We start from the raw sequence: 72,089 nt of genomic DNA, 5'->3' as shown, positions 1-72,089 counted from the left end.
TCTTACGTGGGTGCTACCAATCCTTGCCCCACTTGTCTATGCTTTACTAACTGACCCACCTGCCTTTGAATGCATCCACATTATTATTTTTTTTTTTTCAGTATGCGGGCCTCTCACCGCTGTGGCTTCTCCCGTTGCGGAGCACAGGCTCCGGACGTGCAGGCTCAGCGGCCATGGCTCACGGGCCCAGCCGCTCCGCGGCACGTGGGATCTTCCCGGACCGGGGCACGAACCCATGTCCCCTGCATCGGCAGGCGGACTCTCAACCACTGCGCCAACAGGGAAGCCCCATCCACATTATTTTTTAAAACAAATTATTAACTTTGATAGGTTAGGATCATGTCTTCTTGGCCTACAAGTCATTTTGTATTTTTAGACTGATTTGGCTAAGAAGATGTGATCCTCTCTGATCCAGGATGTATTGATTTATGACCGGGGACATATTCACTCGAAGATATTGGATGCTGCTAATACTTCTCCTTTGAGTCTATCACATTGAATTTTAACTCCAAAAAATGAAGCAGAAAAAAATGCATTTTATTGTTGGCCATATATAACTAACTATTCAGGGTCAGATTTAGAACTGATACAATTACAGTACACATTTCATGACCTCCACCTCCCTACCCTATCCGTGTGAGCGCTAGTTTCTGGGTTTCCCTACCTGGAAGGCTCTTCTTCCATCTCTAAGCTACATTTCAAATGCTGCTTCATCTGGGAAGCCTTCTGGATTTACTTGCAGCCTAAAAGAACTTGCCTGTCATGGAATTGTCCATAACGTTTTATGTAACTTGCTCACGGCACCTACTGCTTCTCATCTTGTATTCTATTAATTTCATCCACCCATCAAAATATAAATCCTTTGAATCAAGAAATGTGCTTTTTAAATTTTTTTCTTTTCAACAGTTGTCTTGCTTTATTCACAGAGTACCTACACAGCACAGAGACTGAGGTTCACAGAGTATCCGAACAGCATAGAGACTGAGGTTATAAGTCCTGACACTGGACTGTCAAGGCTGAAATTTCTACTCTTTTTTTAGAGTGTGATCTTCGGCACATTTTCTGACTACACAGTTCCTCAGTGTTCTCCCCACTAAAATATAGGTGATAATAGTACCTAGCCCGTAGAGTTGTTGTGAAAATTAAATTTATTTATACAGGTAAATTCAAGTGAAACAGTGTCTCATAGAGAATGAAAGCTCAAATATTGTTAGCATTTATTACTTTTCATACAGCAGATACTCAAAGCATAGTTAAATATGAGTAAATAAGTTAAATGCAAAATGTTTAAAATTTTACTATGAAAAAGTTCAAATGCATAAAAAATATAATTATCTAATGGACTTCTATCTTCTGAACAGTTTTCAAGATTTTTCCATACTGGATTAATATCTCCCAAACCTTTATGTGCAGGAACTATTATAAAACAAATCCCAGACATTATAAACTGCATATATGTTTTTTTTAAAAAAAAAGCTAAATCATAAAATAATGATGAATAAAAATAAACAGTAAGTAATAATTGTTTGGCAGGAAATTAGGGAATATTATCAAATCTCTTTTCTCTCAATTATCTGATATTTGAAGAACATGTTTGCTTCAAATTTTTTGACAATTTTTATTTCACATTGTCACACTGAGTCTATATAATTAAAGCCATAAATCACACAACCTTTGAAAATAATCATAAAAAGAAAATAATCGTAAATTTGTTTTAAAATTCTGAATCCTATACATGTAACTATTATTTAGTAATTACCATATGCTCTCTAAATCTACACAGAAAAAACACAAGAACCAAATCCAGACACAAATACAGATGTGCATACACACACATACATGTACGTAGTATGACTTACTAGATTGTAACTTCCTTGAAAGCAGGCATGCTTCTTTACATCTTTCATAGTACTAAGGATATTATTAAGTTAATCATATTCTATTATAAATTGAACTCTGCAGAAATCAGAGATTTTTCTGTTCATCATATATATATTAAATTAAAACATCCTGCTTAATGATTTTTTCATATTTTAACATCAGATTTATTTGGGGGAAAGTGGTCCTAGAGTTATGCATGATCAATTAATACTTAAAATTCTCTGTTCTTTCAACCAAGAATTATATATCCCTAATTTGTCCTCAAAATCTTTTAAAAATTTTATAGACTAAATGAACACTGTATTGTTCCCTAAATGGCAAGTAGCAGTAAAATGATATAATACACATTTATTGTGTGATTTTTGGAATAATGTATGAAACTTATGATTATAGATATTTCCTAACAATATATTGGGTGTTGAAGGTATTTTTAAATTTTGTTTCCTTAAAAAGTAATAAAGTTAGGGCTTCCCTGGTGGCACAGTGGTTGAGAGTCCGCCTGCCGATGCAGGGGACACGGGTTCGTGCCCCGGTCCGGGAAGATCCCACATGCCGCGGAGCGGCTGGGCCCGTGAGCCATGGCCGCTGGGCCTGCGCGTCCGGAGCCTGTGCTCCGCAACGGGAGGGGCCGCAACAGTGAGAGGCCCGCATACAGCAAAAAAAAAAAAAAAAAAAGTAATAAAGTTAAATATTAAAATAATATATATATGAAAGTGTGAAAATCATGGTGCATATATGACTTCTCCAAAGACTCTTCCTGCTGGGTAATCAATTCTGTCCTAAATCAATTATTTTTTAACATATGACGGGATACATAATAGTTCAAAACATTTAGAGAATGGTATAAATGCACATAAAATCTACCAACTTCAAGCATGAAGCTAGGGGCTTGAGTACCTCAAAGAGTCTGGGTGTTAAAAAACGACAAAGCAGAAAATAAATCATTAACTTCGTGGTTAATCAACCTACTTTCCATAAGTCACCAGCCTTCTCAAAAGATTATACTTCTTTCATTGGTTCGCTAATTTATGTTTCTTATATCAACATGGGGCCAGGGGCTAGGCTACTGGTTCTATTTGTTTTGTACACAAATTTTGCCTACTCACCTGTGACTGGTAGCTAAGTATAAATGCTGTGTCTTGAGACCTGCTGTGTCCAGAACTGACCCTTCACTTTCTTGCCTGAGAAACTGAGGTGGACGGTGGACATATTTAAATTGGATTGAACAGTGAACTTCACTTTGTTCTAGCGACACAGTGAAACAAGTCTATTCATCTGACCACACACCAAAGACCTTCTGAACTGCTCTGAACTTAACCACTAACAGCAAAATGTTCTGTGGAGACTATGTAAGTATAATGGCTATTTCTGTAAAACTTTCCAGTCCTTTGAGATTTGAACCTTGTCTATAAAATTTCATTTGCAGGACTTGACACTTTCAACAGGAAATATTGGTGTTCTAATTTATCTTCATTAAAGTTTTAATTAGTAGATGCTCAGTGTAACCATTAAACAAAGTTAATACTATTAAATGTCAAATTCGTGCTAATTTTGAAGTAAGGTATTGTTCTCTAGAGGCAATTTAGTGACGCCTACTTTCTTAAGTAACCTGACTCAGAATTCTAACTGAAGTTATAACAAGATGTTTTTGTCTCCATATTTATTTTCTATAAGGAACTAAAAATAAACTTGATTGTTAATTTTTATTTTAAATCCATGATATCTTCAGAAAGTACAGTTCATTTTTGACTAATTATCTGCTGAATTTAAGCAAATGCAAAACTCAGTTTAGTCATTTTATTTTTCTTCCTTGTCCGAATCATTTTGACCCAATTGCTCTAATGGTCCACGAACTGTGGAAGAGCCTACATAGACACTGAGTTATCCAAATATACACTGTTTGAAAAGATATCCGTTTCACGTGCTCTTGGAAATTACACATGAATGTGTTGTGTGTTGATGATGTTTTAGAAATCTGTATTATGAAATATGCTTTCAGGAAGTCTTTCATTTTTAATGCAAAAATTTTATGCAAAAAATACAGCATAACTATTTGGTTAAACTTTGGCACAAAAATAATGTTATTTACTCATTTACGAAGTATTAATTCCTAGAAAATTTTATTTACTTATATTGTTTTTCAAATATTGAAGGAGGACGTAAAATGTGGCCACTTTCCATCACTGTTGGCTCAAGAATCTTAATTTTATCTTGAGATTTCAGGATCTCATTTGCAGTTGAAACTTACTTTTTTGTCTTATTAATTGTGAGGCAGTTACATTTCACCACAGAAATAAAAGTCATTAGGTAATTTAGGCCAGTACAGTAAATGATTTAGTTTGTAAAAATCAGGTTGCTTTCTCCCAATTATTACTTCCAAATAATTGTACTTGAATGAATAGAAATTTTCTCCCTTTCTATTCATTCTAGTACAATTATTTGGAAGTAATTAATACTATATTCTGTGTGCCGTGTATGATTTTTATATTAACATTTATATGCCAATGTATCAAAATAAACATTCATAGAATATTTAAATTATATTTCAGGGATTATTAAAAGTTACCAATGATAACAAGCTTTTAAAGAAATGCAATAATTTGGGGCTTCCCTGGTGGCGCAGTGGTTGAGAGTCCACCTGCCGATGCAGGGAACACGGGTTTGTGCCCCGGTCTGGGAAGATCCCACATGCCGCGGAGCGGCTGGGCCCGTGAGCCATGGCCGCTGAGCCTGCGCGTCCGGAGCCTGTGCTCCGCAATGGGAGAGGCCACAACAGTGAGAGGACCGCATAACGCAAAACAAAACAAAACAAAAAAAACAAAGAAATGCAATAATTTGTCATGCTTCTGGAACAGATAAAGAATACCGGAGATTAAAAAAGAAAAAAAATCAGAGATTAAAAAGCTGGATTGGAGCAAACCTGAAAATTCACTTTAAGTATTTTTTTTTTTTTTTTTTGCGGTACGTGGGCCTCTCGCAGTTATGGCCTCTCCCCTTGCGGAGCACATGCTCCAGACGCGCAGGCTCAGCGGCCATGGCTCACGGGCCTAGCCACTCCACGGCATGTGGGATCCTCCGGGACCGGGGCACGAACCCGTGGCCCCTGCATCGGCAGGCAGACTTTCAACCACTGCGCCACCAGCGAAGCCCTCACTTTAAGTATTTTGATCAGCTATTTCAGGGCCAGATGTTAGGTTTTATGTATTATCTCAGCAAGTTTTGATGATAAGATGGTTTTACATCATCAATATTATTATATTTTAGAGCAATCATTTATATTCTTAAGATATATGCTCCAATTTGTAAAAATTTGGTATTAAAGAGACCAATATTTGAGGTTAAGTTCGTCTGTTTAATCTCCATTCTGGGTCTGGCGTCCTTAAGCAAAAGATAAGCTCTTCCATGGGCAGGAACGCAGAAGTCCTCATATCACAGTGCAGATAATTATTGACTGGGTGGCTTCTTAAAAACAGACTCCCAGCCCCTCTGCTCAGCAGTTCTAATTCAATATACATGACGTCTGAATTTACCCCCTTCGGATAAATGCATGACTATTTTTGAGAACACCAAAGTAATGTGTTATGTCAGTTACAAAATATAGAAAATTTAAATGTAAATCAAGAAAGAGGCAAGAATTATAGAAAGGTAGTTATATTTCTATAAGAAATAAGCATATGCACTCCTTTAAAATTACTTTCTAGAATTATGGAGTCAGATGATCCTCGATGATTAAGGTAATTTAAGTGAGTTAGTTACAGTGGGATGGTAAATTTACCCTTGACGCACGCAAGTATTTTACTATGTGCTTAGCTGTAAAACTGTCTATTGAAAGCAAGACTTAATTAAAGGATTTTGGCAAGCCTGGAATTGTTTTTTTTTTAAGAAGATGTTGGGGGTAGGAGTTTATTAATTAATTCATTTATTTTTGCTGTGTTGGGTCTTCGTTTCCGTGCGAGGGCTTTCTCTAGTTGTGGCAAGCGGGGGCCACTCTTCATCGCGGTGCGCGGGCCTCTCACTATCGCGGCCTCTCTTGTTGAGGAGCACAGGCTCCAGACGCGCAGGCTCCGTAGTTGTGGCTCACGGGCCTAGTTGCTCCGCGGCATGTGGGATCCTCCCAGACCAGGGCTCGAACCCGTGTCCCCTCCATTAGCAGGCAGATTCTCAACCACTGTGCCAACAGGGAAGCCCTGGAATTGTTTTGATTTATTTATTAGCCAGATATAAATCCCCCTTCAGGAAGATGTTATTATAATTTACTTCTTGGAGCGGAGGAAATTTCACTGCAGTGTTAAAAAAAACTTGCCCAAGCCAGGATCTAAACCAGGTATCTCTCTGTCATTGTAACTCAAGCTCTTCTTGTCCACTAAAATATACTGCCTCTTCCAAATATATTGCCCTGATTCTTCTAGTGAAATCGCTGGCTGCCGTTGTCCTGTTTTGTCATAACTGATCCCCCCCTTTTTTGTACAGAAGCATTATATTTACTATAGATTTCTTTATTGGGTTACACCCTTCCTTTTTGCCTCTAAGGAGACTTTAGTCCTATTCCTTTTCCTTTCCTTTTGACAGCTTTCCTATTTCTACCATATTTATTGACTAACAGAAACAAGTTACGCAGAGGCGTATCACAAGCAATATAACATATGGAATGCATATTCAGAACGTGAATTAACATTCTCTATTACGTAGAGAGAAACTATTAGAATTTCCTGAGTCTCTACTAAACTTCAGGAGCTTTGTGTGCCTTGTCTAATTTAATAGTCACAGAAAATCTTTTTACAAAAATACCATTGAACATGCAAGGGTTTTGCCATTCTTCTTGGAGGCTCCAGATACTCTGCTCAGTGGTTTTACGTGTTATTATTTTTAGGCTTCACAATCTTCAAGGAAAGTATTATCATCCCCATTTTCCATATGAATATACTGAGGCTTAGAGAAGTTAAATAATTTTCCCAGCAGAAAGAGGTCAAACACACCTAAGCGTGATTATCCTACATAATATAGACTTTACGCTGTGAAGGAAAGAGCAGATCCTTTGTGAGCCCAATTAAGAGAGAAAATGAGCACCGGTATCTTCACAAAGATGCTCTTACTCATAAATGTGCTCCCAGAATGACTCAACAACAGTCGAACATCAGCAACTGAGGCAACGTCTAGCATGGGCAGCGAGACATCCTGCATGTTAGCCCAACTAACATGAAGTAACTGCGCTGCGGCCCAGGTGTGAATGGCAGGTGGTGAAGGCAGACACTCAGTAAATCAGAAGCAAATTCCGGGCTTTCCGTCCAGGAGGGGCCGCAGGCCGAGCAGGCCTCCCGTGGGGGCAGAAGCTGCTGAGGGGCAAGATCTTTACTTTTTTAATTTTTATTGGCGTGTAGCTGATTTAAAAGCAAGATCACTGTTAAAGCAGGTTTCTCCTATAGAAATGGATTCCTGGGAGAAACATTCCAACCAAGAAATCTGATTTTGATGGCTTATCTGCAATACGACTCACTGAACAAATATTAATAAAAGGTTATTCATACTGTAGATTGCTTTTTACTATCACAAGACGGCACTGTCTGAACTTTACACACTAGGATTCAACAAAAGTTATGAATCATACTGGTTAGGGCCTCCACTTTAACTGAAGCTTCTGTTGAACTAATACGTATTAGATTGGAAAATTAAATGCAGTCACTTTTTCCTAGTTGTGATATGTAAGCATGTCAGTTAAAATTTTAAAACTCCCTTTTAACAGCTATAGATTGCTTTTGTGGGAAGGGCTGGGCAAACATGACTGTAGAATAATAATTGAACAAGCACTCAGGCTAGCTTTACCCTGAGGATCCAAGACTGAGGACAATGTACTTAATCTTTCTGCATCTCAACTTTCCTACCTGTAAAACGGGTGTTATCATAGCACCTGTATTAGAAGAGTCTCTTGAGAATTAAGTGGCAGGTAAAACGCCAAGAAGACCAGGAGCATAAATAGCACCTGGAAAGGTGAACTTTATTAACAGCTTTAATTAAGTAGTTGTGCCAAAGCCTGAACCCAACTAATGCAAAAGCCCTGGCTTTCAACAGCCCGGTACACTGCTTCTGGAAGGGAGGTTGAGTTTGCACCCATTACACATATTCATAGATACATATATATGTATATTCATATATGTGTGTGATTATTCATAACATTTATGCATAAATTTTAATAACATCAAAAGTTTCATGGGTGGAAATATATTCTCTTAAACTCAGCGTAACATTTACTTCTAAATAGTTTCTACCATGCTAAAAAATTTCACAATCCTACTTCCCGCATCAGTTATTGCCAAATTCTATTTTTTATGGCAAAAGGCCTCATTGTAGGAATTGTATCCAATTCCTTTCCTCCAAATCTCTGCCTCCATCCTAACTGGGCTTTCACCCAAAGCCCCTCCGCCTGAAGGGTCCGACAGAGGTAAGCAGCGACCTCCACGTTCCTGACCCCATACCCGACTCTCATGCCTTTTCTTGCTAGATATGAGTGTGGTCTGACACAGTCTCCTTTTGCCAGCAAAGCCCCGGGGCTAAATTCTGGAAACTTTTCTCTTTCCAACTTATAGCCACTCTTTTGGTCATTGTGCCCAATCTGACGCTTTTAATTACAACGTACACACAGAGTCTTCTTTGAATATGTACCTCAACCCAGCATCTATGCCCAAACCCCAGATTCGTAAAACCAGGTGTCTACACAGGAAGCGAAAACTCTATCCTCCTTTTAGGTCAAAGGGGGAAAAAAAAGTAAAAACTTAAAAATCGGAGTTATCCCTGATTCCTCTGTCTCTCTCATACCTTACAAATAATCCATCAGCAAAACCTTCTGGCTCTACACATTCACAGTATTCATGATATGACCACCTCTCATCACTCCCTCTCCCACTGCCCTGGTCCACGCCAGCAACATCATCATTTGTCGACTCCATGCAGTAGCCTCCTACCTGGTCCCCTGCTTCTATCTTTGCTCTAGCTTCTATGTCTTGGGGACACAACAGTGAGAATGATTGTCAAAAACACGCATTCTATTGACACATTGATGATGGTGTAGGAACCATCATCATCCTGGAGTGAGTTACAGAGTAGGAGGTAAAAACATTAAAGAGGAGCTTGTGAACAAGCTTTTGGTCCTGGTTTATCAGTTCTTAGAGTATTTACCATGATAGGAAGAAGAAGAATGAGGCTTCAATGTGTAGGGTCATTTCCATTTTCCAAAGTGCTTACAGTATACGGACCACAGGGTCTATGGAAGATAAGACACCTTTCTAACATACCTCTCTGGATATGCTGACTTCTTTTAAATGCTAGAGGCTTCCAGATTTTGACGTTATACAATGTATTAACGTCCCATTAATACATTGTGCTCATTTCAATAAGCATTATGGCAAAGCCAGAACCTGCTGCAAATGTCAACAGCACTGGGGGCTGTAAAACCCAAGGAACAGGAAAAATATGGTTGATGATATTTTAACTTTTTCGAATTAATCAACCCACTTCAACAGTACAAGAAGGATGTCATTGGAGTATCACAAATCACTTTCAAAAACTGTACTTCTTTTGTTAAGTCACGAGGTTAAAGACCGAAGAAATGACGTTGGAGCAATGAGGCTCAGAGTGATTTTAATGAGTCACGTCCTCCTGGGACGAAGGGAACTGGGGAAAGCAGATAGAGAGACACCATTTAGAGGGCGTTACTTGCTGATTTTTCATTGCTGGAGCACCACCTCTAGACCAACACCCAGCCCTCTATCTACCACAGATTTCTGCTATCAGCACAAATTCCTTGTAATCATTCACCAAAAGAGAAAGGATTATGGGAATATTTTTAAGTCTTTCAGAGTTCACGCTGTCAATCTCCCTGCCTCAGCCTCTTTCGAATTGCCTCCAGGAATTCCTAAAACTCTGCTTACAGTTTGCGGACATGCCTTTCTCATCCAGGGAGTAGAAAAGACTGCTTCTTATTAAGACCCATCTTCTTCTCCAGCATCCCATCTTATCACAACACGTAGTTGTGACTATATTCCTTCTCAATTATACTTTGATGTATATCCTTCAGACATTCTGGTAATTATGCTCAAAGGAACCAGGAAAATAAAATGTTAACAGACCGTGACATGTATCATGTACGAAACACAAATGTAATTCTAGGCTATCTGTGCACAAGATACCGTGTTTTACATTGTCCTGTTATGGAGAAAGTGGGAATCAATTTCACTCACAGGCTACTTTGGACTGTCTTTTCATCTTTATTTTGTGGCAGTCTGTAATACAGCAACTGAATATCAATGTATTTTATCATCCTGTCTCTCAATTGCAATGTTTGTGCTATTTTATTTTTAAATGAGTGAGAATTGATACCAGGGCAGAAATATTTTTTCAAGTTACTAACAAAAAGCACTTTAACCCCAGCAGACACATTGTTCTTAGAAATGTGTATTAGTAATAGTTTAAAAAATATATGAATCCTACTGTATTTTATAGGTGGATGACTCTTGTGTTCTTGTCATCACTACAATATTAATCTGCTTGAATTATTGTTCAGTTCTTTAGAGATACTGAATATATGTACACATTCTGCTAAGTTTTCATTTAGTTGCCAGTCTCAAAATGTTGTTTTAAAGGGTAAATTAAAAAAAAGACAAGTGTGCTGAAAGATAGAGACACTGGTACCTGGGGCCACACACCTTCTGTGTACCTTTCATCACCTGTTTACCGACTACTGTGTGTTTAATCAAGCATGTAACTCATAAAAAAAAAGCAAATATTCATAGTGAGTACAGTAGTCCTTTCAAAGCAAACAAGGGTCAGATTGGTGAACTCTCAATGACATGTCAGTTACTGGTTTTGAAATGGGAATTTTTGGTGCACCCGTGGTCACAACTGAACATACAGCAACTTAATTGCCAGTAGAAGCTCCTGGAGATCTCAGGCACCTGCAGCCCTTATTCTGTGTTATTCCAGACACTGCCTGATCGGGTGACCATGTACAGATATGCCAAGTCTTCCTTCAAGGAGCTGATTTCTTGATTTAGTGGACTTGGTCTTTTTTTTTTTTTTTTTTGCGGTACGCGGGCCTCTCACTGTTGTGGCCTCTCCCCTTGCGGAGCACAGGCTCCGGACGCGCAGGCTCAGCAGCCATGGCTCACAGGCCCAGCCGCTCCACGGCATGTGGGATCTTCCCGGACCGGGGCACGAACCCGTGTCGCCTGCATCGGCAGGCGGACTCTCAACCACTGCGCCACCAGGGAAGCCCGGTCTTTTTCTTCTGTATAATAATACTGATTTGGAGTAGTTTGAATGCTTCAAAGATGGAAATGGTTTTGGAAAATGTTACTTTAGTTATTTAGCAGAGGGAAATAAGTACAAATAGTAAGCCTGTCAGGGAGGAAGAAATTTTCCTCTATCCATCTAGGTTCTTCTGGCTGGTCTAAGAATTAAACGGACATGAGACAGATGAACAGGAGAAAATCACACAAAAGTTGAAAAGCATGTATACATGGGAGAGACCCAGGAAAACTGAGTCACTTGCCAAAATGGCTGAAACCCTCAGCTTATACAACATCTTCAAAGATAAAAGAGAATGTTGGGGGGTAGGGGTTGGGACCTCAAAGGGGAGGAAGGCAATTCACATGGAGACGGAAAAGCACACGTTTGATAAACACGTGTCTGCTGGGCCAGCAGAGACGAGGGGCACAGAAGGGATCTTAACAGACTTTGCAGGTCCCTCCCTGTCGACACACCTGGTTCATATTAAAGTTACCTACAGTGTTGGTTCTCTGTCTCTCCCTCTCTCTCTAGCTACCTATCATCTACCTTCATAGTGATACATCCAATCTAACTCAGCCCCACATTTTAACCGTCACCATTAGTTACACAGTCATTCTCACACAATAAAAACGGTAACTATCAATATCTAAAGTACATGTGCTCATTTGTTTAACTCCATCATACATGTACATGTAGTTTAGAGTGTGCTAAGCCACAGCCCTGTCAGAAAGGAGAGGACGCTGTTTGGGTTCTTTCCATCCTTAGCTTTACAGGCTCCCGACAAACACTATTTTGTGAAGTTACTCAGGGCACGTCCCTTCTCCCAGCCCACTTCACTGTGGCTACAAGGTTCGTGTGTAATTTAGACAGATTTGTTTGCTACAATCTGCATTCCCTGTCGGGTTCCCTTACTTCATAGCTGATTTTGTTACATTTAAATTTATGTGTGGTAAAATGTGTTCTTTGTGGTATATACACTCGTAAGAGTTTTGAGTCATGTATCCGATCAATTTCCTTACAGAGACTTCCATCACCCCAAACATCCTCCACACTCCCGGTTTGTAGTCAACCAACACCCCAGCCCTCAAACCTGGCAAACACTGATCTGTTTACCTTTTCTCTAGTTCTACCTTTTCCAGATTGCCATATAAATGGAATCACAGACTATAAACCCATCTGGAAATGGCTTCTTGCACTTGGTGGGGTGCATTTAACAGTTATCCAAGTTGCTGCATGAATCACTAGCTGTCTTTTTATGGCTGAAAAGCAGTCTTGAATGAGTATACCGCCGTCTGTATATCCATTCAGCTTGAAGGACAAATGGCTTGTTTCCAACTTTTGATAATTACAAGCAAATCTTCTAAGAACACTCAAGTTAAGGTTTTTGAGTAAAGTTCCCATTGCTTTAGATAAATATCTAGGAGTCGGATTGCCAGGTTATATGCTAAGACTGTGTTTAAACTTGATAAGAAATTGTCCAATTGTTATTCCAAAGTGACCCACAATTTTGCATTCCGACCAGCAGTGTATGTAGCAGTATTTCACTGTAGTCTTACTTTGCATTTTTTAACGTAAATGATATCCATAGTTTTTCATATGCTTATTTATTATACCTTCATTGGAAATGTGTCTGTTTATAATGCTTACTTATTTTCTAAGTTGGTTTTTTGTTTATTTTTTATTGGCCTTTATATATTTTAGATAAAAGGGCTTCATAAAAAATGCAATTTACAAATATTTTCTCCCATTCTGTGACTTGTCTTTTCATTTTTTAACAACATATTTCATAGAGCCAAAGTTTTCAATTGTGGTGAAGTTCAATTTATCTTTTTTTCTTTATCGATTGTATTTTTGTTGTCATGTCTAAAAATTTTTGACTAACCCAAAGTCATGCAGATTTTCTCCTATATTTTCTTCCAGATATTTCACACAGTTAACATTTCTATTTAGGTCTATGATCAATTTGGGGTTAATTTTTGTATAAGGTGTGAGGTATAGGTCAAGCGTAATTGTTTTTTTCATATGGATGTTCAGTTTTTATAGCACCATTTCTTGGAAAAACTTTCTTTCTCCATTGAATTGCTTTTACAACTTTGTCAAAAATTATGTATTGGGCTTCCCAGGCGGCGCAGTGGTTGAGAGTCTGCCTGCCGATGCAGGGGACACGGGTTCGTGCCCCGGTCCGGGAAGATCCCACGTGCCGCGGAGCGGCTGGGCCCGTGAGCCTGCGCTTCCAGAGCCTGTGCTACGCAACGGGAGAGGCCACAACAGTGAGAGGCCCACGTACCGCAAAAAAAAAAAAAAAAATTATGTATTTATATGGATCTATTGCTAGATTCTCTATTCTGTTCCACTGATCTTATTTTCTATAACATTAGCCAATACCATAACCTCATTATTACTGTGACTTCATAATAATTCTTAAAATCAATTAGCATTATTCCTTTAATTTTGTTTTTCTTTTTCAAATCTGTTTCAGCTGTTCTAATTCCTTTGACTTTCAGTATGATGAAATAAATTGATTGATTTTTGAATGTCAAATCAGCCTTGCATTCTTGGAATAAACCTCACTTGGTCATGCTACTTATTCTTTTTATATGTTGCTGCATTGGAATTTCTTATATTAGATTGGGCTTTTCTTTTTAATAAAAAAAAATTATAAAGACAAACCCTTATAATTTGTAGTCAAAATGGCTCATAGTTCATTGCAGTTTCCCTGGTTAGATAGTTCTTTGGGAATGAAATAAGTACGGATTGAGAAAATCGACAAAGCGGGTAACAGAGCAAAGCAGAATGAAGATTTTCAGTGAAAAGGTGGGGAGCAAGTCCTAAGAGGTTTTTTTAAGTGAATCTGACACATTGTTAATTTAACTTTTCTGATTAGATAAATGAATGCACTATTATTTGTACTTTATTTAACAGGTACTTTGGGAATAAAACACAATTTTTTTCAGGTAGTTAAATTAAATTTGGACTACTTATCAGAGAGAAAACAATATATACCTTCACTTGATTCCTACTTTGTCCGTTTAAACTCTACAGGGCTCGTTTCCCCTGGTCCTGTCTTAGTCAGCTCCGGCTGCTGTAAGAACATTTCATAGGCTGGGGTAGCTAAACCATTTGTTTCTCAGAGTTCGAAGGCCTACAATTCCAAGATCAAGGTGCCAGCAGATTCCGGGTCTGCTGGGGACCATCTTCCCAGCTCACAGGCCTCTTTCCCACTGTGTCCTCAGGCGACAGAGACACTCAGCTCTGGCCTCCTCTTCTTATCAGGATATGAACCCCACCATGGGGCCCCCCACCCTCATGACCTCATCCAGCCTCCCAAAGGCTCCTTCAAGCACCTTCACGCTGGGGACTAGGGCTTCATCGTATTAATTTGGGGGACACAAACATTCTGCACATAAGACATCTCATGACTTGGCTTTTGCTCTTTGGTACTTAAATATTCATAAATCACTTTCACTATATATTTAATGTATAGAAATTAAAAATATCTAGATCTGTGCAAGGTGAAAATTTTGAACATTTCTTTTTAAAATTTATTTACTTTTTTATTGAAGTATAGTTGATTTACAATGTTGTGTTAATTACTGCTGTACAGCAAAGTGATTCAGTGATACATATATATACAAATTCTTTGTTTTATATTCTTTTCCATTATGGTTTATCATAGGATATTGAATATGGGTCCCTGTGCTCTACAGTAGGACCTTGTTTATCCATTCTATATATAAAAGCAACATTTCTTCTTAATTAAAGCATCTCTCCCTCACCTACTCCTGCCAGCTTCAGGTCAAAACCCTGCATTAGTAAAGAGGGTGAGACTGAGTTTTTTATCCTTCTGTGGGTGGCCCCCTCCACCTGTGAGTCCCCTGACTGAGGCACCCAACACCCCCAGGATTGGGGAAGAGTGTGTACGTGGGGGAAAAGTTCAGGAATGTCTTGGGTCTTACTTAACAGGTATTTTAGTCACTGATGCTCTGTGGCCGTAGATGTCTCTTTGGGACCACTGTGGGTTTACAGGACACCTCTCACTGGCGGGAATCTTCTCCTGAAGTTTATTTATCCGTCTGTTCTCAGAGTTCCTATTAGTCCCCCTGAAGAAAGATCTGGAGCCAGATCCCTTCAAAATGACTTGTGACGAACGTGTCCTACTCTGGGGCTCTCACTGGGTCCCCAGTAAACACGCACACGCCCTACATCCCCACTAGCTCTGGGATGGAATAAACACTTGGGGTTGAGGCATCCCCAGTAAAGCCGCCCTCCTCACACTGGGCAACTGCTTAGCCAGAGTCTTGGCTTTAGCCCCATTTGCAGTGTGTGTCACTGGGTCCCCAGAACTCTGTGGACATATTCAAGTTCTCCAGGCAGCCCCCTTGTTGAAGACACCCCCGCCCTGTATCCTTCACCCCGGTTCCCATGGCAGCACAGGAAGGTCTCAGAACACCATCACCTCGACCCCAATACTCCCACCTATAATTTCAGAGCCACTTCACCTCCTCCAGGTTGCTGAGTGGCTAAGATTTACAAAACTGGTTTCTAGAACCTTCTTTGCGACCTCTGCCCAGGTGGTCCACCCTTCACTTTGGAGTGTGGATGCCGTTGGCAGCCACTGTTTTGCCAGAAAATGAGAGCCTCAGGGAAATGGAACTATGAAGGGACCAAAGTTAAAATCCTACTACAGTGTTACATACACATCTTGACTGTTTGCCACGTTTTCCCTGTTGTTCGTCTATCAAATGAAATCTCTCTACCAATCTTCACTTTCCAGAGAGAAGATTAATATATGTCTCATGTGGTGCAACCCATAACTGATTCGCATCTAACACACCCATATTTTATTTGGTAGAAATTTTCCCTTTAATATAAGGCACCATATGAATGTTGACGGATTTTGGTCTCCTCAGCACGTGTTCTCAGGTTTTGTAAAGTATCTGAATACTAGTACTGCTTTACCTCTTACGCTTACATTTCTGTAGCTATTACATTTTTTAAATGAAGAAAAGTAACATAAAAGCATGTCAGATGCAATGTAGAGCAGACTATGGCACTGTACTTAAGTGCATAGTAGGAAAATTACAGGTGCATTACCAATGCTTCAAAGTGTAAAAGTAACCAATTGAGTACTACTTTAAAAAATAAAAGGACTGGATTCCCCCCTTGAGTAGGTGACGATCATTTCCTGAATGTATCCTGGTATCACTGTGGGGTTTGACAAATAGCTGACAGATTACTTTGAAGATTCAAAAAAGGGGGACACCTTTACCATATAATCAGATGGCCATCAATATTTTCTGAATTTTTCCCTTCCTAAACATTAGATGACTTCTGAGATCTAGTCTTCACAATGAGGTCACTTCTTAATTGCTATTTATCATAACCTTCACCAACTTTTACAAGTAAAAGCATAACAAAATGTAAATCCAAGAACCCAGGTACTCTTGAGAAATTAAAAATTACCTTTAAATACTTTAAACAATTTAAAACCGTTTTATCTATTAGTAAAGTTAATTAATGTCTCCCTGATCTTGGATTCCTTACTATGATGCCATCAATGTATTTCATTAAGGAAGTAGAAAGCTGTGAACCAACTGATGTAAAACCAGTCAAGGTACAAGGTGGTCCTCTGCCTCCTTCATCCCCAGAGCAAATGATGGCCTGAGGCACAACTAATGTCTATAAAGAAATCTTCTAGTAACGAATGTGATTCCATATTTCTACCTTTATTATGATTCCATATTTTGTCCATGTTTATTGTGATGCCATATTTTTTCTTCAGTATAATTCTTTGTTTTTTGTGTGTGTTTTTGGGTTTTGGTGTTTGGTTCTGCTTAGTTTTAGATTTATACATCTTCACTCACTGAATGAAATAGAAATGCTTTGCAGGATACTTATTTAAAACAGTTCAAAGGAAAAATTGCCCTAAACAAACTGGCCATTAGTCTAACTCTGTAAAATATATTAGTCATATGTCTATCAAAATTAATTGCAAAATTCTAAAACTTTTGTTTGGGTTAAATTTCCCTCAATAGAGAAATATAAAATGTCTTCGTTTTACAGCTAAACAACTTAATTTACGGATTATTCAGCCAAAACTTTATTTAGCTGAGAGTTGTTTTTTTAAAAAAACCATATTCTCTGTGCTATGCGGCTGCTTCCCACTAGCTAGCTATTTTACATTTGGTAGTATTTATAAGTCCATGCCTAGCACAGGGAGATCAGCTCGGTGCCTTGTGACCACCAAGAGGTGTGGGATAGGGAGGGTGAGAGGGAGATGCAAGAGGGAAGAGATATGGGGATATATGTATAGCTAATTCACTTTGTTATAAGGCAGAAACTAACACACCATTGTAAAGCAATTATACTCCAATAAAGATGTTAAAAAAAATAAAATTAAAAACATAGGCCCTGCCTGAGACTATACAGATAATTCCAGAACAAAATTTACGATATCTAGGAAACAGGCCACACTGCTTAACACGGATGCTTAATTTGTATTTTCAACATATATTTACAGGTAAAGTTTTACTGTGAACCGTATGTTCATCAGATCAAATGCACGGATGTAATTAAATTTCTGCTTGTTGATACTTGTTTTATAGATCTTATTAAAAGTAAATGTAAATAAAGCTTGTTTGGAGATTAAAAAAAAGAAAAACATATTCTCTTGCTTTAGTTTATATTAACTCAGAGAAAAGAAAAAATGTCATACCAGCTAGAACCAAGCATTATTATAAAGGTAAAATCTGTTGGGAAAAGAACATCATGATTTTTTTCACAGTAGCCTTTCAGCGTTTTAAAAGGAAGTAAATGGTAGGCCAAAGAAGCCATTCTTTTTCTCATTAACATCTCAAGAACATGCAGTTCACTAGATAACATTATCACTGATTTCTGTTAAGGAAAGCTAAAGAATTCTTATCACCAGGAGGCTGTTTCTATCTGTGAAACAGATTATTGGGCTTTGAGAGTGCTGGTTACTAACCTCTAAAAATATCAAATTAGAGGAGAGTGGCTGAAATCACCATTCATCTAAGAGCTGCAACCTCATTTTGTAGAAATTGTTCTAATAAACCCATGAGATGCAATTCTTCACACATTAAATGTCAACATAATCTCTATCTTAAAAGTGAAATTCAGGACTACATGTGTTCCTTGAGTTTGAGCTATAGATCCTATATTGAATGTGCTTCCTAGTTAACCTTTAAAAAGTTGAAGTTACGATATGCTCTATTCCTCTAGACTATGTTATGGGCATTAAGATATTTTAATCTTTTTATAAGGGACATAAACAAATATGAAAGTAGCATTAGGTTTTTGAAATATAAGAATAATAATCAACGAAGAGTAAAAAAGAAGAAGAGAGGTAGGATATACAGGGAAAGCACTGGGTCTAAAGTCAGAACACTATTATTCTGGTCTGCCAATCATTAAGCCAGTGGTGTTATATAAATACTGAGTCATCGGTTTTTATATGTAATGTAGAAATAAGAACACTTGCCTTGCCTGATACAGCCCTGTTGATAACTTCAAATTAAACAAAGAACGCAAAGGCGCTGTTTAAACTGCAAAGTAGCTATACGGCAAGCAAGAAGTATAGAGCCTCCCTCACCTCAGAAAACCAGGTTTGCGAGGGGCTTCCCTGGTGGCACAGTGGTTGAGAGTCCGCCTGCCAATGCAGGGGGCACGGGTTCGTGCCCTGGTCTGGGAAGATCCCACATGCCGCGGAGCGGCTGGGCCCGTGAGCCATGGCTGCTGAGCCTGCGCGTCCGGAGCCTGTGCTCCGCAACGGGAGAGGCCACAACAGTGAGAGGCCCCCGTACTGCAAAAAAAAATAAAAAAATAAAAAATAATGTAGAAAACCAGGTTTGCAAAATACCCTTACACATTGTCTTATTGGGCACGTGGATATGTTTACTAGATTTAAATGTGATTTCAGGTCTCTTAAATAGTATATTATGGATGAAAATTAACAGACTGTTAGGACACAGTATTAATTAGACTATTCATACGTAAGGTTGAGCAGTATTTTTAGATCTGCTGCACGATCTTTTTATCTTCAAAGATAAGAAAAGAGCAGAAGAGACTTTAAGATCTCCTATAGAGTGGTACACCAGGAAAAGACAGACTACCAAATATGTAACACATGATTCCATTTGGAAAAATACAATTATATGTAAAGATAGGAAAAGCACAAGAAGAGGATGTGGGAGATATTTCCTTTTGTTATAGACATTAAATATTTAACAATAATTTGTTGACAATGAGATCATAAATGATGTTTTAACTTTTTGTCAGAGATGTTCTTATTGGCTAACTCGATTATATTGAGTGTAGGTTTATTATTTAATGATAAAAAATTCCCACTTGAATTCCTTCAATGTTCAAGAAGGGAGTCTAGCAGTTAGGAACACAGGGGTTGGTTTTTGAAGCCTGTGAGTCTGTTTCTGTTTTATAAATAAGTTCATTTGTAACTTTTTTTTTTTTTTTTTTTTAGATTTAGCATGTAAGTGATGTCATGTGATATTTGTCTCTCTCTCTGTCTGGCTTACTTCACTTCGTATGATAATCTCTAGGACTGTCCATGTTGCTGCAAATGGCATTATTTCATTCTTTTTTGGGCTGAGTAATATTCCACTGTATATATGTACCACATCTTCAAAAACAAACTTATGGCTACCAAAAGGGAAACATTGGGGGGAGGGATAAATTAGGAGTTTGGGATTAACAGATACACACTAATATATATAAAATAGATAATCAGGGCTTCCCTGGTGGCGCAGTGGTTGAGGGTCCGCCTGCTGATGCAGGGGACACGGGTTCGTGCCCCGGTCTGGGAAGATCCCACATGCCGCGGAGCGGCTAGGCCCGTGAGCCATGGCCGCTGAGCCTGCGCGTCCGGAGCCTGTGCTCCGCAACGGGAGAGGCCACACAGTGAGAGGCGTACCGCAAAAAAAAAAAGATAATCAACAAGCATGTACTGTATAGCACAGGGAACTATACTCAATATTCTGTAATAATCTATATGGGGAAAGAATCTAAAAAAGAATGGATACATGTATATGTATAACTGAATCACTTTGCTGTACACCTGAAAGTAACACAACATTGTATATCAACTATACTCCAATATAAACTAAAAAATTAAATTAAAAAAAGAACATGAGGACTGGAATCAGACCGGGCTGGGTCTGAATCTGGGCACCATCGCTCACTAAGTATGTGATCTACGAACAGAAATTGACCTCTCTAAACCTCGCAGCAATAGTACCAACCTGGCTTGTGTGTATTTTTGATTGTTCAATTCCTTGGAGTCCAGTAGTGTAAATTAACACGATTTGGGGGACATACTGGAAACTCAGTGGGTGCTGACTAGTGGATTGAGGTACTAATAGTATTGAACTACTTCTGTTCTTTACTTGACTTCCTTGCGCTGATTCAGCTTCACTGGGCTGAATCATTCTTACCATGATCTGAAAAGGGTATGTAGGTGGTATCTTTTGCTTTTGCCCTTTCTTTTAAATTACAGTTTGCTGGGTTTAAAACTTCTGAATCCTAAATTGTTTCCTCTGAATTCTGGAAAGACTGATCAAATGCCTTCTAACATTGAATTTTGTGGAAGAGAATTCGGATCCCAGTTTGATTATTTCCCTTGTAAGCAAACTTGAATACGTTGTCTCTTAAGTGTTGATTTTTTCATTAACATTCCCCAATACGGATGGTCCCTTTTCATCACATCACAAGAATGTGATTCTTTCATTGCCTGAAGTTTTTCTACTTTTTCTTTTATTATTGTTTTTCTTCTATTGTTCTGCTCTCTCCCAGCTGTATACACATTAAGTATGTCCTAAATCATGTCTCCATATTTTATTGTTTCTTCCATAATTTATCGCCAAGTCTTTTTCCCATTTATTCTGAAAGACCCTGGACACAATTATCAAGTAGCGATAATCTCCTTACAATCCTCCTTAGGGGGCATCAGTCACATGAAACTCTTCTATGATCTTTTACACTTGAAACATATTCTTTCTGGTAACTTCAGTGACTTTCTTGATTTACTTATAGAACAGTAATAACCCATTGCCTTTTATTTATCCAGACAGAATGGTACTTCCAATTTCCTCATTATATCTTATCAAATGCTAACTTCCCCAAAACAGCACCAAAAACCCTCCAAGGATGAAGCACATCTAAGGGGAAGGTCTACCTTGATGATCTTAAGAGCATCTCAGAGTGGAGGGGGAACAGCAGGATATTTATGAGGGTTGGGGGGTTTGGTTTAAGTGTATCCTTTGATGAGGGGGTGTGGGCCTGACTGGGAATGACCAAGTTTGTGATGTAAGCGTTTAGGATGGGAGGACACGTGGAAACAAGGATTCCACGGTGACTGTTAATTTTCTGTTGCTGCTATAACAAATTACCACAAGGTAGTGTCTTAAAACAAATGTACTCTCTTACAGTTCTGGAGGTCAGGAATCTGAAAACAGTTTCACCAGGCAAAAGTGGGGCTGTCAGCAGGGCTGGCTCCCCCTGGAGGCTCTGGGAAGGATGGCCTCTTCAGCTTTTCGAGCTGCCAGCAGTCGCCCATGTCCCTGGACCATGTGTCCTTCCTTCATCTTCACAGCCAGTACTGTGGCATCTTGCTTTCGGCTTCCTGTCACCTTCTTGTCCTGTAGTCAAATCTTCCTCTGCCCGCCTCTCATAAGGGCAGGTGGGATTATATTTACAGCCTCCCAGGTTAATCCAGGATAATCTCTCCCTCTCAAAATCCTTCACTTAATCACACCTGCAAAGTCCCCTTTGGCAGGTGAGGTAACATTCGCAGATTCCAGGGTTTAGGAATCGAATATCTTGAGCCTTCAAGAGTAAGCAGTCATTTGATGCCATCGATTTTACTCTAATGAGGTTAAGTTTTGTAGTCTTCTACTACATATTACTAAGATAAAGTTTACAGTACCTTCCTACACAACTGTTTCCTCAAAACATACAGTCACGTGAGTGAAGACGCTCTTGGATGGTAATCATAAGAGGCTGTGTGGGTGAATCCAGGTTCCTCCATGCTTTTCTTACACTCCTTGACATCCATCTACTAAGCTGTAAAGATTTTACAGCAACTAATTTAGTAATTGGTTCGTAGTCATAAACACTTCTGCATCAATCTGAAAATATAACCCAGCCTATCTTTTTTTTTAATTAATTAATTAATTCATTCATTCATTTATTTATTTATGGCTGTGTTGGGTCTTCGTTTCTGTGCGTGGGCTTTCTCCAGTTGTGGCGAGCCGGGGCCACTCTTCATCGCGGTGCGCGGGCCTCTCACTATCGCGGCCTCTCTTGTTGCGGAGCACAAGCTCCAGACGCACAGGCTCAGTAGTTGTGGCACACAGGCCTAGTTGCTCCACGGCATGTGGGATCTTCCCAGACCAGGGCTCGAACCCGTGTCCCCTGCATTGACAGGCAGACTCTCAACCATTGCGCCACCAGGGAAGCCCAACCCAGCCTATCTTAATATCAGTAGCTGTGGCAGACATCAGATCATTAAGCTTTATTTTGATTATATGATAGATACATATTTCCTTTGCAAGTGTAACCCAGATGTAAGCTGCAGTCATCCTGTCCTTTACGACTCAAATTAAGTTCACAAAAATTCTCCTCCCGGTTACTCTTCCTCCCTAAAGATTCTCCTCTGAGGCCAGGGGAACACAGGGAATAAAGATCAATCGTTCTCTCACTCACTGTAAGCGATGTTTCCATTTCTTTTTGTTCATATATGCTGTCCCTTCTCAGTGGCTGGTGACCCATCATGGGACCACCCTAATTCCTTCCCTCCTGCAAAATACCATCAAGAGAAAGCCATCCCCACCAACACTGTGCCTGGCCCCCTGCCACGTCCCATGCCAGCCCCACTCCCCATGGCCGGCAGCAGGCTGGCAGAACCCCGGGGGCTGCCACTCTGTGTTCCCAAAAGCCCCACCATGAGGGAGGGGTGGGGACGTGCAGGCAGCAGCTCAGACACTCAGAGGGACTGGCCAGGGACATATGAGCTGGACAGCCGGCCTCCTGCCCGCTAGAGGACATGGTCTGGGTGTCCTGGATCTGGGGCTGGAGCTGGACGTGCCAACTGCCCTGCCAGGTGCCGGGTCAGGGTGTCTACTCTGCCTGGCGCCATTCTCATCCATAGCGGTCACCAAAAGAGACAGAAAACAACGGGGATTCATGAAAACAGGGGGATCTATACTGGGGTTCTACTGAAGTTAAATATTAAACATTCTGTTCTTAAATGCACTTTGGTGACCCAGCTAATGGGAATCTATTTTTGGCTGTCTTTCTCTAATTTCCTCAATCCCTCCTTCACACACACACACACACACACACACACGCCCCTTTCTTTTTCTCTTAGAATTGGTATAAGAAGAAGAACTTATGCTTTTAGAGTTTTGGTTTTACCCACAAGATCCTTTGCAAATAGAGGTATTTTTCAGTTGCCAAGATGAATAAAGGGCCTCAATCGTACATGTTATTTTACATCAGTTTCAGCTCTAAGGGAAAAGGCTCCAGCCAGGGAGTTAGATCTGGATTTGAGTGTCAGCTTCACGACACACGACCCACATGGCTTCAGACAACTTAGCCTCAGAATCTCCTCATCTGTGAAATAAGCTTAGTATCACCAGCTTCACAAGACCGCTGAGGTGATTACCCAGGAAATGCCCAGAGCACAGCCTGCATGTATGAATAATGAATTTTTAAGCTGCTGGATGAAAGCAGATGTCTCTGAGTCCGTGTATTTTTCTATTTAGTATTTTATAAACATTCTTAGAGCCCACTTTCTACCTAAGGTGCTGCCCTAAATGCTTTGGAAAGCAAGAGAAGAAGTGTCCCCGCCCTTCAGAAATGGAAAATTTAGAGGAAAAGGCAAATGCAAGGCCGTGGTCAACAGAGGTGCAAAGTAAACCATAGGTAATACTCGATGAAACCTGGAAAGACCCCACATAACAGGTGGAATTTGAGTTGAGTCCAGAGTTTGGCTGGAATGAGAGCATCTGCATCACTACCCATGCGTGTTACTTGTCATACCATACCTCTTCCCAAACTGTTTCCTGGAAATCCAAATAGTCTTCCTTCATTCACGAGAACAGTCCAGTCTCTCAATTTGCACAACCACTCACGTTCAGGTCCGTTTTCCACAAAACAAAGGACGCCCAGTTAATGAGACTTACTACTCTTGGAAACCTGGTAGAACTAGGAATGGGTATTTTCTGCTGTGCTCCTGGCACTCGAGCAGGATGTCCTGAAGCTCTGGCACCAGGAAGAGGGTAGACAATTCCTGGGGCGGCAGGTGGGGGGGGGTGTCAGGAAGGACTCCCTGCACAGCGGGCCCTGGAGCCATCAGTTAAATCCTGAACAGATGTTCACGGTGGAGTCAGAGGATGCGAGTGTGTGTGGAGATGGGCACGGGTGGAGAAGAATCCAAACAGAAGGGACAAGGCCAGAGTCACTCAGGGCTGGGGTGTGGGTTGTGCGTCGTGTATAGGAGCCAAGAGGTTCAGGGCGAGAAAGTAAGACACGAACTCATGCAGACGGTCAGGGACCAGTCCTGAAGAGCACTGTTCACACTGTTAAAACATCCGATTGAGTCCCACAGTCATCTGTTCTCAGTCATGGGAACGAGTTGCCGCAAACACTGAAAATACTCCCCTCAAGACCAACGAGTCAAAGCTCGAACGTCTTTTTCTATTCTATACACTCACGTTTTGCCCAATATATGATATTCTCACCCCGACCTATGACTATATACTCTGTTGAGTGGACGACACTGCAGTGTCCTCAAGGCTAGCACACTGGGATGTGTTTGTAAACCTAGGTGCTCCCGGGGATGTTTCTTTCATGTGAAAATCAACCACCCCGTGGGCCAGAGCAGAAAACAGAGAAGCACTGCTCTGGGCAGGAAGGACTTAGGCAGAGAAGGACACAGGACGTGTCTGATCTTGGGAAGGACCATTCTGGCTGAGGGAACAGCTCGTTGGGTGCGACCCGGGGGAAGGGGTAAAGGGGGCAGTAGCAGAGGTTAAGACAAGGGGGCCCCGTGGAAGGTATTGTGGGGAGAGGAGGACGGACGGGACTGGACTAAAGGACACACTCGTGGAAGATGAGAGAGGGTGGGTTAACACACTGGTTACTCAACCCCTAGGGCTGGTCATGCTGAAGCCACTGAAACCGTTCAGGAAGCTCTTGTCAGACAGAAGTCAAAGGAGAGTGGGGTTCAGGGCGTTTGGAGATCCAGGGGCCAGTGCTCCAAAGGTGAGTACGTGCCCTATGGTAACGGAGGCCCAGGACTTCTGTAGGATTTCCTCAGAGGGCTCCAAAAACCCTCAGTTCACTAGAAATCTAAGAATCTCCGTTACACCGAAACAAAGCTGAATTATTCGCTGAAACCCACATGCTGGCAGGTGCCCAGTCAGTCCAGCTGACATTTCAAAGTCCAAACTCTTTAGGTTCTCGGGTGGTCGGGATGAGGGTGACTTAAAAGCCAGATGAGAGAAAGGACTACAATGCGGGTGTTGAATAAGAAGCAACATGGGTTTATGGACCCCGGGCCCCTGGGTCACTATGAATGAGTGAAACACGCATTATCCATGTACCTACTGATATGAGATGATGAACATGTGTTTATCAACTTCATGAGCCGTCTATATGTGACTTTTCCAGTCTGTATTCAGTTCCAGACAATAATTGTGAAATTCTGTCAGTTAAAGAACGCCGTTCATTATTTGCTCAGGGGGTAGATTCTGGAACCAATTTTAAATCTTCAAATCACTCATGATCTCCTGCACAGTGAGTTCATGACACAGTTTATTCTGTCATGTAAAAAGGGAGTGTTTTTTATTCCTCTGTCAAAACCTAAATTCGCAAATGACTAGAAGCAAAGATTATATTTTGATCACCTTCTGGTGAGAGTTCAAATGGAAATGACAGACACTGGGACTTACTTTGCCTGCGACAAGTGATTCTATTTCTAAATCTGACCATTTTCAAGGTAAAAAAATAATTTTACCATATACACATTATTTTCATGTCACATTGGAAAGTGTCCACTTTTTCAAAATTTCCATTCTGCTCTAAGATGTGAACAAATTAGGAACACGCACATTAAAAAGGACTTTGCTTTAAAAGGTATACACGCTGAGAAATACCTGACACGACAGTCTCTTACTCTTTCAGAAGGTTAAACTAACGTGACTGGGTTAACTTAAAATACACCTCAAAAATTAGTAAGTTAAATTACTCTCGGTCAACAAGCAAAACTGCATTCATCAAGAACACACAGTCTGCTTCAGTTCAGCTGTGCATTATACCTGCTAGAGGTTCTGAATTAGCCATGCCTACAACCTCTATCACTTCTTTTGGTTTCTTTCTTTAAGTGGCTGTAGAGTGGAACTCCAATCAGATTATTTCACTCTCTTGCTTAAAAAAACACTCGATGTCCCTTGGTAATCACGTGACAGCTCACCTCTATCTTTGCTTCCCACCCGAGTCACTGTCAAGCCAGACGTGCCCCATTAACTAGGCCCGTCTCCCACCCCACACCCTCTTCTCCAGGACAGTTCTCATTTGTCTGATCTGTTTGTCTCTCTTCAGTTTTCCTGATACAAACAATAAATATGATCAGTATAATGACTTCAAGAATCTGATTAATTCATGTACACTCTGTATTTGTAAAAAAAAACAAACAAAAAGAAAGTTTATCATATTCATTATATATAAAGCCAGGTCATTTGGCCAAAAATCTCATTAATGAATTTTTTTAAAGCAATCATTTAACTTAAGTGACATCACCAGTGAATGAGAACATTTTAAAAAGATGTCTCACTGCATAGAAAATCACGCATAGCTTTGAGGTACCCTCTGCAGACAAGGGACATAAAATATAACTAGAAGGATAAGGAATGAAGCCACAGAACAACTACTTGTACGGCAGCAAATTATAAAACAATACTGTACTTGACATAGGCAAAGCCCCAACTTTAAGAACTGTATCAACAAATGAACTTATCTACGAAATAAAACCCGACTCACAGACACAGAGAACAGACACAATGTGGTTGCCAAGGGGTAGGCGAGGTGGGGGAGGGATGGACTCGGGGTTTGGGATTAGCAGACGCAAACTAGTACATACAGGATGGATAAACAACAAGGTCCTACTGTAGAGCACAGGGAACTCTATTCAATATCCTGAGATGAACCATAATGGAAAAGAATATAAAAAAGCATGTATATATATATAACTGAGTCACTGCTGTACAGCAGAAATCAACACAACATTGTAAATCAATGGTACTTCAATAATTAAAAAAAAAAAAGAGGGGCTTCCCTGGTGGCGCAGTGGTTGGGGGTCCGCCTGCCGATGCGGGGGACACGGGTTCGTGCCCCGGTCCGGGAAGATCCCACATGCCGCGGAGCGGCTGGGCCCGTGAGCCATGGCCGCTGGGCCTGCGCGTCTGGAACCTGTGCTCCACCGCGGGAGAGTCCACAACAGTGAGAGGCCTGCGTACCGCAAAAAAAAAAAAAAAGAACTGTATCAAATAGAAAAATGTAAGATACTAATGAAAAATAAAAGGTCAGTGAGTGGTAGGGAAGTTTAAGAAGCTCTCAGTGTAGACTGACGTCATCAGGGAGCCTGGTGTTGGGTGTGAGGATGCACAAAATGCGGCCGAGCACAAATATTGGAAAACAGTCCAAAGAAAATAGAGGAACATATATCTACAGGTATACTGTAATCACTTGAAAAAAGTTTTATGGCCCAAAGCAATTAATCAATCAATTTTTTCAAATAATTGTTTAATTCAGGGGACAAAGTTAAAACTGGTAACTAAACTGTTTCCATAGCTTAACTGGTCAGTTCAGTCAAAATGGCCCCTGACGGATGGTGATTGTCAGGGACGATGTTGGTCAGAGGTACAAACTCCCAGTTTTGAGGTGAACAAGTCCTGGGATGTCATGTACAGCACGGTGATTCCAGTTTTCTTTTTTTCTTTTTTAATTTAATTTTATTTATTTTTTGATATAGCACGTTCTTATTAGGTATCCATTTTATACATATTAGTGTATATATGTCAATCCCAGTCTCCCAGTTCATCACATCCAGTTTTCAACACTGTCTTGTATACAGGAAAGCTGCTAGGAGCACAGGTCTCAAATGTCCTCATCAGAAAAAAGGGACGTGCAAGGTGAGGGGTGTGTTAACTCACCTTACCGTGGGGTCACTTCACAGTGTACACGTGGATCAGGTCACATCGTGCACCTTAAACTTGCACAATGTTCCATGTCAATTATACCCCAATGAAACTGGAAAAATATGACCATTAAAAGACAAAGTCATCATCCCAATGAGAAAATAAGTAAAAGGAACACTAAGTACGTGTCTTACATGGAATAGTGCTGCTCACTTGAGCTTAACTAAAGTATAATTGACATAAAATGAATACAATGATTTAATACGCTATATAAATGGGCATGAATGACAAGTACTATAAAACTATTTCCTGAATTACTAAATATTCACAATGTTTTCTTAAAAAAAACATTTTTAGTGTATTCGTTTAAGGCCAATTGATAAGGAGATAATTTTAAGTGACAAAGGATATTGGAACTGTAATAAATAAATGAATAATAATTTTTGCACTACACTGTAAAAATACATTGTACTAGTCGTCTATATAAGGATTAAAAAAACTGTGAAGAAAAAAACTGTGGACTCTTATTTCACATACAAATCGTGTCTGATAAATCACTATAGGCAGTTCCAACTTTATGTATAACTTTCAGAGCTTTTTTCTTTCTTTTTTCTATCTTTCATTTGGTTTTTTTGTGCAAAAGATAAACAGTTTCATTTTGTAGCACATACTCCGGTAGAAAACTGGGGGATCCTAGCCCGGCCAGGAATGAAATGTTCTGTTTTGTGATGGACATTTCCACATTCAGTGCTGAAATTGCCTAGGTAACTTATACTTATTTAACAATATGTCCCATTGTTTTCAAATACATTTTCTCTTTTATACTTTACAACACTCCTTTGGTTGAGAGCACACAGCAAGACTAAGGTCACCAGGCATGAATGGTACTGCCCCTCCAGACTTGTCCAAACAAGCCTTCTAACTCCTGAAACAGGGAACTAAAGTTACCTCTTTCCCATGCCTCAAAAAACCTTTAATATTTCCAATGGAAAAAAAAAACAGAAAAAGCTACACAGACAAAAAGGATTTAGTAAAAGGCAGTGACAAATAGCAGAAAAGAAATTTTACATTTAAAGGCATGGCTCTTCTTTCAAAAGTTTAAATCTTAAATTTCTCTAGGGTTATAAGATTCAAAACAAAATGACTGAGGTGAGGAGAACTCAATCAGGAAATTAATTTTAGAATCTGATCTCTGAACTTAATTTAGTAAATATAAGAAGAATCATAGTCTGTTTTCCTGATAGAATCTCAGCCAATGGGACTGGCTAGTGAATAAGGGAGATAAAATTCATGATGTCTCCTAATAAATAGCTTCTAGAATCATGGGTTGACTCAAGAGAACTTAGTTTCTGGATCATTGCCAAGAAGCTTGAACTATTAGAAGCAAATTGGACATTGGTTTGTAAACTCAGGCACGGGCATCATAAGATGCAAACTGTGTTCATATTTTAATTACATATGTCTGTCCGTCTAGGATTTAAGAAGAATGTTTCACTAACTTGGTTGTACTTCTACGTACGAAAATATGTCCATATTACAACTACTCTATGGTTTCCAGTCTACTTCAAACAGGCAGCTTCCTGTTTATCAACATCAGTCAAGCGGAATACAAATGGAATTGAATTCTTAGTTTTAACTCAAGTGAACAGTTTTCTTAATCCCCCAAAAATCTTTTCATAAATATTTTGGCATCGGTATATGCATATTTCTTGGACTAGAAGTTCGGTCCAGTCTTTTGCTCATCAATTAATTAATTTTCTGCTGTTAGATGATGGGCCCTGGAAAACTTCACCTGCTGCAAAAGAGCTCGGTGAACCTGCCCACTGAAGGCCTGGAGACCTGTTTTCTACAGGAAGACATTTTTCCCAATGTTTCTGGGCAAACTCACGACAAACAGGGGAGAGCTCCCCTTCTTAATACACTTTGGTGGTCTGAGTGTCATCCTACAGAGCCCAGTCCTGCTGGCTCTGTCTCAAATAAGCGACTCAAAGCCTCACCTATGTCTTCTGCCATTTTATTATTAGCATGAATGAGAACTGAAACAGAGAATTATCAGGAGTTCACGTCTTCCTCTGTAGCTGCAGAGGCTTTGCCAAAAATCTCTGCCCCGTCTTCATCATGAATCCCTAATCCAAATTCAAATGTTTCAATTTCCTCTAATATGATTTCAGGGCCCCTGAATTGTTAAAAAAAAAAAAAAAAAAAAAGCCGTGGTGGTTAACTGCCACTTATAACTCATTTAAATGGGATGAATCCCCACAATTCATCTCTTTTCAGTTTCTATAAAATAGTCTCCAATTCCTAAGAAAATGCTTACTGTTTACTAAGAAGACATGTATTTATTTGATTCTTACACTCTTCTACTATTAGTTCTAGTTTCTCCGTTTCCTAGATGAACAATAGATGCCAGTGCAGGAGAAGCCAATAGACTAGAAAGAACACAATTAAGCCTCTGCAATTGACATACAATTAACACATTTGTTTAATAGACCTGTGTGTATGTCTTAGAGTAATTCAAACATACAGAATGTACTTTTGTTTTTATTTATCTAAAAAAATGTTGAAACCTTTGGTGTGCATTACTGCAATCCCTTTCTCTCTGACTCTCCCCACCAGGTGCAGGGAACCATCTTCCCAGCTCCCAATTTCAACCCCATGATGGACGCCCAAATGCTGGGGGAAGCACTCCAGGGATTTGGTAAGCCTGGTGATTTCTAGCACCTTTCTTGATCATTTTTTTCCTGTGCTTTACCTTGTCTTAAGACTATAATATGGGTGTAAACAGCTGATGTCTAACAGAAAGCAAACACTGATTCAAACAAAAAGCTGGGCAAAAAAGTAGAACAAGAAAAATAATAGAAAAGATCAACAGAATTGCCTCTCGCAATTGCAGATCTGACCTTGACATGTTTTTGCCTTAGATGCTTAAATGCCTAACAACTAAATGAAATTCCAAACCAAAAAACTTAATCTGGGATAAACATCCTTTCTTCACCCTTGTTTGTTTTCTAGCCTGTTTCCTTTGAGACTCCCACATCCAGCCAAATCAGACTTCCTGCTGCTCCCCCGGGGGATCTGCTTTTCCACATCCCTGCAAATTGGCCCAGTAATCCCCCTGCCTGGAAGGCTATATTCTTCTCCCATCTACTTGGAATTCAAATTCTCTTCCTTCAGGAATCCCTTCAATTGAGCCTTCCTCTTTGAACCCTTCTTTGCCCTCCAAACTCATCAGTCGTCCAAAGCCCAGCACCTGCTTCTGCAAGGTCCTGCCTCTGACCCCACCTCCACCAGGCCTGTCCCCTCCCCCCACCCCCTTCACCTGCTGACTGGCCTCTGAGCTCCCAGGGTGGGAGGCTGGGTCAGGTGCTTGTAAGTGCATGTCCAGTGAATGAACTAGAGTTTAGGAAAGAAATGTGGAGAGAAGTGGGAAGTTGTTGAGTTCTTTTAAAAAAGATTTAATCTTTAAGATATGATATGGAGCTGTTAAACATCCAACCTGTCCTAAGGAGACTTCTGGTGAGCACGAAGATGAACACTGACAACAGAAAGGAAACGTTTGCATGAAACATAAAAAGCCTTTCATGAGAAAGCAAGCTCTCAGCTTTGAAGACAAGGTCATCTTTACACAAGCTATACTGTGTGTGTGTGTGTGTGTGTGTGTGTGTGTGTGTGTGTGTGTGTGTGTGTGTGTGTGTGTGTGTGTGTGTGTGTGTGTGTGTCCACTAGCAGGACCCTGGAGGAAAACAATAAAGGACTTTGAATGTGCTCTAAAGTCAACATTAAGAGTCCGCAATGCTTATGCCTTTAAAAATATTAATCATCGCTAGAAAAATCTGGAGACAGGGCAACGAACAGTTATGGATTAACTTTTTCTTCAGGAGAATAATTTTTGCTTTAAAACTATAAATCAGAGCAATCTATTCACTGAAAATTCTTCTTTATGCCAGTTTCAATTTTCCTGTCATCGCAATTTTAGGGTCAGAATTTGGATTCATTTTGACCCTTGTAGGTTTGTGCTGGTCAGTGTTTTAGCTGAAGAATTTCAGGAGGTTTGGGGTTTGACGGCACACCTCTGCTCTAGTACGACAAAGCAAGAACACAGCTCAAGATGCTGTGAAAGTCTATCCATCCTGATGCCCCTGGCAAAGGGCAATCGAAAACGACAATTGCAAATGTTTTCCTCGGCTACTGTGGGTTTTTTCCAGCTTTGCTGAGACACAAATGACCTATAACATTGTGTAAGTTTAAAGTGTACCATGTGATGATTTCAAAGACGTATATTTTGCTAAATGGTCAACACAATAAGGTTAGTTTACACATCCTCCCTCTCACAGAATTACCATTTTTTGTCATTATTGTTATGGTGAGAACATTTACCCTCTACTCTCTTAGCCACTTTCAAGTATGCAATACAGTATTGTTAACTGTAGTCACCATGACGGATGTTAGATCCCCAGAACTCACTCCTCTTATAACTGGAAGTCTGTACACTTTGACTGTCACCTCCCCCTTTCCTCCATCCCCCAGCCCCTGGCTGTTTCCATGAATTCAGCTATTGTGGATTCCATGTATGTGAGATCATACAGTATCTGCATTTCTCTGTCTTATTTCACTTAGCGTAACGCCTTCAAGATTCATCCATGTTGTCACAAATGGCAGGATTTCCTTCTTTTTATGGCTGAGTAATATTCCATTGTGTGTGTATCATATTTTCTTTATTCATTCCTTTGTCGATGGGACACCTAAGTGGTCTCCATGTCTCAGCAATTGTGAATAATGCTGTAATGAGCATGGGGGTGGAGATAACTCTGCAAGATAGCAATTTCATTTCCTGTGGATAAATACCCAGGAGTGGAACTACTGGATCACATGGTAGCTCTATTTTTAATTTTTTGAGGAACCTCCGTAACGTTTTCCATAGTGGTTGCACCAATTTACATGCCCACCAACAGTGCAGGAGGGTTCCCCTTTCTCCACATCCTTGCCAACACTTTTTATCTCTTGTCTTTCAGATGATGGCCATTCTGACAGGTGAGAGGTGATATCTCACTGTGGTTTTGATTTGCATTTCCCTGATGATTAGTGATGTTGAGCAGCTTTTCGTGTACTTCTTGGCCATTTGTACACCTTCCTGGGAAAAATGTCTATTCAGGTGCTTTGCCCATTTTTTTCAATCAGATTATTAATTATTCTTTTTTACTATTGAGTTGTATGAGCTCCTGATACATTGCAGCTATCAACTCCTTATCAGGTATATGATTTGCAAGTATTTTCTCCCATTCTATAGGTTGCCTTTTCACTTTGTTGATTGTTTCTCTTGCTCTGCAGAAGCTTTTGAGTTTAATGTAGTCTCACTTGTTGTTTTTTTTTTTTTTTTTTTTTTTTTTTTTGCGGTACCCGGGCCTCTCACTGTTGCGGCCTCTCCCGTTGCGGAGCACAGGCTCCGGACGCGCAGGCCCAGCGGCCATGGCTCATGGGCCCAGCCGCTCCGCAGCATGTGGGATCTTCCCGGACCGGGGCACGAACCCGTGTCCCCTGCATCGGCAGGCGGACTCTCAACCACTGCACCACCAGGGAAGCCCATCACTTGTTGGTTTTTGACTTGGCTACTGTGTCTTACATAGAAAAATCAGAAAGCAAAAATATTCCCTGACGCAAATGGAAATGAGTAGTTTTAACAAAAATTGTCTTAAGTTGTATAACAATTCACCAAGGAAAAGCAGTACCTCTCAGGTAACAATGTCTAACAGTGCAGTCCACTTGCCAAGTCCTAACTGCGACAAGCTACTTCCCTACCCACGCACTCTTACAACAACTGTGTTTCTTTTGTCTCAGTTAACACATATAATTTCCAGATCATGCCTATGAGATCCTGGGCGAGGGGAACTATTTTTAACCTATATGCCTAACTCACGGTAAAGCTGCGTACAGGACAAAATGAATCTTTGTGAAACACTGGGTGCTATTTAGACTAGGCGTCCTCACCTGCCCCAGCCCTCACTGACCACCAATATGATGTGAGCCGTAGGGTGTGTGTAGACCTTCTTTACAGAAGTGGAGGGAGTTTCCCTCTATTCCTAGCGGCTGAGTTTTCCTATATTTCCGCTAGAAGCAGTCGTTCAGCATTTACTAATTCATGCTCACGGTGACTTTGTAGAAACCTTTCACTAAGAACAAGAATCAACTGTACATCATAAAAACCTATAAGACTGCTACGGTTCACCATGTCAGATTTTTCTGTTAAACCGTTGGATAGGAATTATCTAGAAATTCCTGCCCCTAATATAATAGGACAAGAAAGAGAAATAGATACAATGATTCTAAAAAACAAATCAAAATTCTCTGAAATTGCAGAGGACATTATTAATATATCTCAAGATCCAAGGTAATCAAGCAAAAGCATTATTAAAAACTGTGAGAGTTCAATAAGTTTTCTGGATACAAAGTCAACATAAAATTTGACATCATTTACTTCATTGAGCAATTATGTGTTAAGAAACAAAGCAAAAATAATATAGCTTGAAATATCAATAGAAATGCAAATATGAATAATTTCAACAAAATCAAGTTTCTTGTTATTTGTAAAAACTCTACAAATCTTTACTAAGTCTTTTAGAAAAGAAAAACACATAATTCAACAGATTCATCATGTTAGTCACAGAAATATAATTTCTCTAAATTGATTCCTAAGTATACAGTTATTTTAATTGAAATTTTAATAATATTTTTGAGATCCATATATTACTCTGAAATATCTCTAGAAGGGTAAATGAGCCAGAGTTGCTATGAACTTTGAAAAATGGAGAGTAATTCAGAGAGGTAGGTTGTGGATAATCCCAACAGGACAACAACGAAAACCAGAAGGCTACAAAAATTACAAAAGTGTGACGATAGCAAAATCAACAATGGAGCCAATTGAAAAACCTTCTATTTATTATTAAAAATACGTTATCTGGACCGCCCATCACGCAGTCAGCAGATCCCTTCAGAACCACCTAATGTCCCTTGGCTCCAGCGCTGAACCTGGGGCCCCGTGCACCTGATGCTCTGGTGCCTTTCTCTACAGGCTGCCTTTGCTCCCAAACCCGAAATCCCAGGCTCTAGAGCTGATCCTCTGCCTCCCTCCCTCCATTCTGCAGCTGCCGGACCATTTCTCTCACCTGCATAAATACCTCGCTCCCACTTTGGGTTCTTCCAGGCACGGTCATCTGTGTATATCCAGTCCCGTGCCCTCATTCACTGGACGTTTTCACATGCGGCTCATCACTCTCCCATGATCCGAACACATCCAGGATGGCATTAACTTCCAAAAAGATGATCTGCTTAACATCCTAGCACTTCAACTCATTCTTCTCCTCATCTCCATCATTTGTCAAAGGAAAAGTATACCACACAGAATTCAACAGGCAGGGAAGCCTTTATGAAAGAGGAGAGAGAATGAACTCAGCTCCTCTGAAACAAAAGGCAGGCGAGGTCTGAGCCCTGGGATGTTCTAGAGGTCACAGGGGCGGGGGCCTTGGTCAACACAATGAGGACTTCTGAGGCTGCTCATTGGTACTCAGGGTCCTGCCTGCCACAGAGGTTGGGAGACAGTGGCTCTATCTTTCCCGGCAATTGTATTTCAAAGGGATGCATCCCAAGTCCTTGAGAAAGGCATTTCTGGGCATTAAAACTGGCAGGTGGTTGGGACAAGATTTATGTCTTGGGGGAAAAGAAAGAATTTACAACTGCAAGTTTTCTGAAGTAAATGCTCTCAGAAAAAAAGAAGGAAGGAAGGAAGGAAGGAAGGAAAGAAGAAAGAAAGAAAAGAAAGAAGGAAGGAAGGAAGGAAAGAAAGAAAGAAAAGGAAGGAAGGAAGGAAGGAAGGAAGGAAGAAAGAAAGAAAGGAAGAAAGAAAGGAAGAAAGAAAGAAAGGAGGAAGGAAAGAGGTCAAAGGCTTCTAATCAGGAGAAGTTTGTCTGAATTTTGGTCAAGCTGAGGGGATGCTAACACCTTCTTGGTTACTCTACCACCACTAACGTTGCAGCTAAATTCCCCTGAAGCAGCTGTGCATTCAGGCGTTTTTTCAGGTTCATGGGTTGGTGCAGGAGGAAGTGGGGCCTCAGAGCCCAGGAGCAGAGCCTCTGTTATGGGGAGGGGCCGCCCACCCCTGGGCAGGGGCATGGTCCCCCCCTCACAGCCCCTTCCCCAGGACTCTTCCTTCTGTTGGGGTCTGGACTGAGGTATGAGGCAGATGCACCCCTGGGCTGAGCAGCTGGGGTTTGTCAAGTGGACTCAACTGGAGCTCTGTTTTCCCCTGACACTCCAAGGACAAAGTTAATGGCAGGAGCTGAGCTCTGCTGAAGAGGTGAGATGACCATGACTATCACATCTCCTGAGGTCAGGGAAACCTCTCCAAGCGCACATGCACAGAGAGGCTCCTCAGGGGGTCAAAAAGGGAGGGCGCACTACCCCATAATATGTGTTGTCAGACCTCCCGTCAGCCTCAGCGCTGGAATCCATCTTGGCAAAAAGATGTGCACACATACCGGGAAGGCCCTGAGACAGGTCAGATGTGGGAGAAAAAGGGAGATAATTGGCTAGAGGAGAACAGAGACCTGGAAGAACTGTCCTGAATAAGTGATTTAAATCCACTCTCCTCATTCAGGACTCCTGCACTCTTCTCTGGGTGTGTATCTGTGCTTTGCTTCTGCTCTAAATAAATCGCTTCTTTTTTCTCATACTGTGCTTCCAATGAACTCTGTGCCTGCTTTACAATGTCTCTTTGTGGGATTCTTTCTCCAAAGGAGACAATGACCGGGATCCTCTCACCTGCTGACATCAGCACCACAGCAGTTACTTTTGTCTTAATGTACATTTGTTGTAAGTCATATCAAACCGTACAGTAAGAAAGACACGTGGCCAATTCAAACAGGAATCAGCTTGGCGTCCAGGAAAGCCTTTTGTTGGTGGGGTAGGAGGGGTGGTAGAAGAAAGACCACATTCTTCACTCCTCTGTATTTTTATTGAATCCTTTTGAAGGAAAATCTGTAGTTGTAGCATCAAGAGGAGAGACAGGAGGTCCCTCGCCATGTCAGGGGCTGCCCTGTGACTTCCATTTGAGTTGGAATCGTTCCCTGCCTGCTGGAAGCAACACGGGGACAAGCTTGCATGCTGCCTTTGATCCCTGGACACTGAGTTCTTCCTACCTACAGGGTAGCAGTCTCACGACTCTCCAAATACGCCCCTTTTCCAGGCTGTGACAAGGACCTGCTGATTGACATCCTGACCCAGCGCTGCAACGCGCAGAGGCTGGTGATCGCGGAGGCCTACCAGAGCACCTTCGGCCGGGTGAGTCACTCCCTCCCCACCCCTTTCCAAGGAAATTCCTGAGAAGCCTCAGAACTGGTACCGTTACCCTTTTCAGCCTCTGATTACAAAGGCTTCCGACTTCACCAAACATCAGAAACGGTTCTTCTGCCCCAAATGTGTTGCACAGAATGTCGGAAAGAGACACATCAAATGTGCCTGTGATCCCACCAGCCCCCTCTCAGAAATTGTTCAGCTTCATAAAGTAAAAGTTCTGATAGCCCGACACCACCATTGGTCCAGTTAGGCTAAAAACACCCCTGCGTCAAGCTCTAGGGAAGGTGCACAAGGGGCTGAAAATCCAAGGCCCCCAAATAAGATCTTTTCCTGCATTTCTCCAGAGGTCCTCACCCACCTCTCAACCCAAGCAAATTCCCCACTAGCTTTTCTTCCCACAGCTGCCGTTGCGCTTAAAAATAGTTTCGGGCAATCAAACTACCCACAGGGCTTTAAAGTCATCGCCCCCAATTTCAAAGCAAGCGGCATTAAAGCTTTCTTTTGTTATGCATTTAAACCACAGATTCAGAACAGAAACCCTTCAGGCCAAAAGGACCTGCAATAGCAATTTCTTTGTCAACTGAGCCTTATCCATGAAACGCCATCATAAATCTTTCTCTGTAACGTTAGTCCTTAAAAACTTACTCCATCTCCAAACCTCAGTCTCAACACCTACAGTACGCAAAACAAAGGTATACCTCTGCTTTAGAATGAATGACGAGTCCAAAAAGCCACCACTGCTCATGAAATTGGCTGAATTAAGCCGTAGTTGGAAACCAGTTTTGCTTTTTCTCCAGGTAAAACTGTTACTTTTCCTATGTTCCAATGACACCAGTGCTAGTTCTCTTTTGAAAGAGAATGTAAAAGCTATACAAGTTGCAGCATTAGTAATCCAATATTGTTTTAATATGCATACTGCCATAAGAGAGGTCATTTTGCAGTAAATTTTTAACCCAAAACTTTGCATACATCTGTGCTTTTCATAGATCAGGTTAACTTAGGTAACAGCATTACTTTATCACTCTCTACAAAATTACCCTAAAACAGACTCAAATAATTCAGAAATGAGGTGCTTACAACTCATCGAACAACGGATCCTCCAGGGTAGAGCACTTACCACACGCCCAAGGTCTCAGAGTGGTCAGATCCGCTGTGCTGAGGTCCCTGGGCACCGGGGAACTTAGGGACCCTTAGACGAGCTGATAGGGGCCTCTCTGCTCTGAAATGCCCCGTCAGACATCAGTTACCGGGTCTCAGAGTCACTTTTCCTGTCCCGTGTCCCTGGCTCACACTGTCCTGATTTGGGCCCTCACCATGTGGTACCCAGATGGATGTGGAAATGCCCCTCGCCCCCAGAGCTGCTGCCCCCCAGCCCTTCCCCTGGGTACCCCCCAAATTGAAGCCAGAAAGAGTCCAAATCTAAAACTCCACTTTCTTGCTTTAATCCCTGAGCGTTAATCTCAATTCCCCTCACAAATACCCATCTGGGCACCGAATTCAACCCACCTGCCCACAGGCTCACCGAGTCCCGCAGCCCCTCTCTGCTCCGCACCTCAAGCCAGCTCACCACCTCCTGCTTCATCCACCGCATCAAAGGCAGGCCCTGCGGTCTACAAACTGACAGCAGGCTGCCCGGCCCGCCTGGTCCTCCGTGTACTCCAGGGCCCAGACCTGCACAGCCAGGCCACCCTAGACATGCATCCCTGACACCTGACACCGTTGCACCACATTCTCTCCAGCTGCTGCCCCATCCTCTCCTGCAGCCGCCCAGGTCAGGGGGTCATGCTGTCCTCCTCCCCGCCAGGGGTTCGGGTTTACTTACCTCCTGACCCCTCGACCATCACCTCCTGGAAATCAGGGACCGGGTTACTGGCCGCCATCCTTCCCTCCAGAGTCCTGCCTGGGTCTGACACAGAACAGACACTGCATTTATAGAATTCCACTCTGCCTCTAAAAACAAAGGAGAAAAAGAAAAACATCACTTTAGAATCCAATAGTTAAAAAGAACATTCACAAACTGCCTACATTTCCCTTCTCCCTCATTCCCTGCTCTGGCTGCCCCGGGTCACCCTGCCTGACCTTGGTGAGGGCTCCTTGACCTCCCCCAGTGCTCACGTTCAGAATGATTTCTTCCACCTGGACAAGGTGTGTCTTCTGCTGGCTTTCCCTTTCTGCGGGAGAGTTTATAGGTTTCTTGTATGTTAATCATTGATATTCCTATATTTTTATTAATGTGAATAATCAAGATTAGAGGGAATTATTTTCTTAGCTACTGAGTAAGGTACAATTCTAGGCATGTTCCATAAACACCTATTATTATATATTTGACTCCTGTCTAACAGCTCCCAAGTTCAAAAAGGAGGTAATACAAATGCTAAAGGAATTAAGAAAAATTTCGATAGAAACGCAGATCACTGTAACAAGCAACTAGAAACTATACAGAGGAGCCAGTCAAAATTAGACAGCTCAATTGCTGAGACAAAAACTGAGCTAAAAGCAATGAATAGCGGACTAAATAATGCAGAAGAACAAATAAATGATCTGGAAGACAGAATAATGGAAATCACCCAATCAGAACAGCAGACAAAAAGACAAATAAAAACAAAGCAACATACGAGACCTATGGGATAATATAAAGTGTACCAACCTATGCTAAATAGGGATCCCAGAAGGAGAAAAAAGAAGAAAGGGGATTGAAAAATGTATTTGAAGAAATTATGGCTAAAAACTTCCCAAACCTAAAGAAGGAAACAGCTATCCAGGAACATGAAGCATAGAGGGTCCCAAACAAGATGAATGCAAAAAGACTCACACCAAGGAATATCATAATTGAAATGGCAAAAGTGAAAGACAAAGAGAGGATTCTAAAGGCAGCAAAAGAAAAACGAAGGGAACCCCCACAAGGCTATCAGCTGATTTCTCTGCAGAAACTTTGCAGGCCAGAGGGAGTGGCAATATATATTCAAAGTCCTGAAAGGGAAAAATCTGCAAACTTGGATACTCTACCCAGCATGATTATCATTTAGAACAGAAAGAAAGATAAAGAATTTCTCAGACAAGAAAAAGCTAAAAGAATATAGCAATGTTAAATCTATCCTAAAAGAAATATTGCAAGGTTTTCTCAAAAGAGAAAAGAAACAACAATCTATAAGAAAAGGAAAAACATAACAGGAAAGGCAAATATATAAAAGGACTGAAAATCACTTAAATTGGCCAATACATAGATTAAAAACAATCAAAAATTTTTGTAAAAGTGATTGTAACTACAATTAACAGCAAAAGAATAAACATGAAGATAAAAATAGGATGTCAAAATTACAAAATGTGGGAAGGCGAGTAAGAAAATGTAGACCTTTTAGAATGTGTTTGAGCTTATATGACTATCGGTCTAAAGCAATTAGATATGGTTAAGGGTTAACATACTTGAAAATCAGGGTAATTACAAATAAAAAACATACAAGAGATTCACAAAAACCAAAAAGAAAGGAGCTCAAGCATAATACAAAAGAAAATCATCAAATCGCAAAAGAAAAAACAAAAAGAAGGAACAAAAGAGAAATACAAAATCAACTGGAAAACAAGGTTTGAAATGGCAATAAATACATACTTATCAAAAATTACTTTAAATGTCTATAGACTAAATGCTCTGTTAAAAAGACACAGAGTAGCAGATTGGATAAAAACAAGAACCTACAATATGCTGCCTACAAGGACTCACTTTAGGGCACAAGTCACACAGATTACAAGTGAGGGGACGGAAAAGATATTTCATGCAAATGGAAATGACAAGAAAGCAGCGGTAGCTATACTCATGTCAGACAAAATACACTTTAAAACAAAGGCCATAAAGAAAGACAACGAAGGACACTATATAACGATAAGAGGATCAATACAAAAGGATATTCCACTCATTAACATATATGCACCCAATATAGGAGCACCTAAATACATAAAACAAATGCTAACAGATATGAAGGGAGAAACTGACAAAAATACAATATAGTAGGAGACTTTAACACCCCACTGACATCAATGGACAGATCTTCCAGACAGAAAATCAGTAAAGCAACAGAGACCCTAAATGACACAATGGAACAGTTTAACTTAATTGACATCTACAGGACGCTACATCCAAAAAAAGGCCAGAATACACATTCTCTAGTATACATCACATACTAGGAACAAAACAAGCCTCAAGAAATTTAAGAGGAGAGAAATTATTTCAAGCCTCTTTTCTGACCACAACGGCATAAAACTAGAAATCAACCACAGAAAGAATGGGGAAATTATCACATGGAGACTAAACAACATGCTACTGAAAAACAAATGGGTCAATGATGAAATCAAAGAGGAAATCAGGAAATACCTCGAGACAAATGGCAATGAAAACACAGCCTTACAAAATCTATGGGATGCAGCAAAGGCAGTTACAAGAGAGAAGTTCACAGTGATATAGGCCTTCCTCAAGAAACAAGAAAAATCTTAAATTAACAACTTAACCTACCACCTAAAAGAACTAGAAAAAGAAGAAAAAACAAAACCCAAAGTTAGCAAAAGGAATGAAATATTAAAGATCAGAGAGGAAATAAATAGAGATAATCAATAGAAAAAAAATCAGTAAAACCAAGAACTGGTTTATTGAAAGGATAAAGAAAAAATCAACAAACCTCTAGTCAGGCTCACCAAGAAGAAAAGAGAGAGAACCCAAATAAACAAAATAAGAAATGAAAGAGGAGAGGGCTTCCCTGGTGGCGCAGTTGTTGAGAGTCCACCTGCCGACGCAGGGGACATGGGTTTGTGCCCCGGTCTGGGAAGATCCCACATGCCGCGGAGCGGCTAGGCCCGTGAGCCATGGCCACCGAGCCTGTGCGTCCGAAGCCTGTGCTCTGCAATGGGAGAGGCCACAACAGTGAGAGGCCTGCGTACCGCCAAAAAAAAAAAAAAAAGAAAGAAATGAAAGAGGAAAAATATCAACTGATACCACAGAAATACCAAAAAAAATTGTAAGAAAATACTTTGAACAGTTATATACCAGCACATTGGACAATCTAGAAGAAATAGGCAAGTTTCTAAAAACATACAACCTGCCAAAATTGAGCCAATAAAAAACAGATAATTTGAACAGACTGATACTAGAAGTGAAATAGAATCTGCAATTAAAAAAAACAAAACAAAAACAAAACTCCCTGCAAACAAAAGTCCAGGACTGGACGGCTTCTCTGGGGAATTCTACCAAACATACAAAGAACTTATACCTCTCCTTCTCAAACTCTTCCAAAAGACTGAAGAGGAGGGAACACTCCCAAAGTCATTCTATGAAGCCACCATCACCCTGATACCAAAACCAGACAAAGTCACTACAAAAAAATAGAATTACAGGCCAATATCTTTGATGAATATAGATGAAAAATTCCTCAAAAATATTAGCAAACTGGATCCAACAGCATATTACAAGTAGAACTTATTCCAAGGTCACAACAATGGTTCAACACATACAAATCTATCAATGTGATGCACTACATTAAGAAAAGAAAGGACAAAGTCTCAATAGACACAGAAAAAGCATTTGATAAAATTAAACATCCATTTGTGATAAAAACTCTCACCAAAATGGGTATAGAGGGAACATGTCTCAAGATGATAAAAGCCATTTATGAGAAACCCACAACCAACATAATAATCAGTGGTGAAAAGCTGAAAACCTTCCCACTAAATTCTGAAGCAAGACAAAGACGCCCACTCTCACCACTTCTATTCAACATAATATTGGAAGTCCTAGCCACAGCAATCAGACAAGAAAAAGAAATAAAAAGTATCCAAATTCACAGGGAAGAGGTAAAATTGTCATTATATGCACATGACATGATACTATACATAGAAAACTGTAAAGACCCCGCACAAAAACTATTCAGCAAAGTAGCAGGATACAAAATTAATGTACAGAAATCTGCTGCATTTCTTTACACTAACAATGAAATATCAGAAAGAGAAAATTAAAAAATCAATCCCATTTAAAATTGCTTCAAAATAAAGAAGATACCTAGGCATAAACCTAACCAAGGAGGTGAAAGACCTATATGTTGAGAACTATAAAATGTTGATAAAGAAACCTGAAGATGATTCAAAGAAATGGAAAGATAACTCATGCTCTTGGAAGAATTTATATTGTTAAAATGGCCATACTCGGGCTTCCCTGGTGGCACAGTGGTTGGGGGTCTGCCTGCCAATGTAGGGGACGCGGGTTCGTGCCCCGGTCTGGGAGGATCCCACATGCCGCGGAGCAGCTGGGCCTGTGAGCCATGGCCGCTGAGCCTGCACGTCCGGAGCCTGTGCTCCGCAACGGGAGAGGCTGCAGCAGTGAGAGGCCCGACTACCGCAAAAAAAAAAAATGGCCATACTCCCCTATCATTTAATGTGATCCCTATCAAATTACCCACGACATTTTTCACAGAATTAGAACAAATAATCTTAAAATTTATATGGAACCACGGAAGACCCAGAATTGCCAAAGCAATCCTGAGAAAAAAGAAAAACACTGGAGGCATAAGCCTCCCAGACTTTGGACAATACTACAAAGCTACAGTAATCAAGACAGTGTGATATTGGCACATAAACAGATATATGAATCAATGGAACAGAAGAGAGAGCCCCAAAATAAATCCACACACATACAGTCAATTAATCTTCAACAAAGGAGGCAAGAATACACAGTGGAGAAAAGACAGTCTCTTTAACAAGTGGTGTTGGGAAAGCTGGACAGCCACATGTAAATCAATGAAGTTAGAACACTCCCTCACACCATACATAAAAATAAACTCCAAATGGTGTAAAGCTTATATATAAGACATGGTACCATAAAACTCCTAGAAGAGAGCATAGGCAAAATATTCTCTGACATAAATCCTAGCAATATTTGCTTAGATCAATCTCCCAAGGCAAAGAAATAAAAGCAAAAATAAACAAATGGGACCTGATCAAACTTGAAAGCTTTTGTGCAGCAAAGGAAATCACAAACAAAACAAAAAGACAACCTATGGACTGGGAGAAAATATTTGCAAAGGATGCAACAGACAAAGGTTTAATTTCCAAAATATACAAACAGCTCATAAAGCTCAATATCAAAAAAAACAAACAAACAAAAAAACCAACCCAATCAAAAAATAGGCAGAATACCTAAATAAACATTTCTCAAAAGAAGACATACAAATGGCCGATACGTATATGAAAAGATGTTCAACATCACTAATTATTAGAGAAATGTAAATAAAAACCACAATGAGGTATCACCACACACCAGTCAGAATAGCCATCAATAAAAATTTACAAATAACAAATGCTGGAGAGAGTGTGGAGAAAAGGGAATGTAAATTGTTGCAGCCACTATGGAAAACAGTATGGAGGTTCCTCAAAAAACTAAAAATAGAGTTACCATATAATCCTGCAATCCCATTCCTGAGCATATATCTGGAAAACTTTAATTTGAAAAGATACATGCACCCCAATGTTCACTGCAGCAGTTTACAATAGCCAGGACATGGAAATAACCTAAATTTCCAATAACAGGGGAATGGATAAAGAAGATGTGGTACATATATACAATGGAATATTACTCAGCCATAAAAAAGAATGAAATAATGTCATTTGCAGCAACATGGATGGACCTAGAGGTGACCATACTAAGTGAAGTTAAGTCAGACAGAGAAGGACAAATGTCACATGATATCACTTACATGTGGAATCTAAAAAATAATACTAATGAATCTATATAAAAAACAGAAACAGACTCACAGAATAGAAAACAAACTTATGGTTACCAAAGGGGAAAGGGAGTGGGGGAAAGGGATAAATTAGGAGTTTGGGATTAACAGATACACGCTGAATATATAAAATAAACAACAAGGGTTTACTGTATAGCACAGGGAACTGTATTCAACATCCTGTAGTAACCTATAACTGAATCACTTTGCTGTATACTTGAAACTAACACAATATAATAAATCAACTATACTTCAATATAAATAAATTTTAAAAAAATTTACTTATCACTGCACAGTGACAAAGCAGCTTGCACAAGTGTTTTTATAATATAAAATTGCCCAAGTATTTACACAATGAATACCAGTGGGGGTAGAATGAAGACAACTTCTAAGTTACACTTTGTACAGGCCTACATCACAGAGTGTTTCAACAGCAAGTATTTTTTTTATGATAACAGAAAAGGCATACAAGTTAAAAGCATATAAAACTACTCCCCTGAGCATATCAGACAGAGTGCTAGTCATCCTTCTATGTCTTGCCCCTGAGTGCACACAATTAGATAAAGGTAAAAAGAAGAAAGGAAAAGGAACCGCCATGTTACTTTGTTTAAATGGAGCTGTCGGAATTGCTGTGGGTGGCCCACCTGCAGCCCCCAGGAGCTCAGAGCAGCCCAGCTTGAACAGCATGTACTCATTAGCCTAATGCAGGTCCAAGCTGTGAGGTCCATAGCGTCCCTGTAGGGCAAACAAGAAAGCAGAGGCAGTCGGCCTGGGGAAAGGCACACTCCAAAGGTTGCATTGGCAAAGCTATTTCTATCCCTCCCAGAGAGAATTTAAGACTAACTAGAGAATGTGTTTGAAGGCTCCTCTTTGAACTCGCAAAGTTTAGCTACTTAAACATATTATTCAACATGTATCTTCGCAAATGAAAGTGATATGTTCTTGTGATGCCCTGAAAAACCACTGTAGCACTCTTTGCCCATGTGCAGTGCAAGGGCACTATAATTCCTGAGTTCCAGCCCCTCCATGAAATCAAAGTGCGTGCAGATGGGGAACGTTGCTTGTTTTTCCTTGAGCAGCCAATGCCTCCAAACAAACAACTGAGGAAATACGCGTGGACCCATTCGTTCATTATTTTATACCAATGCTGTGTAGCTGGCACCGTGCTACGGCTGGAGAAACTGCCATGAATAAAACAGACCAAAAGCCCTGCCAGGGTCTTTACCTGGTGAGACAGAGAAAAATTAGTGAAACGTGTCCTGTTAGAAGGGACTAGTGCTCTGGAGAAAAGTTGAAGCCTGGTGAGAAGGACAGGGAGTGCTGGCGGACCAAGTGGCCAGTAAGTCCCCCCCGTGCGAACGAGTTCCGTTCCCAGAGTGCGTTTGCAAGTCCGATTTGTTCGTTAAGTCCAGCAAAGTTAGCCTAGGAACCCCACTGACACAGTCGGCTGTATAGTATGTACTGTCATAGGTTTATAATACTCTTCACACAAAGAATACATAAAAAACAAAGAAACACAAAAAATAGAGAAAAGCTTTTTAATCTTACAGTACAGTCCCTTGTAAAGCTTTTTAATCTTACAGTACAGTCCCTTTGTAAAACGTATTTACAAAACAGTAGTCCAGTACAACAGCTGGCATCCAGGGGCTGGTATCGAGGGAACAGGCAAGAAGAGTTACTGATTGGAGGAGGGAGAGGCGGTGGGAGATGGCAGAGCTGAAGGATCGTCAGCAATAGGGGACGGAGGGCGAGCTGCAATTTCACTCACGCCTGACGCTGATGGCACAAGCTCTGGTTCCTTGCTGGATTCACTTCTATCTACTCTCTTGAAAGAACGATCCAGTGATGTCTGGGTAGTAGCTCTTTTTTTCTCGTCATAGATGACACGGTAGCACTGGATTGCATTCTGAACGGCTGCTGCAACCTTCATGTACCGTTCTACGTTCGGGTTCTGTGCCTCAGAAACTAACAGTGCCTCCTCAGATAGAGAAAATCCCCTTGCCGTTTCCTGCGTCGTGAACCTCTTCGGTTCTTCAGTTACTTCTTCTTCTCTCTCTTTGTCCTTTCTCTGGGCACATTCGCATCTCTGAAAGTTCACACCGTGAACGTTCGTATGTAGAGGACTTACGGTAATTGTAAATAGCCTGACGATGGCAGGCTCTGTGAAGAAGTCCAAGGGGCGAGCCACGTGCTGGGCTAGAGAAGGAACATTCAAGCTACAGGGAGGAGAAAGCAATGGCCCTGAGGGGGCAGGTCTGCTGTGCCAGGAGCCACCGGAAGCCCAGGGGGTGGAGGGGGGTCTGGAGCAGGGAGAGGAGGGGCAGGAGGTGAGGGCACAGATTGGCCAAGGGGACATCGTGCGCCTTGCTGACCATCGCATAAAACACCTGCATGTTTGCTTATCCCGAGCTCAGCTGCACAAAAGTAGCTGTAACTCATCCTGGAGTTGGGAGTGGCAAAGGGTGTTTCTGCAGAGGAGTGACTAACTGATCGGCATTTTTCCAGGAGCACCTGTCAGGTGTGTGTGGGGAGGACAGGTGTAAGGGCAGAAGGGGACTCACTCGGAGGCTGCTGCATTGTCGTAAGGAGCCACGACGGTGCCGAAGCCAGGGTTATGGTGGTAAAAGTGGGACAAAATCGTCAGTATCTGGATGTAAGTTAGAGACCATAGAATTTACTGACAATGGATATTGGTAACGTGTGAGAAATGCAGTGTAACACGCAAACTTCTGGGGTGCAGAGAGACAGAAAGAGGGGAGAGAGGAAGCAGCTAGTATCAGCCATTTTTAATCTGCAGCAAATTACCTAATATTTGGGGGGGGGTAGATATTTTGAGTGCCTCATACCTCCCAGAAAATATTTTAAGAATTCCACCTGAGTTAAATATATTCTGTTAAGGCCAATGCTATGAGGTGGGTGCTGTTAGAATTCTCACTGTACAGACGGGAAGCAGACACAGAAGTAAGGGCACCTACCTGTCACTTCACAGCTGATGCTCGGCCAGGACCGGAACCACACGCCACCCCCAGGCCTGGGCGCGACGGGTTGGGAAGACGCCTGGCACTACCTGTTCCACTCAAATTCTCTGAGTTCCTCGAGCTACCTTATGAAATCAGTTTGCTAGAGCCATGTACACACGCACGCACGCACACGCATACGCGCACGCACACGCATACGCGCACGCACACGCATACGCGCACGCACAGACGCACGCACGCACACTTGCGCTCCAAAGCAAAGCTCCCCCGCGCCATCTAGCGGCCGCGCTGATCCCTATCAGCAGTGGAAACCGCACAGGTGTTCAGGGTCAGCGCCCAAGGCGATCACAGGTGAAATAAGGGAAGATGCTGTTATGAATGTTTGGGAGGGATACGGACCCAAAAAGTGACTGAAGATCAAATGGAAGATTTTGCAGTGCCCAGGCCATTGCCTTTGTCTTTTACATTTAATCAGTGAATTCAGGGCTTTCTCCTCCCACATTTATTCCTTTATTCTCGCACTTGTTCACATGTTCATTTATACATTATATACCACGTACTCTGCACATCTGAGTACTCAGCACTGTGCCAGAGCGAGATGATGGATTTGGGGACATTTGTGAGAAAGTCCGTGTCTGATAGACGTTGGGGGGACATAAATGCATATAATATGGTCATTAAATCTGGTGTAATAAGTGCGAGGGTGGAGCAGCGGTGGCAAAGAAATGATCAGCTTCCCCGAGGGTCAGAGGAAGTCTCGCAAAAGTAATGATAATTCTAACATTTCTATCTTTCCATCAGCTTCCAGAACCCTTTACTCTCTACATAAAAGTCTATTCCATTGGTCTGTTTGCATTTAAACCTTTAAGGCACTGCGCTGGATTTAATTTTTTGTTGGTTTTTTGGTTTGTTTTGGGTTTTTTTTTTTTTTTTGGTATTAGGACAGCACTAGTCACATAAAATAAATTGAGAAGTATTCTTTCATCTGCTGCTTTCTACAAGATTTTGTGTAGAGTGGATTTTACTTCCACCTTAAATGTTTCATAGATTGTATCAAGTGATTTCACCCGGGTCTAGAGATTAAGCGTGTGGGTTAATTGTGAATCCAGTTTTTCAAAATAAATATAAGGAAATTTCGACTGAGTTTCAAACTCTCCTTGAGTTTATTCTGGTAATTTGTGTCTGTCAAGGAATCGAACCATTTCAACTAAATTTTAAAATACAGTGGTGTATCTTTGAATTATGGTTTTCTGCAGATATATGCTGAGGAATTGGTTTGCTGGGTCATACGGTAACTCTATTTTTGTTTTTTAAGGAACCTCCATACTGTTCTCCATAGTGGCTGCACCAGTTTACATTCCCACCGACAGTGTAGGAGGGTTCCCTTTCCTCCACACCCTCTCCAGCAAGTCAAGCCTTAGCTTCTGCTTGGCTGTTTCTGTGATGCAGCCACAGGCAGCTTCTAGGGATGCACCAGCAAGGCAATAAACATAACCTATAGGTGGTGAGCAGCCTCTCCAGCAGTTATTATTTGTAGACTTTTGATGATGGCATAATTCAAAAGGATACATGCACCCCAATGTTCACTGCAGCACTATTTACAATAGCCAAAACATGGAAGTAACCTAAATGTCCATCGACAGATGAATGGATAAAGATGTGCTACATATATACAATGGAATATTACTCAGCCATGAAAACGAATGAAATAATGCCATTTCCAGCGACATGGATGGACCTAGAAATAATTACACTAAGTGAAGTAAAACAGAAAGACAAATATCATATGATATCACTTATATGTGGAATCTAAAATATGACACAAATGAACGTATTTACAAAACAGAAACAGACTGACAGCCCAGAGAATAGACTTGTGATTGCCAAGGTTGGAGAGGGAGGGATAAATTAGTAGTATGGGATTAACAGACACACACTACTATATATAGAATAGATAAACAACAAGGACCTACTGTATAGCAGAGGGAACGCTACTCAATATTTTGTAATAACCTATAAGGGAAAAGAATTTGGAAAAAAATAAAATATATATATATGTATAACTGAATCACTTTGCTCTACACTTGAAACTAACACAACATTGTAAATCAGCTGTATTTCACTTACATATATAGTGTTATAAATATGTTCATAATATTCTTTTTTCCTTTAATGTCTGTAGTATTTGTATATGTCACTCTTACTTTGCCAATATTTTTGTATTTTTTTTCTTGTCAGTCTAATTCGAATTTTATTAACATTACTCATCTTTTCAGAAAATTACATTTTGATTTCATTCACATTTTCTAGTATTTATTAATTTTCAGTTTCATTGATTTCTGATCTTATTCTTATTTCCTTCCTTCTTATCCTGGACTTAATTTACTCTTCCTTTTTCTAGATTTTTTGAGGTGGAAGATTAGGTCACTGACTGTATGTTTCTCTTCTAACATAAATATTTAAAGCTAAAAGTGTATCTTCAATTACTATCTTCACCACATCTCACAAATTTTGACATGTTGCATTTTCACCTTCATTAAATTAAAAGTATTTTCTAACTCCCTTGTGATATATTCTTTGAGATTTGGATCATACAAAAGTGCATTTTGAAATTTCCAAACATTTGGGATTCTCCAGCTATATTTTTATTGTTAGTTTGAAGTTAATTTTGTTGTAGTGGGAGAATAAACACCTGTGAGAGGCACATTATGAGCCATATTGAAGGAAACATCTCAACCACATGCTGTTCCAACTATGCAAGGTCCTCACTGTTGGGAACGATGTCAACAGATGTGTAGAGAGAGAGAAATTTTGAGGAATTAGCTCACGTGATTACAGAGGCCTGCAAGCCCCAATACACACAGCAGGCCAGCAGAGACTGCGGTAGGCTAGAGCCTCAGAGAGGGTAGCCGCTCAGTTCCAAAGGCCGTCTGCTGGTAGAATTCTTGAAGGAAAATCAATCTTTTCTTATAAAGTCTTCAACTGACTGAATGAGACCCACCCACATGGTGGAGAGTAATCTGCTTTACTCAAAGTCCACTGATGTAAATGTTAATCATCTAAAAAATACCTTCACAGGATGTGGTCCATATATACAATGGAATACTGCTCAGCCATAAAAAAAGAATGAAATCATGCCATTTGCAGCAACATGATATGATAGAGATTGTCATACTAAGTGAAGTAAGTCAGAAAGAGAAAGACACCATATGATATCATTTATATGTGGAATCTAAAATACAACACAAATGACATTATCTATTAAACAGAAACAGACTCACAGACATAGAGAACAGACTTGTGGTTGCCAAGTGGGAGGGGGGTGGGGGAGGCATGGGCTGGCAGTTTGGGGTTAGCAGATGCAAACTATTATATATATGATGGATAAACAACAAGGTCCTACTGTAGAGCACAGGGAACTATATTCAATATCCTGGGATAAACCATAATGGAAAAAAATAGGAAAAAAGAATGCATATACATGTATAACTGAGTCACTTTGCTGTACCGCAGTAACAAACACAACATTGTAAATCAGCTATACTTCAATTTAAAAAAAAATTTTTTTAAATACCTTCACAGAAACATCTAGAAGAACGTTTGACCAAATATCCGGGTGCCATGGCCCATCCAAGCTGACATAAAATCAACCATCACAAATGGCACCTGAATTCCTATCTCCATGCTACCTGTCCTTCCTTGTGTAACTGTGTCTTGTGTCCTCTGATCCTGTAAGGCCATTCTGATATCTTATCTGAATTCTTAGATCTCTCTTGAACTACTGCTTTAGGATCTTATAAAGTGAAAAATGAAGATCAGAGCCTTCGACAACATGAGCTCACATTTTTACTTACGCTACGTCTGGGTTTATGGGATGTTGGTCCTCTTGAAAACAGAGACCCTGTGTTATTTTTCTCCAGCTCCTACCACCATGTCTGGGAAAGAGAAATAAACACTCATTGAATACACTGCCATCTTTCCTTCAAAAAAGATGTATTGAGCTCATGGAAGCATGAGAACAAAGCCTTCACGAGCTCAGATGTTCACGTCAGCTTTATCCATTGCTATCACCTGTCTCCTAATAGCACCGTCAGGACTATTTGGTAAAGGGATTAGAAACAGTCGATGGTGAATGAGGGAATTAACTAGACTACCAGCTCCATGAGGAAGTGATCTTATAAGTCTTATATCTATCTACTCCAAGCACCTGCCACAACTCCAGACACCTATTAACTGCTCATTAAACAAATTGCACTGACCTGGGCGCAAATTCAATAGATTCTCTCTGTTACCAATTACCACCTTGTGGATGATGCTTTTATTTGTTAAAAAAGAAAACCCACAGTATAGGAAACGTGCTTCCAGATTATACTAAATAAAATGAAAATTATGACTATTTCGTTTTTATTGTAACAAAGCTTATTTATTATGCCTTATTGAATTATATTATTGAACCAAGTCAGAACTAAAATATTGTGTATTTCAACATAAAACTGAATATACACTATACATTTTAGCAAGAAATGGTAAATTTTAAGTATCTTTCAGATATCTTTGTAACCCTACAAAAAATAAATTGAACATATATGTTTTTAAACAATCCATTCTACATGAGTAAAAGGAAAGTCACATTAAAACGATCAGTTTCATGCTCTTGTACCTGTATTTCAAGGCCAAAAATCCAGCACACTTATTTTTCCTTTTAAGCATTTAATTTTCAATATTTTCAGTAAGTATATTCATGTGACTATTTGAAGAAAGTTCTAAGACTACCTAATTCATTTATACAAGCTTTTTGGCAATAGTATAACCAGAAACTCTTTGCTAAAAGACATTGCTATAATGATAAAATAAAATGCATATATTCTTTAAGGACTTTCTTTCATTAATTCCACACAAGAAAACTAAGCACTCCCAAGTAACATGCTTTCAGGTTTCAAATTTTATTTATTTTCATAATGAGATGAGAAGAGGGGTAGGGTTGGGATTAGGGAAGGAGTATCCCTCTGTGTTTACGTGACTAGAATATCCATACAGATGAGGTTTCATGCAGAGATGTCATCACATCAGTCATTTTCAAACCCTCAAGTCCACGATCTCGTGTAATCCACGTACACACGTGTGAACTAAAACCAGATTAGTTATTATGTGAAGTGACGTGGAAAAGGAAATCGTGCTAGAAGACTTTCTGCAATTATCCCATTTCTCTCATAAAATTGGTAAGCGATATAATGAAGGTATTTGTTTTTCCCTCCACAGGACCTGGTTAGTGACCTGAAGGAGAAGCTTTCCAATCACTTCAAGGAAGTCATGGTGGGCCTCATGTACCCACCGCCCTCCTACGATGCCCACGAGCTCTGGCATGCCATGAAGGTAGAGGTCGGATGAGAAAATATTTCCATAGTGCGGGCCCTGCCCTATGATGCTGCTATGTGTGATCAGGGAGGGGAGGGAACTTCTGCACAAAGAAGAAACAAAAGAAATGCTGGGGGGGGTGTGTCAGGAAAGGGGGGACCTCCAGAGCCCAGCGGCGGGATCAGTGGATTCTCCTGTTGTGCAAACTCAGACCCACCAACCCCGCTCTGTGCAATCTGCCAAAAGGAAAGCTTCCGGGGCTGTTTGGATTTGTCTCTCCCAAGTTATCTTCATACATTAAGAGGAAATATGATAATTCATGTGAATCTCTTTACGCTGTGGTATAAATTGGGCTCATAAAGTAATGAGTCAGCAGTAATGCTGAGTCAGAGACAAACTATAGATGACATCTTTATTTTTGCGACCCTAAAATAATCCTTTACAAAAACTATTGCTCAAATGTAGCAAAATGTTACTTCTGAAGGATTAGAGCAATTCTTTCTTACAGGAAAGAAATTAACTACAGATTTGTTAGAGGTTTGTTGGCTAGGGATGGAGGCCAAACGGCTTTTCACATCTTTCCAAATGCTGATATGAAACACCTGCAGAGCTGCTGCAATCATTCCAATACAATGCCTGCCAATGACCTGATTACCCTGGTCTGGGAACAATGTGTGACTGGAAAAGGGAAACGGAAAAAATATTAAGGAATCTGGATCTTGGCCATCATATTTGTAGATCAGAATAAGCCTTATGTAAAATATGAATTTCAACTAATTCTTTTTTACAATTCCATATGTGGAATTTACTCAATTAAAATTCAGTGAGTAGATATGAATCTCAAAAGTATTGATTTCTGTTTTTACTATTTAAAAAAAATTTTATTGGAGTATAGTTGATTTAAACTGTTGTGTTAGTTTCAGGTGTACAGCAAAGTGACTCAGTTATACGTGTGCATACATCCACTCCACTTTTATTTGTTTTTTTAGATTCGTTTCCCATATAGCCTATTACAGAGTATTGAGTGTTGCATAATGTCAATCCCTACCTCTTGCAAAATGATGTGAAGTAAGTCCTATGTTACTGTTTAGATGACACTGTTACATTGTATCGATGTCTCATAGGATGGAAAGGATTTCTGAAGCTTTCTGAAAAAGATGTGTTGTCTTTAAAATCACCATCAGAGAAGAGTTTATGCCTATGGCTGAAAGAGACTACAGAAAGTAGCCAGTCCAAATGTTTAGGCAAACGGTGCAGAAGTCCACATCCTGGGAGAGGCAGGGAGACGTCTCTAAAACATCTGTGCAAAATTAGAGACCCAGGATCAAATTCGAGCTTGCCCAAGAATTGATATTCTAGCAGGAAAAAAATCAGTGTCATGAGCATTGTTTAAACATCTTTTCCCACATTATTTAGAAATGCCCATGCTGTTTTACTCTATGAAGGAACAGAGTTTCAGATAATATTATCTTCTTGGGACCAAAGAGCTAGTAAGTAGCAGAGGCAGACTGAACTGGGCCTGTCTTTAACCCAAACATATTTCCTTGCCCTCTGCCACCTCTCAGAACACCAGGGAGGCTGTATCCCTTTACTGCACAGAGTGCACTGTTATTTCCAGCACAGATGCCTTTATATTTCTCTCACTCTGTCCTTCTAGGGAGCAGGCACTGATGAGAATTGCCTCATTGATATATTAGCTTCAAGAACAAACGGAGAAATTTTCCAGATGCGAGAAGCCTACTATTTGCGTAAGGAAATACACATTTGTACATATGTTTTACACTCATATAAACTTTATATTTTTCAAATAACATGTAAAATATTCCAGTTTATGTATTTTAAAGAATTTTCTAAGACACTCATGTGTGAAATACCACTCACTCAAGACCAATTAATTCACTAGGTAGAATCGATGATTAGGGTACTAAAAATGAAACAATTCCCTAGACAATCAAGTTGAGCGGACTTTCCAGGAAAATAATTACTAGTTTCTATGAGGTGGGTGTTTACATTAGGACAGCAAGTACTTGGCACAGTGGCTCAGGGAGCATCGTATCTCTTACCTAGGAGGGACCAGGTATAAAGACAGAACAAAGCAAAGCGCGATGATCGCTCAGCAAATTCTACAAATATGGGCAACTACTTCAATTTACATAAACCTCATAACCACTGCGATCCACCTCAGAATCAGGTTTTTACACATTTTAAAAGTAGAAAGGTTAACTCTTTTCATTTTTAAAAAGGCTTAATGCCGTAAGTTCCATTGCATCGTGTATTATGTGACATTGAACTGTCAAGAAAATGTTACAGACAATCAGCTCTATTGCATTCAAACAAAAACAAGACTTTCCCAAGGGGAGTGAAGTAAAACCCTTCACTGAAAATATTAAGACAGGACAAAGACTTGGGGAGAGCTGGGCTGGGCAGTGCGCTAAGGAAAGAGAAGGCAGGATTCTGAATTTTAAAGATTGTAGAATGCGGGCTTCCCTGGTGGCTCAGTGGTTGAGAGTCCGCCTGCCGATGCAGGGGACACGGGTTCGTGCCCCGGTCCGGGAAGATCCCACATGCCACGGAGCGGCTGGGCCCGTGAGCCATGGCCGCTGAGCCTGCGCGTCCGGAGCCTGTGCTCCGCAACGGGAGGGACCCAGGCAATGAGAGGCCCGCGTACCGCAAAAAAAAAAAGATTGCAGAATGTAAAATGATTCTCAATGTTGTTTCTCAGTTTTGGAATAGACATAGTACTTTTTTTTTTTAAGAAAACCGACCTGGGCCTATGTTACCATTGCTGTCAAATTACTTGGGTGGACTGTTTATTGGCTTCATGTGAGTAGAATGTGGTAAAAGACAAAGAAATGTCAGCAGATTAGATGTCTCCTCACTTTCCACTCATACGGGGGAAGTAGCGCTGACCTAGGCAAGCACAGCGATACGTGGTTCTATCATAAACCAACCCTCCAACATGGGCGTTCTCGTACCCAGAATACAGCCGGGACCTGCAGGAGGACATTTACTCAGAGACCTCGGGACACTTCAGAGATACGCTGGTGAACTTGGTCCAGGTATGAAACTCCAAAATTCACACCATTTTGCACTATTAAAAAAATAGGTATGTTTCGTTTTCAAAAAATAGGACAGAAAACTCCAGTTTACCCCAGTTTAACAGTGAATTCTGTACAATAACAAGTACTGAATGCCAGCTAAATTGAAGGCACTATGATAGAAACTTGGGTTGGATATAGAAACAAACAAATATGAATAAGACACCATCTCTGTTCTCAAAACAATCTGCTATAAGTAAAATGATTATAATTATCAATAAATGCATAAATAATTATATATTACAAGGATGTTAACAGATTTAAAATACTACGGTTACAATTAGAATGAGAACATCGCCTAAGGCCCCAGGGACCCAGGACCGCACCAACAGGTGAACAGTTAGAATCACCAGATGAGAGTACAATACACATAGGGATCCAGGAGCCTCACGCATGACTTTAAATGAGGAGAATCTGGATTACTGAAAATAAAAACTAGTTTTCCCTTCTTACCATCTCTTTATTTCTGTAATTCCGTCTTCTCCTTCAGCTTGTGTTGACCAAATCAATCAGACACACCCTCAGTACCCGATGAAGTGATGCAGGAAACGGGAGAGGATTCAGCAGGAAACAAGGGGCTTGGATTTAGGCAAGACAAGCTATTTCGGTTCCTCTGTGTTATCACTCAGATTGTTGACTAGCCATCTTCTAGCAGGGAGAGCAGTGGATGGAACTCGATGTTCCAGGGCAGGTTATAGAACTTATAGAATGAAAGAAAACAAGGGAACATCAGTTCAGGAAAAAAATACAGAAAAACTCCCAACCACTCCAGAAAACAGACCCACAGCCATATGCTAATTTTTCTTTCTGAAATTGCAGGTTCCAACTTTTACCTAGAGAGAGTTCTTTTTTTTAATTCTACAAAGTTTTTATTACAAAAATGAACAACTTTATTTCTCAAGTTAAAGTATTGTATTACTTTACACAAGAAAGATAAAAATTAAGAATTCTTTCTACCCTGTCTAGAACTACTCTATATACAGAAAATAGTTAAAATGAGAAAATAACTATTGATAATGATTTTTTTTCCTTTAAAATATCAATGGCAGTGTGCAAATTTAAGTGACTACTTCATTTTCCTTCTTTTCTGATTGGGCAATTTTGCTATCTTCCTCCTTCGGGGTGGATTAACACATCCAATAAAACACAGGAGGTGTGGTTTCTTTAATGTGTGTTTATTGTGATTAAAAACTTTATACTGTACTTCACAACAGTCTCTATAATTTAAGAATGAATAAATATATCAGCCAGATTAGAACACAAACTAACAATTCCATTCATTGCCAGGCAACAAGGATTTAAAATTTTTTTTACTCTTTTTTTGAGCCCAAGTTATTGTCAGTTCTGAATTAGGAATAAAGAAATCCAAAAGGAAAGATTCCAGAGGAAGCAAGTATTAGCTGCCCCAGACAGAGGAGAGATTGGTGACTAGGGCTGGTTGGATTTCTTCAAAATTGTTCAACCGAAAAAAATGGCATAGTACTGAGCAAATCTATTGACCTTTCAATTAAAGTAAAAATTCTATTTGTAAAAACAAAATCAAGAATTTGCTTTCTTGTTTAATTTGGTTTGCTGTGGTTTAATTTGCATGTGCATGGCATGGCCGCATAGTTCATAAAGCTGCCTGTATCAATTCCTCAAGTCCTATTCTGAAGATCCTAATCTCTGGGATGAGAACATCAATAGAGAATAGATATCGTCCAACTTGAGACTTCTGTGTAAGGTGTTGTAGAAATAAGCTTATTTAAATTTGTGACAGAAGTTGAGTCATTATAGGAAAAAAGGTTTTAATAATCATTATTAATATTAAAAATAATCTCACTTGGCAACGTCAGTTGAATATTTTCTAACTTTTCAACGTTGTAAGATTAATTAAAACATTCTCTCAATTTAGAAGGGTCTTCATCTTTTGGTTTTCTAGGACTGATGCTCCGTAATGTAAATTAAAACAACAGTTTCCAGTCAGAAATTCGTGTTGGCATTAGGACTGCCCCTAATAAAACCAAAAGCCCTATTATAAATCCATGAGTTGCATCTTAATAGCAAACACGTTTTTATTTTCTTAGTATCCGAAAAGAAATTTATGTCAATTTATTAAAGAAATATATAAGCTTTCTAGGAAGACAAAAAATATATTTCATTAGGACTATGTCGCATTCCACTAGGCCTATATCACAGTCCAGCCTCTCCTTCCAAATTTGGCTTCTTTTCTCTCCCATCCATGGTTGATCCCCAGCACATCCCATAATAACAAGAATCTGTTTTGTAAATAAGATCATTTGTATCATGTTTTAGATTCTACATATAAGCGCTATATGGTATTTGTCTTTCTCTGTCTGACTTCCTTCACTCAGTAGGATCATCTCTAGGTCCATCCATGTTGCTGCAAATGGCATTATTTCATTCTTTTTTATGGCTGAGGAGTATTCCATTGTATATATGAACCACATCTTTATCCATTCATCTGCTGATGGACATTTAGGTTGCTTCCATGTCCTGGCTATTGTAAACAGTGCTGCTATGAACATAGGGGTGCAGGTATCTTTTCAATATGTGTACGTGTATAACTGAATCACTTTGCTATACACCTGAAACTAACCCAACATTGTAAATCAACTATACTTCAATAATTGTTTTTTAAAAAAGGCAAAAAAATATAACAAGGTACCTGCTGGTCTCCATCTCAGAGTCAGCTCCCCAGGGGAGCCGAATGGCTGCACCCCGTCCCTGGGAACTCAGATGGGCTCCGTGGCTGGCCTGACGTTTCACGTCTGCTGAGTGAGAGACTAACATGAAAACAGCCCCAAGACACCATACCTCCACCTCCACTGTTAAATGTGATTGCTCCCACCTCCAACCCCATCTATTTGTACTCCAGTTCTATTTCCATCTGGTAAAATTCCGATGATCAGGTATTCAAATAACCTCTCAGAATCTCTGCACCTCATCAAAGGTTATGCTACAAACCCCCTAAAAGTAACTGACAGCCAAGAATCAGGATCGCAGTGTGTTTTTATAAAGCAAAGCTCTTATATTTCAGGGAAAAACACACAGTTCTGAAAACTAAACTTGAGAGAAAATAAATCACAAGGGGAAAAAAATCAGCGAACGATATTTTCCCTTGATGTAATAGAGCTATCTATCTTATGCACAATTGCAGGTCCTTTTTCCTGAAATTAAACAATAATGCTTTATTTTTGATACAGTATAAATGTGAGGAGGTGTATTTGTATATATAATATTATTTGTATAGACACACATATTTTAAAATAATACACAATTTATTTTATCACTGGGTTTCACCTAATTTGGATTATGACTTTACAGGATAAAGTATTACTTCTTAAGTTCAATTTCTAGAGTTGGAACTTAAGTGTGTGTGTGTGTTTAACCTTGAAATAGCTCTTCAGAGCAGTAAAATTGTCCTTTCAACATAGAATATAAAAATTGATGGTGAAGCAAGACCCAGATTTTATAAGAAGCCAAGGGGAATTAATGAGGTTTACTTAAATGTTATATATTTGTAAGGTTTCATAGTATATTCCCCTTAAAATGTAAAACACAATTTACGAGTATAAGATAATACATATTTCAAAGAAAGCACTCAACTCATAATTGAAAATGGAAGTGAAAAACGTATATTTCAAGATCAGGAGTGCCATGTAATGCTTAGTAAAATGTATAATTTCTCATAGATGTTTAAATATTTTGAAGTCTGACCACTGACTTCTGACTTCTACATTAATGGCTCTTCATTTTGGACCTCCTGGTTTAGGCTTTGGATCAGTAAACTTCCAAGACTGAAAATGATGTAACGTTAACTAGAGAATTGAAGAAGTCCATCACTTCTGACCACTGTCTGTGGTGTACACCATTTCAGAGACTCTGTCTAGACATCTTACAAAAAGAGGTGATGAGTTCCAGCCAAATAACTGGCACTGTCACATGACCAAGTTCCTTCTACCCTCTAGTTGGGATCCTTATTCTCTCTGCCCCTATCTCTCTCTCTAGATAGATGTTTGATAGATGGTAGATGATAGATACATACATACATATATACATAGAGAGATGATAGATACATAGATAGACAGACAGATAGAGATATAGATAGGTAGACAGGTAGATCGATGACGGATAGATAATAGATAGATAGATACTCTGTGTAAAACAACCAGGTACATATCTATGTATCTTTTGCTCTTGGCTCTAAGTCAGCTGTGTGTCCTTAGGTTTATCATTTTGCTTTCTTGAGATTCCAGATATTTACCCTGTAAATTAAAGGAAGTGAACCCATTCTGCTCCATTCCCTCCCAGTACCCATATTCTAAAATTCTTTAGCAATTAAAATCACTTCCTCCTCCCTCCCTCTGCAGCTTCACTTCCAGATTCAAGGGAAACACCGCCCATGGCTTTCATCTTTTTGACATCATGAACATTCAGATACACCTCTTTTTTGTGAATTAATAGAGATTGAGGGAATTGGAAGCTTTAAGGTATTCATGAAACGTGAAGTGTTTAAATTACTGTCATATTTTCTGGGGGAAAAAAAGAGCTTTTAATCTATAAAGAATTTTCCAACAGGGCTATTTCTAATAAGAAAACCACTCAACCAGAACACGTTCTTCTTGAAAACTAATGCCAATCACTGAACTGACTCACAGCACTTCCTGTGCTTTTATTAAACCAGATTTACAGGAGATCTAATTATCTGTCAAATAATGAAAAGTTAGTCACTTAGAGATCAATTAATCCATATGTGCAAATCGCCCTGCAGATGATAAATGTTTCCACAGACAGAAAGAATGGAAACTGTCCTCATCTTGGCTGCCGGGAGTCTCCGGCGATGCTTCCTCAGACTCATGCCCTGAGGCCTCAAGGGACCATCTGTAGCCACTTTGCTCCAAATACTTCCAGCCAGATTTCAATTCCTTTCATTGCTTCCTTTCACATTTTGATTTTGCCCTTAACCCCAATTCTCATGTAGGCCATTTCTCTGGCATTTACATCACCTGCCAGTCTACTGTCTTAGGCTTTTTAATATGACAAAATCCACTTGCTGGGAAAAGCTAAATCACACATTAAACTGATACACATTTTTTTAATCTACCAGTCTGCTTAAAGTGCTTTTGGCAATTAACTGCACAAAGAAGTAGACAGATGGGCACCATTTCAAGTTAAATGTCCAAAAATCAAATCTCACAAAAATTTCAGAACTGCAGAAATTTCTTAAATATTTCTCACAAACTTTGCATGCGTAGGTGTTTAGTTAGCTACATCGTTTGATTGGCAATCACAAAAAACACTTCAATGATCCAGAAAATCTTCCCGTTTCTACTAACTGGTGTTTAAATTCTGCCATCTAAAAGGTATTTCTTTAACTTCCCTTCCTTCGTTTAGTATTGACTCAGTGAATATTTCTCAAAAGCCTACAACGTGCCAAGGACAATTGGGAATTATCCAAAGAGACAAAGACCCCAGTCTTAAGAAGCTTGCATTCTAGTCGGGGGATGCAGACAGCTAAGGAGAAATCTAATAAATTGGTGCCTTTCACAGCATGTTAGGCGATGAAGGATACAGCAGGGCAGGGGAGGGGATGGCGGGTAGGTTATGATGTTGCACAGCTTGGTCAGGGCAAATCCCACTGAGAAGACGAGACTTGACCAGTTAAGCTGGTTAACTTATATCGCTTTTTCTGTCTCAGTTTGATCAGAACCAAGTAACCTTCATGATGGTTTGGCCTCACCCTTGCTCTCCCTCTGGAGCCTAAGACTCCCACTAGTGCCCGGGTGTGTTCCCCACAGGGCTCCAGCCAGCGCGGTCTGTCTCACAGCCCTGGCCTGCTGGAAGGGTCTGCCCTGCTGCGGCCATAAACCACTCCACCTGTCAGGCTCCGCTGCCAAGCTCCTCCATCAGGAGCAGCTGAGAGATTTGGGGCCCATTCGTGCTGCTTCGGGACTGAGATGAATTCAGGAAGGTGTCCTCACGGCCTCGGCTGCCCTATCTTGCTCTGTCACCGAGTTCATTTCCAGAGTCCGAAAAGACAACAGGAGCAGAAGACAGTGACCTCTGTGTTCTTCCAGCAAAGTCAAAAAAGAAAAAAAAAGCATTTCCTCCAGATCTGGACCCAAAGGAAAGGAAAGGTTAAATAAACTGTCTCATCACACGTCTCTACCTCTTTCTGCCCTCTGGTCCTCATAACCCTCAGGGACCAGAGGGTCCTGCATTAGTGAGCTCTCCTTCCCTCCTGTTTGAAAGGACTTCTCTTAGGGCAGCTTGGCCATGTCTGTGCTTTCTTCATATGATAAAGAGGCTGGAGTGAAACAAATTTACAAAATACTCTCACTGCACACATTCTGGATTTCATGGTTATTTTACTGTTGCCAATATGAGATGTTACAAGTCAGAGACTGAGCATTAACTCACGCTTTCTCTCTGCCTTTTCCTTCTGACGATGTTAAAATCCCGTCTCTACCAGCCGGCCAGGCGGTGGGTGCTGTTTGAAGGGGTGGGCGGCAGAGATACCGCTCAGGGAATTGGAAAAGCGAAAAACTTGTCAAGTCCTTTGAAAGATTACCTCGGCTACAAAGAAAAAATGAAAAGTGCCCACATTTTTAAAAAGACCTGCATTGCATAAAGTACCCAAGAAATGTAGACTAACTCCGACTAATGATAGAACTTTCTTAGGAGTCTCCAGTGTATTTGGTGGCTCAAAGATTTGCGTCCCGGTAACCCTACTAAGTTGTCAATTCAGAGCACTTACAGAGGGAAACCTGTGCTTACTTCACAGGGAACCAGGGAAGAAGGGTACACGGACCCTGCCACGGCTGCCCAGGACGCCATGGTAACGGGCCAGCCCTGGGGCAACCGCGGGACCTTGGGCACACCAGCCTGGGGCCGCGGTGCTACCTGGCGGCCTGTGATGTTTCAGGTGCTGTGGGAGAGCTGCCAGAAGAGGACAGGGGAGCACAAAACGCTTTTGCAAATGATCCTGTGTAACAAGAGCTACCAGCAGCTATGGCTGGGTAACTGCCCTCTGTTCTTTACAGCTATCCCCTGATTAGAGAATAAAAAGCAAGTAGGTAATTGGGAAAGGGGGGTGTTACATATAAAGAGAGGAAAGCCAGTTATCTCAAAGGTACCTCTTTCAGGTTATGTTTATACAGACGTGCCTCATCTAATAACATTGCTAAGGATGAAGTTCCCCTAGAATTTTATTTTGCCAATAATTGAATCACATAACCTTTCAATACTAAACTTTTTAAAATCACCTCTATTTCTGATGGAGAACTTACCTATATTACCTATCTCCTGTTAGGTGCATCATATGTTGTCTTAAAAAGAATATGGTGAGGGCTTCCCTGGTGGCGCAGTGGTTGAGAGTCCGCCTGCCGATGCAGGGGACACGGGTTCATGCCCCGGTCCGGGAAGATCCCACATGCCACGGAGCGGCTGGGCCCGTGAGCCATGGCCGCTGAGCCTGCGCGTCCGGAGCCTGTGCTCCACAACGGGAGAGGCCACAGCAGTGAGAGGCCCGCGTACTGCAAAAAAAAAAAAAAAAAAAAAAGAATATGGTGAACACAGTCCGTAATGAACCAAGGCCATTATTACTGAAGTCGTGATTTATGTGAAGCTGCCTTACTGGTCCTACTTTGTTCAACTTTCCCCAAACTGCTGTACCTTCCTGTCTCCCTTATTTTTTAAAATACTTTTTTGTTTTTTTTCTACTATATATAACACACAAAAGTCGATTAAAAAATTTTAAAAGATGGCCTACTGCAACCCAACACCCACCCCATACTTTATTTACCTGCACTGTGTATAAGCAATCAAATCCACGTTTGCATTTTTAATTTATAATATTCATAAAATCTCCTTTGAATTATATCGATTTGTTGAAGTTTTCCAGGAATTTCAAACTATTTCTGGGCAAGACATAGTAGATGCCATTAATGAATGTTACGATGGATCCTTTCAAGAGCTGCTAGTTGCAATTGGTGAGTAATAATGTGTTTGGCACAATGAAGGCTGATTAGCTCTGACTGAATTAAAGATGCATGAGCAAGCTCTTGATTGAGTCACTTTCCCCTGAATTTAATTATTTAGACAGAATGTTAACTCTGTAGAGGAAACATGCATCGGCTACTGATACAATGCACTAAACTGGCAAGTTAGTAACTTTCATGAACCCATACCCTTCCTAACAGCTGTCAACTTTCACACTAGGAAACCTTGAATTCTCAGGTAATGGGGATCTCACACCTTTAAATTCATCTTGTACATACTAACTTCCTTTCCCTTGTAAAGAAGGTTATGGTTTTACCGCTATTCTAAATGTTGACATTTTAATACCATGTACAATGAGGGATCCCACAGAGAACTCACAAAGTATCAGTCTTCCAGGACTGCAACTGGAAAAAAAAAAAAGCATTCTCATTTTTTCCCAAATTGTGAAGAAAACATGTACTGTCACTCCCAAACTTTCTTCTTTTCTCTCTGATTTTTCCTAGTTCTCTGTGTTCGAGACAAACCCGGCTATTTTGCTTACAGATTATACAGTGCAATCCATGTAAGTATGAGCCACGAATTTTTAAAATTTCTCCAGAAATCATGTCTACTTTCTCAAAGGACTAGTTTTACTTCAATTATTTAAATATTGATTCCCATATTTGAATTTGTATGCAAATATATTAATTTCAGAGAAAATATGCTCCAGTGAAGAAACATATTATACACCAAAATGAGACCCATCAAATAAAGATAATGCTCTGCTTTCTGTATCAAACAGAGGTACCTAAGAAGTATTCCTTGGGGCCTCTCCCCCCAGGGAGATGTGCTTTAGCGTTTCTTAGCATCTGGAGAAACTGGTAGGTCCAAATACTTTTACCGCATATGAAGACCACCCCCTCATACTCAGGCAATTACACAACATACGGCATCAATCAGAAAATGTCAAAGCATTACAAACTCTCAGAAAGACATGGCTGCATTCCTGAGCTTTAAAAACACAAAAGGTGAGTGGTTATTTTTAAACATAAAGTATTATTTTAAAAAACACTTAAAATGAGACATCTAGACAACAATAAACTCTAAAGCTATTTTTGTAATTAAGTGAGAATGTTTTTTAGTTTCGGGTGATAGTCAACTGCACATCTTTGGTGCATTCATTTTCAAAGAAACAAACACTTATGTGCATGAGACAATGCATATTTCATCCACAATGTGCACGAAAATATTGAGAAAATGAAAAGGTCTCATACAAATCACTATACATGTCATAGCCCTGAAAACTCAAAGAAAATCATTAAAAACAATTCAGTGGTACAATAATTTCACGGGAGTATTTTATCCTCAAAGTAATTGTCATACACCAGCTTCTTAGAGGTAGCCAGCAAGCTTGGATAATATGTGAATCATCAAGAATATTTTATTTATTTATTTTTATTGATGTCCAAGTATTTTTTATTAGGTACAAGAACCCATGTGTCCTCAGAACACAGGATCAAGATCAGAGCTCACAGTCCTCTGCTTCTTTTTGATTCTATTTCCAAGAATAAAGGTGGATTTGATTAACTATATATTTAAAACTGTATTGGGCAAGGATGTTGGATGACATCAACCATCTCCTTCTCCAACAAAAAGAGTAAAGCTTCACTTGTGAATGACCTTGGGAAAATAATCACATTACTCCGATTCCAATTATGCCGAAAGTGAGGGCCAATTATCCTAATAATAAATAAAAACTCTACCCTTGCTGTGTGTGTCAATGCAAAAAGGAAGGTATGTGTACTCACGAACAGTTTGCAGGTACAGCAGAGGAGTGTATATTCCAGTAATCAGAGCGCTCATATACAAGGGCCATCTGCCAATGTCAAGTATTGTTCAAAAGCTGTTTTCACCAGCTCTCACCAAAGAAAATCTCTGTTTTTCTCCTGTGTATTCTAAGCGAATGATACACAACTTAATTATGGGAAGTTGGTTGGATCATTCATTTTTATCACTTCAAATTATGGAAAAGTTTGTTAGTAGGTCTATACCCAAAACATTCAGACATCAAAAATTAGCTGCTGCTTCCTGGCCACTGGATGTCACCAGTACTCCATTTGAACAGACAAGTTGAAATTGCTTTGTGAAGCGGTATTCGTTCCGGACCTAGTACACAGAAAGGGATGGCTGTGTATTGTTCAGTATTGGAGGTTAAATCAGCAAATATTTTGAGTACCTGGAATTCTTACTTTTACAGTTTTCCACAATAAGCAGACGATAAAATAAAAATATAATTGCCGTCTTAGAAACGCTGACGTTCATCTAACAGAGTTGGGACCCACCTCCCAACCCAGGAAGAATTTTTACCTAGAAGGATCACATGATCAGATTTGCATCTTAAGATGCAGTGTTCAGGCGACAGAGGGGAGGCTGACCAGGTTTAAAAGGGAGAATTATAGAGTCTCAGATGTAGAAAACAAACTTATGGTCGCCAGGGGGAAAGGGGAGAGGGATAAATTAGGAGATTGGGACTGACATATACACACTACTATGTATAAAATGGATAACTAATAAGGCCCTACTATATAGCTCAGGGGACTCTACTCAACGCTCTGTAATGGGCTATATGGGAAAAGAATCTAAAAAAGAGCGGAGATATATATATATATATGTACATGTATAACTGAATCACTTCGCTGTACAGCAGAAGCTAACACAACATTGTAAATCAAATACACTCCAATAAAAAACGTTTTTTTAAATAAAAGGGAGGATTATTGCAGAATCAGGTGAAGTGATGAGGGCCAGTATCAAGGCTGTGACCCTGGAAATAGAGATTAGAGGGCATTTAAGAAGCAGAGTAGATGGACCACTTGACTGTGTGTGTAGAGTGTGGGGGGCTGGGGGGGGCGGGTCACAGAGGGGAGGCGGAGTCTGAGTCGATGCCCATGGGTGGGGATGCCAGGGCTTGAGGGATACAGGACCAGGAGCCTGCGGCCACAGAAAAGAGGATGAATCGATTTTAGAGAGACTGACTTTAAGGTGCTGTTTCCTTATTGTTTTTCTCCCCTTGGCTGTGTCTTTTAGGACTTTGGTTTCCATAATAAAACCGTGATCAGGATTCTCATTGCCAGAAGTGAAATAGACCTGATGACCATAAGGAAACGATACAAAGAGAGATACGGGAAGTCCCTCTTCCATGACATCAAAGTAAGTCTCCTCCTCGTGACTTATTTGCAGCCATATCTGATCCTTTTCGAAACTGAAACAAGGGCTGTAATTTAAGTAACCTCACGGTGGAATCTAAAAAGTTAACTATTCTGGCTGGGATCATCTACATGAGTAGGTCAGGCAGCCTTAGTGCACCAACAGGTGAGAAAAATCCCTTCACCTCGGTGACAAAACTTATTCCTCTTTGATGTGTTTTAAGCAAAAGTCATTGGTTGGTCATGCAACCCACGATGATCATCCCACGATCATGTGATGAGGCTCTACAAGCTAACTGGCCAAGCATGATTAGCGCCAGCAAGAAAGCATTTCGCCAGAAGAGCCCATTAATGGTGAAGAGCTTTCTGAGATCAGCTCTCCTGTGTTGTCATAGGAGGGGGCAGCCAGTCAGATCCCATCACACGGGTGCAAAATTCTGCACACTGCCATCCCATGAGCCCTTGAAGCTCATGCCAAGAAGCAATGACTCAGAAGTCAACAGGCCGGTGGTTTCTTCATTCTGATACACCTAAGCTTGAGCCTGGATTTTGATCAAACCTAGCAAAGAATTATCAGAGTATGTAGAACCATCTACGTAACTAGGGGCACCCTATGGAAAATGAAAACGTTTGACCCCTCGTTCAAAAAAGTATAAAGAACTTCAAGACGGCACCCTCAGAGCATTAACCCAAGCACAGGGCCCTAGAATGTATCTTAATGTATATTTTGCACATAGCTAAGTCCTGTTACCTTGTCCACGTTGTTTCCATTGAAATTTTCAATTGCATAAAATAGCTTTTTAGTTTATTGAAAGATACGGAAGAAACTTGACAACCCAAGGAGGAAGAGATCACACAACCCAGAAGACCTTGTAGGCCCTCAGGGAGCTGAAGTGGTTTCCAAGAGGAAGGGTTAAGGGAGCATTTAAGAGACATCTTCCTCCTTCGTCTTTGATAAAACTCTCCTTACAGCCACCTTCAAAACCTTAAACTTTTAGTGGTGCTAAACATTTCTCATTGAGAAATGCATGTCATAACTCATTTTCTAAATGAATAAACTAGTTCTAATACCTATACAGCAATTAACGACAGCCACCTCAAAATCTACTAATATTCACATATGATTAATGCAACTTTACTATGTGCATTTAAGGCAGTGAATTATAATTACACAACTTTGTGTAAGAGAACATGGATGTGAGAGTTGACTTTTAACAAAGATAAGTTTTATAATTCCTTTTATTTACTACTATCTTTTTTTTGAAAACTTAGAAACTACGGAAGCATGATAAAAGGATTAAAATGGCCCTAATTCTCCACCACAGATAACCAATAACAAAATTTTTTATACATGTTTTCTTTTAAAAACTGTTTTACTACTTAAAGTAATATTTTTATTAAATCATGGATCCCACTGTAAAAGTTCTAAAGTACATAAACTGCCCCACATTATTATTTATTGCTTTTTACTTTTTCACTATTATACATAATATTATGGTGTATATTTTGGAGCATAAATCTTGGGCTCATCAATAATTGATCATTATTTCCTTAGGACAGATTTCTTGAAGTAGAATTTCTGCATTAATGAGTATAAACATTTTTAAGCCCTCTGAGGCATACTGCCCAATCTGCCTTCCAGACTCCACACTGATTTACAACAATAAATGAGGACACCTCTTTCAAGTTGAGGAGAAGATTTGATTCTACTGGAAGTTATTCTTCTTATAAAAACACATTAGGGTTCCATCAACTTTATATAAACTTCTTTCTATTGACTATAACCATGGTATTACTTTTCAGTAACTTCCAGGGAATAGTTCTCAGGGCATATTAAATACTTAGATGAAAAAATTAAATAATTCTTGTGATGCTAACGGCCCATGGTCTTTCATTCTATAGTTCAGAGGAATTATGCTTCTTTTTAGAAATACTATGACATTGTATTTCAAATACATTACATTTTCTTCCTTTCAGCATTTCGCTTCAGGGCATTACGAGAAGGCTCTGCTTGCCATCTGTGCCGGTGATGCTGACGATTACTAAATAAAAAGAAGGATTTGGAGGATGCACTCATCTTCAGAGACACGTCAAAATATAGATTCTGTGATTAATATGCATTGTTAGTAGCATTATTACAAAACTATAGAATCATATTTTCTTTTCTTTCTTTAAAATTATTCCAAGAATAATGATTATCAATAGTTATTCAAGAAAAACCTATTGACAAAAGTGTATGAGATTGGATTTGCACGTATCTAAATCAGGAATTCGTTAGATTGCGTGTAACAGAATAATAAAAGACATTATTGCATTGACATATGTTATTTAATGTGAGCCGTCAATTCCCTACAAGGAGTGGGTCTGCTTACAGCTGTCCCAGCATGCTGTGAGAGATGAGGGAAACGGGGTGCATGGCCATCCCCTTCCCCACTCGAGACTCTGGACAAACGCAGTAAAGCTAAAGTGAACATCTCAGTCCCCTTTAAACGAAAATAAAGGTATAAAACAGCAGAATACCGCCAGATATATACTTGTCAAGCTTAGCTGTGTAAGAGACTTAGATGGAAAAATAGGCATGTGTGTGCACACGCGTGTGCGTGAGTGCTGTGTATTTGACAGCCACTCAGGTAAAGGCAACATCTCTAGCTATTGCTGTTCTTGGCGTTAGTGCCTAGCCAGCCACTTGCCCAGGCAACGTCAGCAGAGTCCTTGCTGCTTCTCTGTTTTCACTCCTTAACATCAGCATCAAAGCCTACCTGGGAAGTAACTCTACGATTTGTGCCATTAGTCAAGGCTGTTCCCTTCTGTGTCTGAAGATGTGCTAAATTAGGAGCAGCAAAGAAAAAGTACTCACTGAGTCAGATTTGGAGGAGAATCCAGTTTGACGCCACAGTCTAGCCAAGAGCAAAAGCAGGGACAGAGATGGGTGAGCCCAAGGGATAAGCTCCCAGGATACGCAGGGGGGACACACAAATGAGGTCACAGAAAGCAGCGGTTAAGGAAGGCGAGCAAGGCTAATGTGGACACGCAGGCAATAAATCTAGACGTACTGGTGACGCTGGCCGATGTGCTTTATTCCACGTGGAGAGCTCTCAATGGCTCACAGCCTAGTCTCTGTAGATGTGTCCCCACTGGTCTCAGGGACATGGAAAATGTGCTCAGAACCTGGGGTCTGCCTGAGGGAAGAATGCAGGACATTTAGAAACATGTAATAATTAGACATCTGAAACTACTTTCAAGAGTTCAGCTCACTGCTACAGTGTATGATGTTGTATAATTTTAACTTGGGTTTTATTTCTGCCTTTAAAAAGAATCATTAGCATTTCAAGCCAAAGTAGTAATTGCTTGAGACATTTAGCATAGCTATTACACAAGCTAAAACTCTTAGAAGAAAAATGTTAGAATTCCTGATGAGAACTTAGATATCTAACAAAAAACTTTCCACCCTAAGATAGCTTTATATACGCTGTTCAATAAATTGTGAAATCTATACTTTAGTTAAGTAATATCGTGTACGTCTTTAGCGCAGCGAGAAAATCGAATCAAAAACAAATCTGGACTTAGGTAAGAAGAGATTTATTGGAAAAGACCATTGCAGTAAGTGGAAAAGCCTACTGCAAAGGGAAAACACTCTGACCGTGGGATGTGCGGGGGTCTCAAAGGTCAGCAGAAAAAGATCTTCAATTTATAGGGGTTAGTAAACAAGGCTGGAAATGATCAGGTGAGAGGGAATGGGGGTGTGTGTGGTGTGATTGCACAGTTGACCTTACAGTGACCTGGGCTTGGGGCAGGGACAGGTGATCTGGGGACCCCTCCGGGCAGCTTTCAGGAGGAGCCTAAGGGTGGATTAAAGTTCAGGGACTTGTGGGGCAGATGGGAGAAGCCTGACTAATATTTCGTCAAGTTAGCAGGTATTGTGTCCAGTTGGTCAGCAGGAGAAAGCAGTTCAGCTAATCCTTTATGAGACAAAGCG

The 72,089-nt window shown here is 40.2% G+C and overlaps 1 protein-coding gene across 1 annotated transcript; it reads left to right on the top strand.

Annotated features, from left to right (window-relative positions):
• Positions 1 to 25,356: 25,356 nt before the first annotated feature.
• ANXA10 (annexin A10) lies at positions 25,357 to 70,159 on the top strand. Its single transcript, XM_060153242.1, has 12 exons — positions 25,357 to 25,458; positions 31,008 to 31,089; positions 37,627 to 37,721; positions 53,731 to 53,844; positions 55,484 to 55,574; positions 56,806 to 56,885; positions 63,712 to 63,765; positions 63,853 to 63,946; positions 64,823 to 64,918; positions 65,432 to 65,490; positions 67,995 to 68,117; positions 70,091 to 70,159. Exons 1-12 carry the CDS (start codon positions 25,357 to 25,359, stop codon positions 70,157 to 70,159), a joined length of 1,059 nt encoding a protein of 352 aa, XP_060009225.1.
• The last annotated feature ends 1,930 nt before the right edge of the window (positions 70,160 to 72,089 follow it).

Source organism: Lagenorhynchus albirostris, chromosome 7 (assembly GCF_949774975.1).
Source record: "Lagenorhynchus albirostris chromosome 7, mLagAlb1.1, whole genome shotgun sequence".
NCBI classification, from domain to species: Eukaryota; Metazoa; Chordata; class Mammalia; order Artiodactyla; family Delphinidae; genus Lagenorhynchus; species Lagenorhynchus albirostris.
The sequence above is the reverse complement of the archived record's forward strand: the minus strand, read 5'-3'. Positions and strand labels throughout refer to the sequence as shown.

Coding starts and splice junctions, on each gene's coding strand:
- ANXA10 (XM_060153242.1), top strand. CDS start 25,357: ATGCTGAAGCCACTGAAACCGTTCAGGAAGCTCTTGTCAGACAGAAGT. Junction 56,886..63,711: donor CGCTGGTGAACTTGGTCCAG/GTATGAAACTCC, acceptor CTTACTTCACAG/GGAACCAGGGAAGAAGGGTA. Junction 68,118..70,090: donor CCCTCTTCCATGACATCAAA/GTAAGTCTCCTC, acceptor TCTTCCTTTCAG/CATTTCGCTTCAGGGCATTA.